General features: G+C 36.3%; 1 protein-coding gene and 1 pseudogene across 1 annotated transcript; both read right to left on the bottom strand.

The window, feature by feature from the left end:
• Window positions 1-16,074: 16,074 nt before the first annotated feature.
• Window positions 16,075-26,902, bottom strand: LOC103999894 (ras-related protein RABB1c-like; annotated as a pseudogene).
• A 4,250-nt stretch (window positions 26,903-31,152) lies between these two features.
• On the bottom strand, window positions 31,153-69,974 carry LOC135594873 (UPF0481 protein At3g47200-like). The gene is made up of 2 exons (XM_065085378.1): window positions 69,922-69,974; window positions 31,153-32,731 (listed from the first exon to the last, which is right to left on the bottom strand). The coding sequence occupies exon 2, from the start codon at window positions 32,699-32,701 to the stop codon at window positions 31,322-31,324; it is 1,380 nt and encodes a 459-aa protein (XP_064941450.1). The 5' UTR covers window positions 32,702-32,731; window positions 69,922-69,974; the 3' UTR covers window positions 31,153-31,321.
• Window positions 69,975-72,089: the final 2,115 nt, after the last annotated feature.

The following is a 72,089-nucleotide window of genomic DNA, read 5'->3' as shown; positions in this document are numbered from 1 at the left end:
TTTTCAGGCTAGTATGTATTGTGTTAATATTTGATGGTACCTAGGGATGCAAAGGATTTTCATTTTTTCAGGCTAGTCTCTGAATTGTATTACATCAATTAAATTAAATAGATGTTTGTTAGAATTTTAATGAGTATCATCTCATAGAATTTAAAATTTTGAGGTCTTCTTTTTTATAAAATTTATCAAATAATTTTATTTTTGCTCGATCATCAGCTTTAAGTATATTTGCATCACTTTCACTTTTCGATGTTACTTTACTAAAAGATGAAGTAGACAAGCTACCTTTAGTATAATCAACACTAATAACAACAAAGAGTACAGAGCAATATGTCACATACAAAGTTATTGTGCACAAGTGCCCAAGCAATACCAACGGTGGGATCGAGTGATGACATATCCTTAGCGACATAATTGAAGTCTTATCCAACCTAGTGCCACTAAGGGAGTTTCAAGGTATTGAAGTTTTACACCGTAATGTCATTTGTCCAAAATCAAATTATGACATATCCTTAGCGACACCAACAGTGAGATTTGAGTGATGACATATTCTTAACGATATAATTGAAGTCTCATTCAACCTAGTGCCACCAAGAGGGTTTTAAGGTACTAAAGCTTTACATCGTAAAGTCATTTGTCCTAAATCAAATCAAATTTTCGATCAATTTTTCCCTATGAACGATGACACTATACCTAAAATGCTTGCATATTTTCAAAACAGAAAAACATAAAACAAAAACAATACTAACAATAAAATGGGGCTGATATTACAAACTGGCTATGATAAAATGCCTACAAACATCAAAATATTATGAAAAAAAGATTGGCAAAGGATCACATACAAGCATCGAAAAAACGATTAACTGCATTGCTTTATAATAGCTAGCCGAGTCACACTAGACCATGGGCTCTAGCTGAGGGTGCTACTGTGCTGGCATGACACCATGTTTGGCCATTGGACTAGTAGGTGATCAACTTAATATCGAGTCAAAAGATTGATCTAAGTTGGATTAGGTCCAATCTAGACCCATGCCCACCTTGGGTCCAATTGGTTAGATCAAGTCAAAATCGAGCGAGAGTGTATATAGATCAAACCCAACAATTATCTCTCATAATAGTAAAAAAAAAAAGTTTCTTTTTTAACATAATAATTTGATCATAATATTTTTTCAAAATAAAAATTAAATATTTTTCAATTACATGAAGGCACTAACATCATTAGATACGATACTAATTTTCGATGTCATGACGTAAGATTTCTAAACAATTAAATTAACATTAATAATACTTAAATTCAAAAACATGCATCAATTTTCTTATCATAAATATCATAATTTTGTGAAATATTTAAATAACTAAAGTATCAACTATCTACCTATTTCAAGACTCGAACTAAGTGAAAAGAATAACATGATACTATTTTCCACCTCCGCTTATCCTTCCCTGTGGTCTTTTGCTTGGAGGTTTATTTTCATATCAATTTTTATTATTAAACAAAAAATAAAATAGGTTATTTCTACTAAAGTATTGAAAAGTAGGAAACAAAAATTGAATTTAGAGATGTGTTCCTTACGAGGGCATGAAAAATTTGGAACTAAATAATGATGGCGAAGTAGATATCATTTATGATTTTTTTTTTAATTTAGGAAAAATTTAAGATGATAAAAGTATAAAACTGATCGATGGGTGACATTTCAAACTCTCAAAAGTGGGTCTCATAAATCATCGTATCAATGTATTATGTGTCAAAATTTATTGGATAAGGTTTTGAATCATAATTAGTTGTATATAAAAAGTGTGGGTTAATATTTTTGAAGCAATGACGGATAGGGAATGCAACGCTAAGAAACTAATTTTGGTGAAATTTATGGGATGCTAAGCCTGACAGACAGATACAGTAGCTATGAAATTATCGATGACTTTGCAAAAGACTGTAACGTGAGACCTTTGTGCTAACGAGACATTTGTTTACGTGTTAGGCACAACCTTCAACCCTATTGCATTATTGTATCAGTTGCATGGAAACAGTTGAAGAGCGTAGGAAGGCTCTCAAGCTTTTAGGCCACGATGATAAGAGAATATGTCCATTTAGAGATATAATTTAATTTTGATTCACAAGTGTAATTTGATTTGATTTAGGACTTTATCTGAAGCTCTTCGTTTTATAAACTTGTTGCTCAATACATGTTGGATTGGTAGGCTTATTTATTTATACGAGCCTAAAGCCTTGTCCACAAGGCACCAACAAAGAGAGGAAGAAGAAACTAGAGAGAGAGAGAGAGAGAGAGAGAGAGAGAGAGAGAGAGAGAAAGATATATTTTTACTATAGAAAAGGATTATCATGATTCCTATGATTAATTATCCTAATAAAGCATGTGAAAGATGTATTACATGAAAGCAACATCATCACTTCTTCTTTCCTAGAAACAAATATAGAAGAGCTAAAAGGTCATAAAATAAAATTGTGCATTCAAATATATTTATCTCCCGAGTGATCTGACTTTATTTGGCAACAAAAAAATATTTTCTTAAGAAAAATATAAATTTTTTTATATTTTAAAAAATGTAAATCCCTAATTAAAGAAAAGTGATTACTATTCTAAAATTTTGAGAACTAATATGGATGATGAATTTATTTTAATTGAATTTAAAAAATTCCGTGAAGATCTATACTCCACAATAGAATGGTGCTACCAAAAGAAAATAATAATAATAATAATAATAATAATAATAATAATAATAATAATAATAATAATAATAATAATAATAATAATGATAAATATCATCATAAGCAACACAATATCTTTATTTATGAAATTTTGGGTGAGGTTGCATCTTTGAGTGTTCATATGCTAAACTTTTTTATCATTCTAAAAGAATAAATTTGATACCTGAAGAACATGCAGTGGTTATCAGTTTGCCCTTAATCATTGCTAATATTTTATATATATTATGTATGCTCATGTTCAAATGAGAAAAAGAATGCAAAAGATGATAAAGGGGTGGGATGCCTACATAATTATGGGCTAAAGTTCAAATATAAATTCTTACAAACTCTATAATGAAAAAGTTATAATCAATAGCGATATTAATTTTACTAAAGAAAAAACTTTAAATGTATTATGGACACAAGAAAATTTATTCAAGTAGATGAACAGCATGATGATTTTCTTTCCAGCTAATGCTTCTTCAAATCCATCGATTTCGAAGGAACTTTCAACATTGCCATCGATATTACCTTCTATAATTTATAAGAGAACTAGAAGTTAGATAAGATAGATAAAGAATTATTTTACTAATTTTCATGATTTACACTATTTACTAATGACGATTTAGTCAGCAATGCTAGAGGAGATCAATTTTATTAAAAAGAATCAGACTTGGAATTGATTGATTTACGCATAGTGCATAAGTTGGTGTAAAATGGACCGATATAACAAAATTAAAACAAGATAAAATTATATAAAAAATTTAGAATATAGTTATTTATAAAAGATATTTTCATGAGATGTTTGCACCAATTGTTAAACAAAAGGTTAATGTGTTCTCTTGCAAATCATAAATGATAAATATTATATTAATGTTTTTACATGAAGAGTTTTAAGAAGTTTATGTTGAAAAATCTCCTATATTTATGATAAAAGAATATAAAAATAAAATTTAGAAATAAAAAATTATATGATCTAAGCAAACACTTAGAACCTTGTATAGATGAATATTTTGAGCCACATGATTTTTTAGGCATAAATTTGAAAAATATTTTTATGAGTATACTGTTAGGATCGAGAGCACTAAGAGGGGGGGGGTGAATTAGTGCAGCGGATATTTTTCAGCGATTAAAAAGCGAAGGCTGCGTTCGTTCGACAAAGACTATTTTGATGCAAAAACCGATTCTAAGATTACTTATGATTAAGTGCAGTTTACGTTTAAGCGCAGTTAGCATCTAAACGCAGTTAGCGTCTAAATGCAGATTGCGTCTAAACTCAGATTGCGTCTAAGCACAGTTTGCGTCTTAGCGCAGATTGCGTCTAAGTGCAGATTGCGTCTAAACGCAGATTGCGTCTAAGCGTAGATTGCGTCTAAACGCAGATTGCGTCTAAGCGCGGATTGAGCAGAAGTATAAAGACAATGTGCTGCTGTTGTACAGCTCAAAAGGTAATCTGCAAAAAAACAGATTTACGTCTAAACGCAGATTTGCGTCTAAACGCAGATTTACGTCTAAACGCAGATTTACGTCTTAAACGCAGATTAGACGCAGATTTACGTCTGAACTTTGAAACTCGTTTGTATATTCGCAGAGGGCAATATGCAGTTGAAATCAAGACGTAAACGTAAACTGAAATCTGACGATTGTGCGAGGAAAGCCGATTTACGTCTAAATGCAGTTTTACGTCTAAATGTTGAAACTCGTTCGTAAAATTGCAGAAGACAGTTTGCAGTTATAAATAGAATCAAACTGTAAGTGTAAACTGCAAAGAAACTCGTTCGCAAAAGCACAGAGAACAGTTCTGCAGAATCAAAACGTAAACGTAAACTGTAATGTACTAAAACACGACTTTACGTCTGAATGCAGATTCGGAAGAACAACACTTAGAACTTGTTCGTGAAAGCGCAGAGAGCAGTAGTAGTGGAGGAGGTTTGCAGTAAAGATAAAGTGCTCAAAAATAAACGCAAACCAGAGATTTAGAGTGGTTCGGTCAGTCCTGACCTACTCCACTTTTGGCTTCCTCCACCGATGAGGTTGCCGACGTCAACTAGGGGCCTTCCTTCAATGGGTGAAGGCCAAACTGCCCTTTTACAGTTTCTCTCCTTTTGACAGGCTCAGGAGACAACCTTTACAGACCTTTCTCTCCTCACTTTACAACTGAAAACTTGAAGAACAGAAGGAGGAGACTTAAAGGCTTTACAACACTTTTGAGCTCTTAGAATCACAGAAAAGATCAAGATTTCGGTGTAGGTCTGTATCTTTTCAGTGCTGAATGGGTGGGGAATTTATAGGCCCCAACCCAATTCAAATTTGGAGCTCAAAACGATCAAATCCCGGAATTCCGGGATCAGGCGGTTGCACCTCTTGACTGGAGAGGTTGCACCGCCTGGCAGAGCTCGAAGACCGAGCTCAGGCGGTGCCACCTCTCTGCCAGGGAGGTTGCACCGCCCAGTCTTGCTCGAAGACTGAGCTCAGGCGGTGCCACCTCTCTGCCAGGGAGGTTGCACCGCCCAGTCTAGCTCGAAGACTGAGCTCAGGCGGTGCCACCTCCCGGCTGGGGAGGTTGCACCGCCCAGTCTCGCTGGAAGACACAGCCCAGGCGGTGCCACCTCCTGGCCTGGGCGGTTGCACCTCCTGGTGCAATCAGGGTCCGAATGGTTCATTCCATTCGGCCCAATTTCAGTCCTTCAGGGGCCCAATTGCCCCAAGATTAAGCCAATGGGATCACCTCCCATTTTCCAACTTAATCAGCGTGCTAACTACGATTAAATCTAAGACAATTTCTGCAGCTTTGCTTCGGTGCGTCAATCGCTTCTTCCGGCGAGTTTCCGGCGAACTTCCGTCGATCATCCGATGAACCCTCGGTGATGCTCCTGCGGACTTCCGGCAAACTCCTGGACTTTGCGACGATCCACTTGGCAAGTTCCGACGAGCTTCGCTTGGCAAGCTTCTGGACTTCTCGGATCTGTTCTCGCAGAACCTCCGACGACCGTCCGAACTTCCGTCGAACTCTCGAACTCCCAACGTGATCATGAAATTGACTCCGGCGCAACTCCTGCTGCTTGTCTAACTTTCATCGTAGTTAATCCTGCACACTTATCTCAACACATAGATTAGACAACAAATGACAATTGACTTCATCATCAAAATCCGAGATTCAACAATCTCCCCCTTTTTGATGATGACAATCAATTGATAATGGAGTTATCCTTAACTCCCCCTGTCTATATGCCATAGTTGAGATAAGTCAACCTTGAATTCAAGACCTAAGAATTCAAGTGACGTATTGATAAGTTAGATCAGTTAAACTTATCAATACTCCCATCATGATACTCATCATGATGTATCTCTTCAAAGATGATGTCAGGGCTTGACATTCATCATCAAGTTTGTATGATTGTGTTTGTAACCATTCATCATGTAGTATGAACATTATCATATAAAGCTGTGAAGCACTATTACATGATGCATACATTTGAAATATACTATCAAGTTTTTGCATTTTCTTCACATGATAACATATCAACTCAGGGCATAATGCAAACTTTAGCACATGTTTTTGTATCTCTTGGTGATGCAAGGATGGCATAATCATAGCAGTGTTTATAGCATCACTATAGTATGGCAGTGTTTATCAATTCATATATATATATCTCCCCCTTTGTCATCAACAAAAAGCATAATAATCATGATACCAGGAAATTAATCAAAGCAAGCTTATAGAGGAATTTCACATAGATTGCTCTAAATACTTCTTCCCCTTTGTGTTATAATCCATTGTCTATGTAAAGATTTTGCAAGATGGAATACATACACATGAATCACTTCATCAAATCTATTTCAGATACTTATTTTTCATGAAAGTGTACGAAAAAATCTGGTTTATAGCATTCGAAAAATAAGATGCATTCGGAGAAGATTTTGTTGCATATAATCATAGAGACATGGCAATCAAGTGATTTGATCATACAATATAGTCCGAAAAATAATTTTAACAAATTTAAGTATTCGGACATATCAACATTCCTCAAATGAAATCAAAGCACAAGGTTTTCAAAACTTTTCGTTTCAAAGCACAACATTCTTAATTTGGACATATCACATGCCAAACAGTAATGATACCATAAAAATCTGAGATAACTTTTACCACAAGGCGCAAGATATATGTTTACCACGATAGATGTTTACAGCCAGTACATCAGAAGTGAGTAACATAAGAAGTTTACAACAACAACAGGTGTTCAACAAGTTCATTGATGAGGTGAAAAATTAAAGTGCCTAAACAAGGAGTCAAATTGACTATGAATTTGCTGCAACTCAGATAGGATTTGATCTTGTCTTTGTTCAATCCGTTCTTGTCTCTGTTCGAATCGATCCATACGAATCCCAATTTCTTCAATGGATGTATGAGTTTGCTCAACTGGATGTGTTTCCTCAAAGGGAAGGGTCAGAGGAGATTGGGTACCCCTAAATACTGGTGTTTCCGGTTCTGGTTCAGGTTGAGGGTGATCAGTCCTTCTAGGGAGTCTAACCCAGTTACCGTTTCTATAGTAACATCTTAGTCGGTGAAGTAGATTTTTGTTTATTATGCTGTATCGATCTACTTTCATTTCTTCTTCCTCTGGTGATATTAGAATGTCGTAAGCTTTTATTATTCTAGTGATTATACCACCATATGGGAGCATCATATCCTTTTTTGATAATTCTAACATATTTTGTTGAATAAGATAGCCAAGACAGATGTCATGTCCCTTCATGATTGAGTACATAGTTCCTAATTCTAGTTGACTAATTTCATCATGATGGTATTGTTTAGGAAGAATTATACTGGTCATGATATAATGAAGTATCTTAGTGTTCAAAGGCAATAGATGTTCACAACTTTTAGGAACCAATGCTATGTTAGGATTGGCAAAGATTGTTCCTAAGGCTTCAACATAGGATGTTCCAATACTTTCATCATCCCATGATCCTCTAAAGTAGAGTCCTATGCTTTTTATGGGAATGCCTATCATATCACAAATGAACCTATCAGTGATTGAGATGTGTTGTCCCAAAAGATAGGTGGACATCCTTCCTTCATCATCTATTTGTATGTTATTGTAAAATAATCTAACAAGCCTAGGATAGATGAGTTCGTTAATCTGCAAGATTGGAAGTAGACCTAGGTTTGCAAACCATTGGATAGTCTCTAAGTCTCTTAGTTCATTTAGATCTACGTATTTTCCCTTACTGATACATCTAAGTTCGAAAGAGGGAAATTTTTCAGCATGGTATTTTGAATCAAAAAGATTGAAATCAAACTCTTCTACTAATCTCCTCTTCCCCTTGTCCCTTGAGGTTCTTCTAGATCCCATTACTACTGCTGTTTAGAGGGATGATGATGAGCTAGAGTAAATGAAGATCAAAACAGAATTTAAAAGCTTCTTAAAGAGTACCTTTGTGAAATCTTCAAGAGAGGGAAGGATTCTTGATGTTTTGCTCCGAAATGGAAGGTATTTGGACGGCTTAGAGGAGTGAAATGAGAGTGGAGGAGACTTGGAAGAGTAGAGGAGGAAATGGGAGTGAGTTGGGGTCGGTTTCACCGCCGGCCCTAGTGTGGGTTTAAAAAGGCAGAGTTGCGGGCGGTTGCACCTCTGGCTGGAGCGGTGCAACCTCTGGCAACCCGTGATAGCTGGAGGTGCCACCGCCAGCTGGAGAGGTGCCACCGCCTGCAGCCAGTGAGCACCTAATATGATTTGATCAGGGAGCCTTTGCCTTGAGGAGAGTTTCAGAGCAATTAATGTATGTTACGTGATTTCGTATGAGTTTTTATTTAAGGAAGAAGCTCTTGTACGATCAAGATAGATCTTTTAACGTGCACACATATGTTGATAGTTTGTTTGGTATCCCTTTTAAGATCATGACATATTTAGTTTCTTCATGATACAAGAATTAATTCGTAGATGATAGTGTTAACGGGTTTTGAAGATCAAGGGGATATGTAAATTTGGATATCATATGTTTCTAATTAGGTTGTATCCAAATTGTATTTGTGATTTCATAACTTCCACTTGTTACTTAAGCGTTGCGAGTTTATGATCATCGAGAGTCAAGGAGCAGAATATTATTTCTTGCTCCGGCCTGAAATTTTAATGTTTTTATAGGAAGGGATGATCTTTAGGAACCCATTTGCTTTTGGGTGCCTCATAAATAGACCTACATTTTCTATCATGTTGCATCGAGTTTATCATGGTTCCTTTAGGAACCCAAATCAGTTTGTTTGGACTTATTTTCTTGAATGGACAACAATGTGTCCTATGTCCAGATTTGCAACAAAAGTTGCACTTGGTTTGGTGTTGAACATGTAAGATGGAGCCTTTTATAAAAGTCGTTGGATTTTGGTGAGGACTTCTCACAAATCCAATTCCGCTCCTTTTTGGAACGTGACCCTTGTTTGCAAGGATCATGTTCAACGACTTGCTACCAACCTCGAATTTCTTCAAGGTATCCTTGAGTAGCAGGTTTTCTTTTTGTAAAGTTTCTAAATCATAACATTTGATACATGAATTTAAACTATCATGATGTTCGACTTTTAACTTATCAAACTCACAAGTAAGACTATCATGCACCTTTTTCAGCAATTTATATTTTCTACTTATACTCTTGCATTCGTCAAATAAGTCATTGAAAGCATTTAATAATTCATCGAAAGATAAATCAGCATTTAATGAATCCGTTACCTCCTCTCCGATAGCCATTAAGGCGTAATGAGCAACTTGCTCGGTGTTGGACTCCTCTTCCTCAGATGCGCTTGAATCATCCCATGTTGCTTGGAGCGCCTTCTTCTTTGTTGTTCTTTTCTTGACTTGGGGACAGTCACTCTTGTAGTGTCCCGGCTTTTTGCATTCATAGCAGATTACTTGGTCCTTTTTGGGTTCAAGTTTATTTTTTGTATCATTCTTAAACTTGTTTCTTTTAAAGAACTTTTTAAACTTTCTTGTTAGGAGTGCCAAGTCATCATCACAGTCCTCATCACTTGAGTTTTCTCTCAAGTGGCATTCTGAAGTTTTGAGTGCCATATCCTTCCTGTTCTTTGGAAGGATGTCTTCTTGCTCTTCATGAGCTTTACAAGTCATTTCGTAGGTCATTAATGACCCGATTAGTTCTTCAAGAGGGAAATTTCGCAGATCTTTTGCCTCTTGAATAGCGGTGACTTTAGGATCCCAACTCTTAGGAAGGGATCTTAGTATCTTATTAACAAGCTCAAAATCCGAAAAGCTCTTTCCGAGTCCTTTTAGACCGTTGACGACATCCGTGAAACGGGTAAACATGTCGCCAATGGTTTCACTCGGTTTCATCCGAAAAAGTTCGAAGGAGTGTAACAGCAAATTGATTTTTGACTCTTTTACTCTACTTGTGCCCTCATGGGTCACTTCGAGTGTGTGCCAAATATCGAATGCAGTTTCACAAGTTGAAACACGGTTAAACTCGTTTTTATCAAGTGCATAAAATAAGGCATTCATAGCCTTTGCATTTAGAGCGAAAGCCTTCTTCTCCAAATCATTCCAATCGATCATTGGAAGAGAAGACTTTGAAAAACCGTTTTCGACAAGATTCCACAGTTCAAAATCCATAGAAATAAGAAAGATCCTCATTCGGGTCTTCCAGTAGGTGTAGTCCGTCCCATTAAACATGGGTGGACGTGTAATAGAATGGCCCTCTTGGTTTCCGGCGTAAGCCATCTCTCTTGGGTTTTAATCCTTTTGAGAGTTAACCGGGCTCTGATACCAATTGTTAGGATCGAGAGCACTAAGAGGGGGGGGGGTGAATTAGTGCAGCGGATATTTTTCAGCGATTAAAAAGCGAAGGCTGCGTTCGTTCGACAAAGACTATTTTGATGCAAAAACCGATTCTAAGATTACTTATGATTAAGTGCAGTTTATGTTTAAGCGCAGTTAGCATCTAAACGCAGTTAGCGTCTAAATGCAGATTGCGTCTAAACTCAGATTGCGTCTAAGCGCAGTTTGCGTCTTAGCGCAGATTGCGTCTAAGTGCAGATTGCGTCTAAACGCAGATTGCGTCTAAGCGCAGATTGCGTCTAAACGCAGATTGCGTCTAAGCGCGGATTGAGCAGAAGTATAAAGACAATGTGCAGCTGTTGTACAACTCAAAAGGTAATATGCAAAAAAACAGATTTACGTCTAAACGCAGATTTGCGTCTAAACGCAGATTTACGTCTAAACGCAGATTTACGTCTTAAACGCAGATTAGACGCAGATTTACGTCTGAACTTTGAAACTCGTTTGTATATTCGCAGAGGGCAATATGCAGTTGAAATCAAGACGTAAACGTAAACTGAAATCTGACGATTGTGCGAGGAAAGCCGATTTACGTCTAAATGCAGTTTTACGTCTAAATGTTGAAACTCGTTCGTAAAATTGCAAAAGACAGTTTGCAGTTATAAATAGAATCAAACTGTAAGTGTAAACTGCAAAGAAACTCGTTCGCAAAAGCACAGAGAACAGTTCTGCAGAATCAAAACGTAAACGTAAACTGTAATGTACTAAAACACGACTTTACGTCTGAATGCAGATTCGGAAGAACAGCACTTAGAACTTGTTCGTGAAAGCGCAGAGAGCAGTAGTAGTGGAGGAGGTTTGCAGTAAAGATAAAGTGCTCAAAAATAAACGCAAACCAGAGATTTAGAGTGGTTCGGTCAGTCCTGACCTACTCCACTTTTGGCTTCCTCCACCGACGAGGTTGCCGACGTCAACTAGGGGCCTTCCTTCAATGGGTGAAGGCCAAACTGCCCTTTTACAGTTTCTCTCCTTTTGACAGGCTCAGGAGACAACCTTTACAGACCTTTCTCTCCTCACTTTACAATTGAAAACTTGAAGAACAGAAGGAGGAGACTTAAAGGCTTTACAACACTTTTGAGCTCTTAGAATCACAGAAAAGATCAAGATTTCGGTGTAGGTCTGTATCTTTTCAGTGCTGAATGGGTGGGGAATTTATAGGCCCCAACCCAATTCAAATTTGGAGCTCAAAACGATCAAATCCCGGAATTCCGGGATCAGGTGGTTGCACCTCTTGACTGGAGAGGTTGCACCGCCTGGCAGAGCTCGAAGACCGAGCTCAGGCGGTGCCACCTCTCTGCCAGGGAGGTTGCACCGCCCAGTCTTGCTCGAAGACTGAGCTCAGGCGGTGCCACCTCTCTGCCAGGGAGGTTGCACCGCCCAGTCTAGCTCGAAGACTGAGCTCAGGCGGTGCCACCTCCCGGCTGGGGAGGTTGCACCGCCCAGTCTCGCTGGAAGACACAGCCCAGGCGGTGCCACCTCCTGGCCTGGGCGGTTGCACCTCCTGGTGCAATCAGGGTCCGAATGGTTCATTCCATTCGGCCCAATTTCAGTCCTTCAGGGGCCCAATTGCCCCAAGATTAAGCCAATGGGATCACCTCCCATTTTCCAACTTAATCAGCGTGCTAACTACGATTAAATCTAAGACAATTTCTGCAGCTTTGCTTCGGTGCGTCAATCGCTTCTTCCGGCGAGTTTCCGGCGAACTTCCGTTGATCATCCGATGAACCCTCGGTGATGCTCCTGCGGACTTCCGGCAAACTCCTGGACTTTGCGACGATCCACTTGGCAAGTTTCGACGAGCTTCGCTTGGCAAGCTTCTGGACTTCTCGGATCTGTTCTCACAGAACCTCCGACGACCGTCCGAACTTCCGTCGAACTCTCGAACTCCCAACGTGATCATGAACTTGACTCCGGCGCAACTCCTGCTGCTTGTCTAACTTTCATCGTAGTTAATCCTGCACACTTATCTCAACACATAGATTAGACAACAAATGACAATTGACTTCAGCATCAAAATCCGAGATTCAACATATACTTTATTTGTAAAATATGCATATACATATAGGATATTAATTATTTTTTTATGCATAAATAATTTAATTTATATTGATAATGGTTTTGTGAGTTCTAACACATGCAATCTGAATTGCACCGCAACATATTAACCAAATAGTTGTCCAATAACCGTTTGACCCGATGCCTACATAGAGGCTCACTAACCTTGCATGCCAATTGAAAATTTTCATGTAACTTAAACTGTTATATCATAATTGTAATGTTCAGTGATTTGACATACTTGAATGGTCGATAATTTGATAACTATCCTTATAAGATATCTCTCTAATCTCACAGCCATCGTGTATATTGGTCGTAGTGTGACTCATTTTAATTCATTCAAACCATCGCTTGACTAGCTCAATTCTATTTTTTAATTTTTTTTATTCATTCAAATTAATTTTTTGTCCATCTAATACTATATTAGAAATTTTACAATGATTAGTTTGAGTTAAACTAATCAGAGTTTACATATATCAAGCCAAATATCAATTCAATGAAAGCTTAAACTTTTAGTTCAATGAAAACTCTAACCTAATATATATAACTTGACTCTTTCTATTCTTAACAACATGAGACTATCTTCTCGGGATATCTCTTTTCATCTCACACATATGAATTTTTTCAACACAAGTTCAATTCAAGAATTACCTATACTCATTATAAAAAATGTTTTAGGTGCATCCTTAATATCATATGTGTACACTCCTTTATAATTTTTAAAATTTCCAAAACTCCATTGAATTACTCCTTTATAATTTTTAAAATTTCCAAAACTCCATTGACTTACTCCTTTATAATTTTTAAAATTTCCAAAACTCCATTGACTTAAGCATCAAACATACTTTTGTTGCGCACACCTGTAATGCAATTTTGTATAATCATCTATTGAATCTCTTGACTCCTTACCACTAGGCTTGTGACGAACTTACCCAACTTTATGATGTGTCAAACAACTAAAATTTGGATTATCAATAGTATTAACGAGTCTCAATCTTATATGAAGAAAGAATTTGATATGATTGACATGAGTCTTATGAGATATCATTTTGTTATTAAAATTGAGTAAGAAGTAGAAATTTTTATTTCATAAAAGAACTACACCAAAATGAGTCATGAAAAGTTTAAAATTGATAAAAATAAACCTATCGACACTCTAATTAAACCATGTTTAGCACTCGATAATATTGATAGTAGTAAGAAGGTTGATAGCAATCTTATATACTTGGACATTATGTATGGAATCAATTTGATTAGTAGATATACAAAAATATGTAACAAAAATTTACTTTCAAGCTGCTAAAGAATCCTGTATTATCTAAACGAAATTTAAAATTTTGATATTTTTTTATTATTGGAGAAAGTTGTTATTACACAAGTGATGTCCATATGGAAAAAAATACGACTTGTTATATTTTCTACTTAAGATGTGAAGTGATTTTGTGTTCCTCTTAGAAAGAATCAATTGAAACAGTAATAAACTATTTGATTTAGAAACATATACAAGAATGATTGAGATTTGAATAAGATGTGTCGACTATTTATTTTTTTATTATTATTCTCTATTTTTCAATTTATTCAAGAATCCAATGACAAAAATGTACAAGTAGAAAGTAATACATCTTTAAACATAAGATTGGATGGCAAATCTCAGCTTGCAAACTTTATTACGAGGAAGGAACTTAAACACACGCTAATACATCTTTAAAACGCAGTCCTCAACAAGCTCGTCTCTCCTTTCTTCCATACACATCATTATTGTCCTTTGTGTACCCCTTGGATATATATATATATATATATATCTCATCACATTCCTCCATTTATTCCCTTCTCGCTTGGGATTACATAGCTAACATACTGCCCGTGGTGTTCTTCAAAGTTGGGAGATTTCTCCTTCACTCTATGCCCGGACAGTGTCAGCATATCCACGATCTTGCCGACATCGTACGGCCCGCCTTGGCGAACGCAACGGAGAGCCCATCGGAAGGCAGAGAGCCCAAGCAACGCCATCGCCGCCGACAAGCCGAAGCCGACCACCGATGCGGCGACGACGAAGGCCGCCGTCAGAAGGACCGGGCTTAAGAGCAGCAGAAGAGGGGCGGCGACGAGGAGGAGAATGGTAGAGGCTAAGAGGTCGCATCCCATGGTCCCGAGAAGTGGCCCTCCCAAGGCGAGGCTGGCAGCGGCACCGAAGAGGATTTGGGTGCCACTGAGGTGCTGCTGTTCTTGTCGCTGTCCTTGTTTCTGGTGGCGGTGAAAGTAATCGTATCGGGAAGGACTCGATTCTGCGTCTTGTAGCTCCGCCATCTCTTGTGGTGCCCTGGGTTGGTCGTCCACCTCTTCTCGCTCAAGCAGAACGAAAGAAGGGAGAACCGGGTGGGGGGTGCACAAGAGGAGGAGAAGGGAGGCGTTTTAAGACACGTAGGAGACGAGGGCGCGCGCAACGTAGCATGTTTGGGACAGGTGGCTTTGATTCCTCAAGGGGTATGAATGTACTTTGAGGGGGTGAAGCTAAGAGCAAGAAGGCCATGTCAACCACGTCCCGAAAGCAACGCCAATCTACCCCACTGCAGCACAATTCTAGTTATATGAGTGGGGTTAACCAACAATACCTCCTCTCCTTAAACGATTTTTTTTTAATGTTTTCTTTATATATATATATATATATATATATATATATATATATATATATATATATATATATATATATATATATATATCAGATCCTGTACGTGGTTCAGCACAAGTCTGGCCGGCTATACAACTCGATCTCATCCGTCCATCCATCCATCAATGAGATTGCAACCTTTCCTAAACCTAGAAAATGAACCCTAACTCTCTTATTCTTTTCACGAGTAAATACCTGAAACAAACCCCAAAAAATTCCCATAAAGGAAAAGCGCAGAACGATCAACAATTCCTGCGCCGAAAGAGTTTCACACATACATACAAATTTCCTACAAGGAGACCCGAAGCAAAGCCCTAAGATTCACCAACTACAAGATGATCGTCGTCGGATCAGTAGTACCAAAGGAAAGCACGTGCTACGATCAATAATACTCGAGCAATGAAAGAAGACAACGGGGGAAGACGGATCGAACCTTGACAGTGGTCTTGAATCCTGTAGATGGATACGAATCTGGCGATGCAGCCTTCACGCAGAGGAGGATCCCGTGGAAACCCTCGGAGAGAGTTGTTGATCTCGGCGATACGAATGTTCGCCGACATCCGCCCTCGAATGCCTACCGTTTCACTGCAAAACATGGCCGTCGGGTTGTAGCACCGCGAGGGGCATAAGTTGGGTACAAATCGTCTTATTAGGGAAAGTAGATCAGGGCCGCAACGTAATCATCAGAATAATGAAGGTAGATCAACACCGTTCATTTTAAGCAGATAAGTTCTCTACTGACGAGAGTCATAGAGCCAACAACTACAACAGCAACAGAAGAAGATAAAATGCAGATAAGTTCTCTAATGACAAGAGTCATGAGCCAACAACTACAACAGCAACAGAAGATAACAAATGTTGCAGAAAATATAGCTCTATATGGTTACAACATTGAGTGAAAAATTAGAGCACACAAACAACACAAGTGTTATATCATATTGATGTTATCAAATGATTTCACATTGTCAATGGCATTTATCTATCATATTCATTTGAGATCGACATAACTCTTTACCATTTATCAAAATCCACCTGTCACTTAATTATCCAGTCGATGACCATTAATTAGCTTTACTCAGTGTGCCTGGAATCTCCCTACTTTAAAGATGGTTCACCTACTGGAAATGAGAGGAATGAAACAGCTATATAGGAACAAGCAGCACAACCAACTGCTATATATCCGATAATATATTTCTATACGTAGTTTTACCTCATTCGATACATCAAAAACACCATCCTGGAGGAATTTCTTGTGTATCATCGCAGCAGTTTTCAGTTTTAATAAAAGCCTGGTGGCATGAATGTCGCATAGTCAATCGATATTAGAAAAATAAATAAATAAATAAATAAATAACAATGAATATTGGTAATACCGGGAAAAGCTTAAAAAAGCTTATTCACCTCCTCAACAATCTGTGCCGTTTTGGCAGAGGCCTCCATAAAGATTAATCCATGCTCTTTGGCAAACTGTTCTCCTTCCTCGGTGCTCACCGCCCTTGTGTGAGCCGAGTCACATTTGTTGCCAATCAGCATAATTGTCATAGTAGCATTGGCATGTTGTCTTGCATCTTCCACCCAGCTGGCGAGATGATCGAATGTCTCTCTCCTGACAATTAATATAAAGATAAAACAGTATTAGCAACTCATTACCTAAAACTCAAGGATCTGCATGAAGCAATCGATACCTGGTGATATCATATACGAGCAGGGCACCAGCAGCACCTCTATAATAGGATCTTGTAATTGATCGAAAAGATTCCTGGCCGGCCTGCAATATTTAAATCTACCATTTATAAAGCAAATTATGCATCATGTATACCATGCAAATGATAGACCGAAATGGTGCTGGTTCCTTTCGTCAGCAAAAAGTAAAAAACATATTGCATATTATACTGAGAAATAACCATTATGCAACCAAGTTAATTGAAAGACTGTAAAGAAAATAAAAATATATATATATCTCACTCAGATTATAGACAATCTGACAAACAGCTAAGACAATAGAGGATAGCATCAATCAAAGGAAGGATGTGTTCTGGTTCCTTCACAGACCAGTGACATTGTCTTACAACTCTTTAATCTGAGTGATAGCATCAATCAAAGGAAGGAATTTCACGAGGGACAACTATATTTTTAGGTATTAATAAATTTATATATTTAATTTTATATATAGTAAATTATTGTTAATAATAAATTAAATTTTATAATTAAATGGTGAAGTTTATTTGAAAATTTCATCCTGAACTTATAGTAATTAGCTATCAAAATTTTTAGGTTATAATACTATGGGTTATTAGTAAAATTGGAGTGTCTTTGAGCATGTAAGAATCAAAAAATATTTTTGTTTCAGTTAAATTATTCTTTTTTAGATAGATATACTAATATACTTTTAAATTACATGACATGATAAATTCACACAAAGAGAAGAAATCGATTAGAGCATCAATAATTATATGATCTTGTTTATATAAAGTATAATCAAATATTGAAAGATCATCATTATTTATGAAATAATATTAATCCAATCTCATTACAAAACATTGATGATTCAAATGAGTGGTTGGTGAGGGAAATAGGTACAAAATTGCAAGATGTTAAAGATGAGCTTGTATTTGAAGATGAGGCAAGAGCCTCAAATGTTGAAGAATTACAAACACATACAAAACAAATGATGAAAGTAAAAATAAGCACAAAAGCTTCAAGTTCATCTCCTACCATTGTTGAAGAGGAGAAAACTTATTTTGATGAAGATGGACAAGAGGAAGAAAAAGATGATGATATGTTTGAGAATGACGATGTTAATTACGATGATATTTGAATTTGATGTAAAAATTTATTATTTTAAGTCTTTTGACATTTTTGTTATTAGAAGATGGATAATATGACTTGGTACTTTAGACATTTTTAATTTAATATCATATTTTTATTTATATAATCATATTTATCAATTATATTATATATATCTTTTATATTTTAATATTTTAAAGTATCTCACTTCGGTCGGATGAGTGTGTAAGCGAGTGCCTAGTGCCTTAAACATTTTGGAACGTTTGTGCCTTTTAATGCCTAACACTTTTTAAATCATTACTTATAGTGTATTTAAATATAATATAAATTATTTAAAAATTAAAGGAGTTAGAATATTACATCTATTAAACTAAGGAATCTTGATTTTATTAAATAATATTAATGATTTACCTCATGGAGTAATTAATAATCTTGAAATTATTAATAAATCATTAGGGTATGGAGTAAAATGTGGCATACATGAATATTAAAGAGTACTTGAGATGCATATATAGGTACTAGAGAGATAATGAAGCTATTGATATCAATGGTCTCCCAAAGAATCTCCTAGCATTTATCTTATCCAGTGACATGAAAGTACTTAGTTTACTACAATAAGCTTATGTAAATCTTATTGATCATATGATATTCTCTATAGTTGTCTCATAATCTTTAATCCAGACCTCTCAAATATGACAACCCATAAGCCAAATGAGTTACAAGCACATTTTTCAAACCTACAAATTTGTTTGAATAACCCGAATTGATTGTTACAGAGTTAAGGGATGTGCGGTTGAAAAAGCTCAATCTCTTAACTTTCTAACTATTTCATTAATAGATGATTTGGTGGGCAGATTCAAAGGGAGAGTTAATTCAACTTATCTTCATGACCAAGGAATACATTAAAGGGTTTAGTTATTAGCTATAAAATAATAAATTTTATAGTTCTCTGGAGGGTTATTTCATGTACTAGTATTTATTTTTGTATTTTAGAGTTAGAAATAATTCAAAATCTGATTATATTAGCAGAAACTCTTTGAGTTTTCTCTTTTAACTTTGTATCACTTTGGTTTACCATAGAGTGGTAGGTTTAGTCTCAATATCTCTTGGATATTTCCTTAAGTGATGAGTCTTTTTTTTTAAGTTCTGTATACTTGTTTAATTATCTTTAGGATGGTGAGTTTCTGTATCCCTGATTTTAAACTTGATGAATCCATTTATCTCCTTTCTAAAAGTGTTTCTTGCAAATACAACTATTAGCCTTTTTAAATTACATTCCTTATTATCCCGGTATATTAGAGCTAAAGGCTAAAGATCATGGAAAGATGGAATGGAAAAGATTTAATTGGTGAAGATAGTGGCCATGAAGATGACGTCGAGTCCTTGAGGTTGCAGCTACAAATATTACTATATAGTCTACAAGAAAAGAATACAATCATTGAAGAATTTCAAAGAAGAAATAACCAGCATGGTTCTGATGATGATACACCTCCTCACCCAAGGGAGTTAGAAAGATATTAAGCAAGGTATAAGGACAAGACGAGTGGCAGAACAAATATAACCCAAAGTTGGATATTTTGAAGTTTAAGAGTAAAATTAATATTAATGACTTTATTGAGTAGCTTAATATAATGGAAAAAATATTCGAGTTTCATGAACTACCAAAAGAAAATAAGGTAAAGCTTGTGATACTCAAACTCATAAGGAATGTATCTTTTTAGTATGAAAACCTGAATAAGAAAAGAAAATGTAAAGGGAATAGTAAGATTGTGACATAGGAGAAAATGAAAAAAGAGTTGAAGAGGAAATACTTGCCTGATAATTATAAGCAAGAGATCTTTCTCAAAATATATGATTTCAAGCAAAAAGATCTCAATGTGGAAGAGTACATAGTAGAGTTCGATAATCTCATGTTGAAATAAGAGCTTGTGGAACTAGAAGAGCAAACCATTGCAAAGATACTTAGGATATCTGAAATATGAGACTATTAAAGTGGTTCAACTCCAACCATATTAGTGTTGAATAATATGAGTAAGTTGGCTTTAAAAGTTGAGAGGCAATACTGATTGAAAAGGGTTCTCGGTATGGGTCAAAAGAAGGTTATACAAGAGGAGGAAATACTAAGCCTACTCTCCAAAGCAAGGTGTTGTCAAAGGTACAAGACAAGGGTGAAGGGTCTATTGGTAGTGAACAAACACGTAATTCTTCTACATCCAGTGACTGAAAATGCTTCAAATGTCATGGTGATGGTTTGGTATATTGATTCAAATTGTTTAAATAGGAGGATTGTTACTTTTGTTAAAGATCAAAGTGATAGAGAAAGGGATAAAACTAATGACGAACCAGAATATGATGATAATGAGGAAGATATTACTTATGCTGATCATGGTTCGTCTATTGTGTTACAACATAGCTTAAATATATCCTATATGGCTGAGGATAAAAGTTGTCTATTTTGTTACAACATAGCTTATGACAATGTGTGCTTGATGATTATTGATAGTGGCAACTTTGAGAATGTGATATTTTTGAAAATTGTGTAGAAGCTAAAGTTCAACACAATCCCTTATCCACATCCTTACCAATTACATTGGTTGCAAAAGGAAAATAACATCAAGGTAACTAAAAGATATTTAGTTTTATTTTCTATTGACAAACATTATAAAAATAAAGTATGGTGTGATGTTGCTCCTCTAGATGCTTGTTATTTGTGTTGAATAGACCTTGGCATTAGGATAGAAGGATGTTATATAATAGCTACAAACATATTTATTCTTTTAAGGTGAATAAAAAGAAAATTGTTTTAACTCTATTACAACTTTCTGAAACCAGTCCATCAAAAAAGAAAGTTTATGCTCTTATGACTTATGGTAAATGTAATGGTGCAATAGAAAGGGGTGATAATATTTTGACTCTAATAGTAGTATAGGAGAATGAACAACACAAGATACTACCAGCAATTATGAAACTAATCCTAAAGGAGTTTCAAGATATTATACTGAAAGAGATTCCACATGGTCTTCCACCTTTGAGAGACATCCAACATCACATAGATCTTACTCCAAGGGTTGTGCTACCTAATAAAGCAACCTACAAAATGAATCCCAAGGAGTATAAAGAACTTCAAAGGCAAGTGAATGAGTTGATGAAAAAGAGGCTAAATCGGGAGAGCATGAGTCTTTGTGTGGTTCTAGTTTTGTAGATGCTTAAGAAGGATTGTGTTCTTAGAGAATGTGTTTGGATAGCCGCACTATCAACAAAAACATAATTGACTATCGTTTTCCCATTCTAAAATTAGACAATTTACTTGATCAATTGTGTGATGCTTTTATTTTCTCTAAAATTGATTTAAGGAGTGATTATCATAAAATTAGAATGAGGGTTGGAAATGAGTGAAAAACATCATTTAAAACTAGGAATGACTTATATGAATGGTTGGTTATGTCATTTGGGTTATCTAATGCTCCTAGCATATTTATGAGATTTATGAATCATATACTTAAGTTATGCATCAGGTCTTTTATTGTGGTTTACTTTGATGATATCTTGTAAACAACAAGAGTGAAGAGGAGTATATGAATAATCTTAATGAGATCTTTCTTATTTTGAGACAGCAAAAGCTTTATGCTAATCTAAAGAAGTATGATTTATTTACTCCTAGTGTGGTTATTTAGGGTTTGTTATTTCAAAAGATAGAATCATAGTGGATTAAAGTAAGGTAGAGGCTATTCTTAATTGGCAAGAAGATTCATCAAGGGTTTTAGCTATATTGTTGCTTCAATCATCAAATGTAAGGTGATAAATTCAAGTGGATTAATGAGGTTAATCATACTTTGGAGCTATTAAATAAAAAGGTAATCAAAGCTCCTATTCTGCCTAATTTTGATAAGGTGTTTGAGGTTGAATGTGATGCCTCTATTGTGAGTATTGATGCTGTTTTAAGTGAAGAAGGAAAGCCCATTGTCTTTTTTAGTGAGAAGCTAAATGATATAAGGAGATATTCTACCTATGATAAGGAGTTCTATGCCATTTATAGAGCCTTATCTCATTGGAGTCAATATCTTTTTGTCAAGTCATTTATCATATATTTTGATTATGAGAAATTAAAGTTTATTAATCTCTAGCATAAGGCATACAACTTAAGTAGAGTTTTTGCAATCTTATAACTTTACTATTAATCACAAATCTAGTGTTCAAAATGTAGTTGTTGATGAATCGAGTAGAAAGTATTCTTTATTATCAGCAATGGAAATTAAAGCGGTTGGATTTGAGACATTCAAAGATCTTTACGAGAATGCTGTATATTTCAACTCAATATGGTAGAATTGTAAATCAAGTTCTTTTCAGTAATTTTCTATTTTTGATAGTTTTCTTTTTCGAGTTAATGCCTTATGTGTTCCATCTTATTTTTTAAGACAAGTAATTCTGGCCGGAGCTTATGATGGTGTTTTGGGAGAATATTTAGGTAGAAACAAGACTCTAGCTCTTATTCAATCAAATTTCTTTTGGCCTAAGATGATTAGAGATATGGAGAGACTTATGAAGCAATACCGAGTGTGTCATTTGGCAAAAACAAGAAACCAAAATTCTAATTTGTACACTCCGTTGCCGGTGCCTAATGCTCCATGGGAGGATATGAGTCTTGATTTCATTTTGAGACTGTCAAAAACTCAAAGGAACAATGATTCTATTATAGTTGTTGTTGACAAATTCTTAAAGATGTCTCACTTTGTTCCTTGCAATAAATCAAATGATGCATCTCATATTGTTGATTTGTACTTCAAGGATATTGTGAGATTGCATAACATTCCAAAAACTATGGTTTCTGATTGTGATTCAAATTTTTTTAGCTATTTTTAGAGAACTCTATAGAGAAAGCTAGGCATATTTTTGAATTTTAGTAGCTCTTATCATCTACAAACTAATGAGCAAATGAAGGTAACAAATAGAAGCTTGGGAAACTTACTTCGAAACTATGTTGGCAAAAACCTCAATCAATGAGATCTCATTCTTCTACAAATTGAGTTTGCCTACAACCGTTTTATGCATGATAGTATTGGTAAAAGTCTTTTTGAGGTTGTTTATGGTGCCAATACTACTAGTCTTTTAGACTTAGTTCCTCATTCTATAACTAAAAAAATTAGTGGAGATATTGATGAGAGAGGGAAACAGATAAAGAAGTTGCATGAGAGTATTAAAGTAACCATTGAAATACAAAATGAGAGGTATATGCAGACTATAAACAAACACAAAAAACATGTGTACTTTAATGAGGGTGACTTGGTTTGGATTTATCTAAGGAAGAAGAGATTGTCACTAAGCAAATTTGAGAAATTAAAACCAAAGACTAATAATCCATTTAAGATGCTAAAGATAATTGACAAGAATATTTATGAGATCGAGCCATTAGGAGATTATGAAATGTCTCTAACATTTAATATAGCTTATTTAAGTCCTTATCATATCGATGGAACAAATGAGGACTTGAGGACAAGTCTTTTTTAACCAAGGGTGATTGACACGAGAGTACTTAATTTACTATAATCAGCTTGTGTAAATCTTGATAATCCTATGGCATTATCTGTCACCCACAATGCTTGTCCCATAGCCTTTAATCCGGACCTCTTAAATATGACAACTCATAAGTCAAATGAATTGCAAGCTCATTTTTCAAACTAGTAGATGACCCAAGTTAATTGAATAGCATGAATTGATTGTTAAAGAGTTAAGAGGCATGCCTTTATAGGTTGAAAAAGCTTAGTCTCTTAAAGTTTCAACTATTTCATTAATAGATGGTTTAGTGGGCAGATTCAAAGGGAGAGTTAATTCAACTTATCTTCCTGACCAAGAAATATATTAAAGGACTTAGTTATTAATTACAAAGTAATAAATTTTATAATTTCCTATGCATAGAGGGTTGTTTGATGCACTAGTATTTATTTTGATATTTTAGAGTGAAAACAGTTTAAAATTTGATTGTATTGATAGAAACTCTTTAAGTTGTTTTTTTAATTCTATATCTTTTTTATTTACCATAGTAGTCGGTTTAATCTCTATATGTGTTAGCTATTTTCTTGAATAGTGAATCTTTTTTTAAGTTCTGTATCATTATTTAATTATCCTTAAGGTAATGCATCTTTGTTCCATTATGATTTTAAACTTGATGAATCCATTAATCTCATTTTTAAAAGTATTTTCAGTAAATATAACTATCAATCTTTTAAATTTCATTCCTTATTATCCCGGTATTATCTAGTTTTCCCTATTAACTCTCTAACATTCTATAAATTACCCTCTACCCATTGTATATCATTTTGGGACAAAACTTTTTTTTCCTAATAAAATCTCACCAATCATATAAATATGTTGACATGGAACTCCCTGAACAAAACCATCTTTTTTTCTTTTCCAATAAAATCCCACCAATCATACAAATAAGGTGACAAGGAACTCTGGCTCCCAAACTTACTCTTCACGACTAAGCAACTTTCCTAGCCAAAATACTACTGAAAATATGCATACCCCAAATAGTAATACAGTCTAAAATACTCTTGATAATTCAAATAATCATAAATATAAGAATGCATGAATCCTCTAAACTAGATACTATATCTTAGATACAAATTAGCTTCAATAGACTTCAAATCAGAACCATAATGATATCAAACCACTTAATAAAGACCAGTAGAAAATAGAAAGGATATGCCCCATCAAACCTTTAAACCTCAAGAATTTTCTTTGGCTAAAACCATTTCCTAAATTAGCACTTTCTTGGAGACTGATGCAACACCTTGAACAAAACCCATATAATCAAGAGACACTTAAAGTGATATAAAAATATGTACTTATTTACCTTATTAGCTTTTTCTTGGATCTTAAAAGATTCATGGATTGCTCTGTTACTCTTGGATAAAATACTTATATGTTAGTTTATTCATTATCTTATATTATAAATAAAGATATCACCATAATGCAATTATGTAAAGTAACTACCTCAACTGCTCAACTCACTGATGCTTCTCTCTCTTAAATCAAAACTACAAAGATTTATTGCCTTTTATTTCGTTACACAGAGATCACATCCACTAGTATAGACATCATATTCTACTAGAAGTTCAAAGTTCATTTTGAAAAACCCATCTCATGTTCTTGTCAAACATACAGGCAAATGCTGAATTGCTAAAAAGTTATACATAATGTATCAGAAGTACTAATACACTAGAGAAAGAGAGAGTAGATACTAACAGTATCCCATATCTGCAAATTTATGGGCTTGTTGTCAATAGTTTATCATTCTGGCCCCAAATTCAACACCAATTGTCAAGTCATGCACAGGTCGGAAGCGCTTGTCTTCCGAAGACATTATTTCCCCACTCCTGCAGATGGAGGAACGGTGAAAAACCAAAAACACTGTCATGATCAGCAGGGTCAATTTGCTAATAACTAACTACTACCTTTCTAATATTATTTACTTCGTATCGTCACATATAAAATTATAAACGGTATATTTAATATAATACTCATGTATATTCATATCTTTTGGTTTGTTCATGCTTGCACAGAGGGATGATCGAAGGCTTAACAATCTCATTTTAGTTAGGTTTGATGATCATCCTAGGCTTGCAAATAAAGGTTATGTCATGTGGATATTTATGAAGATTTCGATCTTTAGTGGACCATTTTGGATCCTTTGTTGTGCGACCGTTCAGAGCTTATGAAGTCTTTTTGTAATTTGCATTGGTTACGAAGTATTTCCTGAAATTATTGCTTATGGATCCTCAGTGAAGCGCTATCTCTAACCCGTTTTCTTTTTTATAAGTCCTGAGAGACCATAGGAGATTTCGCGGAGGTTGACCTTTGCGGACAGACACGCAAGGGTGCCGCATGACTTAGGCAAAACCAGATAAGTCCGTAACAGATGGTATCAAAGCGGGACAAGCACTCATAGAAACACTTGGCATGTAAATGTGGGGGACCTAGTGGAGCTACGTTTTGGGCAGCCAACACGTGCGACTGTTTGGGGGAAACCGTGCATGAAGATATAGGGAAAATGAGTCGCTCAGAGGTGTGGACATCTAAGATTAGCATTCAAATGAATAACCAACTCTTTGTGTAAGAGTCACTACGAGGACAAACAAGCTAGGAAGAATACGTAGCGCACAAAGGTTGAAATGACTGAATTTGAGTTATGGCTCAATGTTGACAACCATACTTGATGGTACTCAAGGCAAGAGAGACGCTTGGTAAAGGATGAGAAGTAAGGTGGAATGAGTTGTCCAACGACTGAAAATATTGTGCAAAGCTCACAGAGGTGAAAGGAATTACTAACTCGAAGAATTCAGTACTTATATAAGGGCTTATATGCGAACGATGGAGTGTTCGTGGCCATCCCAAGGTGACCGAAACTCAATGCCATGGAGCATTAAAACTTTCCCTTCAGCCTAAGATGGATATATCCGTAGGAGGCTGAATTATGCAACGAGTTTAGCATGTTACAAAGTCTTAGGGGTGTAGCAAGCGCTATATTGAAGTGGAGTCACAATCTAGCAAGTACGTTTGCGAGAGGAAGAATAATGCACAGTTTGTTTAGCAAGATAAAGTAGTCTAAGGGGATAGTGGTCTCCGAAACTTTCAGAGAGAAGGAAACAAAGAAAGAAGTTGCTCCAATGAGACAGATATCTAGGAGGGATAAGTCTCGACTCTCGAGAGGGAGAACCATATGTAACGGACCACACATGTTGAGGAAGAGTACCTCAAAACGACTTCATAAAGCTCAATGGACTGAGCAAGGGGCGAGGAGTCATCGCATGATCTTGCTTGAGATAATGCATTAGAGGAATACATTGCGAGATCAAGTGAGGAAGCGACCCAAGGTAACATAAGATAAAGGTACACTTAGAGTCGATATGGAGATCGGACTCAATGAAAGGCTGACTCGTGGAATGATGAGGGTAAGGGCCACTATCAACTCAATACAAAACGAGGAGCAGAGCAACTTGGGTGTAACTTGGTGAAGCACCCAAGCTGCATGAAGGGAGCTGACATAGAAGATAAAACATGGAGCAGAGGCACAGAGTTGTCCTTAGACAAAGGTCTAGGATATGAACTCTTATAGAGGCAAGAGCAAGGTCATGTCATTCTATGGGTCATTCATTTTGATGGAACGTACTCATCTTGCATTGTGCCAAAGACGAAAGGAGCTTCTAGGCACATGCACCTTATCTCAGAGAAGCATTTGATAGAGGAACCAAGACGACTCAACTTGCGAAGGCGAAGCTGGGTTTAGAAGGCTTTGGCACAAGACAAAAGGATATGGAGATGGGTACTCTTGAAGAATATGCTACAATGTTGTCAATCAAGTTGTCATGAAGGAAGAGGTGCATAGTGAAGATTGTGCTGGTAAGGGCAGAGGCACAGTGAAGTTGGTGGACTTTGGGAGCTACTAGGTGGCGGACTGTTCTAGAGCAGTGCTTCGTCTAGGTGTGACCCGAGAGCGGGTGGACAAAAGTCGATTGCTAAAGGAGTGAACACAATCGAAGTTGGAAGAGACCTTGTGATGTATTGGCAAAAGCCACATATGGAGGGATCACAATCCGAGTTTATCTCACAAGAATCAGAATACAATGGAGATGTCACCAGGAAGCGACATGGTGTAAGGGTCATGGTGAAATAGTTTGTGATAATTATATACATACGAATCTAGTCCCGTGAGAGACTATATCATATGGAGGTATAATCGAGAGCTACTAGGAGCTCCACTTCGGTGAACAACACAACGACAAGAAGGGCTATGGAGTCAAGAAGTGAAAGCTATTGTACTGCAAAGGCGGGTCTTCCATGCATGCATTAAATTTTGCATCGAATAAAAGCCTTAGTCATTAGCATACGGGGGCTGTGTACCACCGAGGAAAAAGTTCAAATGCAAGTACCAATGAGTCTCATGGGAGGGACTTGATCATGTAGAGGTATGTCAGAGCGGTTGGACTACTTCAGAGCCCATATTTGCTTAAGGGATCATAACAAGTCAGAGGATAAGACCGAGTAAGCGAACGTTGCAACAACATGATGGCAGAGGCCATGCATAAGAGTTACAGTCTGTCTTTCCATTGACCAAGAGGAACTGCTTAGAGAACATAAAGGTGTTGAAGCAAGGGGTCAAAAGAGGCGAGGAAGTGATGACGAGTCCATAGGGACTTAGCTACCCAAAACTAAGCATCAGTTAGAATGGAGGTGGACTCGGAGGAGTGCCACAAAGACAGATCTACCAATCATGAATAAAGGGATACTGATGCGAGTCGATGGATAGTAGGGCCATGAGCATGGCAGTGCCATGGTACCACAAAGGTGGGACTTCCGTGAAGTCATCGATCCCTTACTCTCATGAAGGAAGAGCGTTTGGTCGTGAAAGGGACCGAGAAGGTGGAGAATATAGAGGTAAACTCCAAGTATCGAGATAAGGCTGAATGATAGAGGCTAGGGAACTTCGTAGGATAGGTGTCAACGAGCTTCTCATCAAGATAGCCAAAAGTGGAGGACTTTGGGTCAATACAAGAGTGCACGACCAAGGAACGAAGGAGGCAATATGCTGTGTTGTATCTTTGCTACTCAGTGGAGTAGGCGATTGGGTTGATGGAAAAGACGATACAATCTTAGAAGCGACCAAAACTATTAGAGACTTACTCCAAGTTGGGGTGAAAACTTTCTGCATTCTAGAAGTTCGATGGCATTGAGAAGATGAATCACAGTAACTAACTCAACGCAAGGAGTGCAAACACTTTAAATACTTCAGAAGTATAAGCAAAGAGCAAGCAAAGGCCAATAACTAGCTCGATGCATGGAGTACAATACTCGAGGAGGCGGGAGAAGTCAAGTAACCTTTGCTTTCTCAACTCTTAAGAGAATGGGTGAAACCAAATAACCTAATTCTCTTATCTATCCAGTAGAGGGGCTCTGCATATATTCAAAGACCCTTCGAAGAAACCAAATGGAAGACAATAGTTATCAAATCCTCACCAATGGTAATCAATGCTACTAAGAGTAGATTATTCACTTCATTTCCCAACAGAATGTCAATCGAAAGTAGAAGTGATGGCAACCTACTTGGAAGTGATAACTAAGTGAAAAAGAGGCGATGGGCAAATTTTATAGAGGAATGACCCAAAAACTTCAAAAGTTTGTAAGGCGATGCTTGTTAAAGCTCCAACAAGCATTCACCCAGTTCAAGCAATATGAGGCATTTGAGAGACTAGTGCATAGTAAGGATAGTCTTTTCCTTCATCTAAAGGATCTATAAGAATCAATAGGGATCAACACGACTCAACCAACCTCACACTAGAGTCAGAGTCATTAGCGAGTTGAAGCAACATAGCGGATCAAAAATTTGACTACTCAACAACAGCGGCAAAGTGTAGTTGGGAGCCAGGAGGCGTATTGTAGTTGGAGCAGAAGATTAAAGACTCAGCAAATGTGAGGAGTTGTAGCGTCGACAAAAGCTTCAATGAGGACATCAAAGGAATAAGTGGGGGAAAATGTCACAGACAAAACTGTAAACATGGTATTTAATGTAATCCTCATGTATGTTTGTGTCTTTTGGTTTGTTTATGCTCTGCATAGTATATAGAGAAACGGTCGAAGGCTTAACATCCCAATTTTAGTTGGGTTTGATGGTCATTCTAGGCTTGCAAATAAAGATTGTGTCATGTGGACACTTATGAGGATTTCGATATATAGTGAACCATTTTGGATCTTTTGTACAACTGTTCAGAGCTTATGAAGTTTGTTTATTATTTGCATTGGTTACGAAGTATTTCATGAAATGACTGCTTGTGGATCTCGAATGAGGTGCTTTCTCTAATCTATTTTCTCTTTTATAGGTTCTAAGGGATCACAAGAGGTTTTGGGGAGGCTGACCTTTGCGGATGGACACGTAAGGGTGCTGCATGACTTAGACAAAACTAACTAAGTCCGTGACAATATATCAAAAAAAAAATACTTTGACGAGAACTAGAAATACTACGACAAGAACTAGAAAAGAGGATCAATTATATGACACTCGATCCTCGCTCTCAAGACGAAAAAGGTGATCCCGAATCATTCAAAACTCACTGAATGGTTAGGCTTTTTGTTAATTGGCTTGATGTATAATATTACCCACTCTGTGTTCCTATACAAGGATGCCAGTATAATGTCTAACCGGCATGATGAAAGATTTGGCGCAGAATAATGTTTCTGGTTCAGTTACGTATTTAAATTTGTTTTCAGTCTACTCATTTATTTATGTATGTCTGAATCTCGGATAAAAATTTGATGTATTGTTATCTCCCAAGTGGAGCTCTCCACCTCCAGATATGATGTCGAGGTAAATCAGTAAAGTTCAGTATATTTGACTGGCATGTTTCCTTTCATGCCTCAATCAATAAAAATATGACATAAGTAGTTTCACGGTAATTGCTGTTAAAATGATCACTGAGATGACGGATGAAAATGGTATTGGCCATTGGAGTAGCGCAACTGATGTAACGTTTTGTTTTGGAGCAGCACAACTGACATAATAATGATCGTTAAGAAGATCTTGAGTGTTGACGTGGTCGATCAATTTTGTCATTACGTGCAGTATTAGTGTTCCACTCTGTCATCTGTGTTGGTCCACGTGCCTAATTGAAAGGATAATTTTTCCCGTATCTTATATATATAAAGTCTCATATCTTATCTAAAGATTCACAAATATTTTATTATTACACCAGTATTAGTGTCCACAAGTGCATGATTTTAACTCTTATTATTATTATTATTATTATTATTATGGATCCTGATTTTTGTAATGGGTGCTGAACTTTCTTGTTTATACCTACAAAATATATACAACACTGAAGGATGTTAACATTGGTGATAAAACACTCCTGCAAAGGCAAGCAGGCTAAGATTAGAGAACAGTTGTCAATTTACATTGTGGATGAACATTACATTTATAACTAACTACAGATTGACTTGTTTAATAACCTGTATCTGCAAATGCGTGAGCTTCTGGATCTTGAGTTCACTGAAGGAACGACGCAAGAAGTAAAGATTATGGAAGATGCATCTGCAGGCTTGCATTTGTCATGCAATCGACTCCATTGCCTGATAATATACATCATTTAGATTTACATGTCGGTCTCCAATACAAATCCATGCATTTGAAAGACACACTGTTTTGCTTTAGGGAATACACTCTTGGAGAATTCATAGAAACAATGGAAGTAGCTGGAGAAGCAAATGAGGAGACTAATTATGATGCCGAACAAAGGTTATAATCCTTAAGATGGTCTGCGTTATAGCGAGGACGAAGAGGAAGATAGCTGCAGACAGTGAGACGATCGCCCAAGGATTACCGAAGTAATCATGATTCAGCGTTGCCCGCCATTTGTTACATCTGGTGTTGCAGTGCTTGTTGACGTCCCTGAAGATGCTCGAAAGATGGCACTCGTTGTCGTTGATCGCCACCTCCTTGCAGAGTTTGTTGAAGAGAAGGGCGATCTCTTTGCTGTCGCCCAAGCCGCTGACGATGATTCCACATTTCTGGAGCAACGCGACGTCTGCAGCGGTGTCGACGATGCAATCCATGAGCGACGCGTAGGCCGTGACATGAGAGCTGACCTCGTCGTAGCACTGCTCGAACGCGATGAGGTTCCTGAAGAGTGCGTTGGTGCCGTCATCGACCTGAAGCTGGGGGATCTCCATCTTCTTATTCTTAAAGCTGATGTCCAGGAAACTCGTCGCCTCCTTCTTCCTCCTGAAGTGGACTCCAGCCTCCCTGAGTTTTGTCGCACTCGGAATCCATCCCAGCAGGGAAACGGGCTCGTCCGTCACCTCCGGATCTTCTCCACAGCAGCATAACCTGTTCATCCACTGTAAGGAGCGGTTGGAGTCGGACGACTGGCTCTTCATCTTATCAAGCTTCTTTGGTGGGGTAACGCGAGAATGAAGAAGATGAAGGATGTGGTGAAAATCCACGCTCCGGGACGGAATTTGAATCTTGAAATCCACGCAGCCATCAAGAAAGTTGATCATAAGACCTGTTAGCTGAGGAGACCGGTCAGGAATAGCAGAGTCCAATAAAGTCTGGAGGAGAGAGAAAGGGAGCTGGTTTTCCAGCATCAACATATCCCTCGCTAATACCAATAGGGACGATGGGCTTGTGATTGGATTCTGGGCAGCTTCCAGTCCTCCCTGACCTTTCCAGTACAATAACATCTCGATCACAAAGCAGCCGTCAAGCAACATCATTTGGAGGAAATCGTTGCTGCTCTTGTCCACCTGTTCTGAATAGGCCATGCGTATGTCGCGCTCTTTATCCTTGATCTCCGAAAGGTAGTCTGCCAGGCCCATGTGAGGGTTTCGGCCCAGGAATTGCTTGAGGTAGTGCCATTTGATGTGGTTCATGGCTTGCAGGCGAGGCTTGTCATGGTGGTAGGGACCGATCGAGACGATCATCGGCTCGTAGGCGTCGGGATCACTGTCTCGGATGTGGTTTGGGACTCTGTAGATGGTCGGCCGCTTGGTGCGCCATTCCTCCCCCCACTGTGTGTCCTCCACCCTCTTCTCCAAGAGTCTTACCCATTCCATATCCAGAGCTATCACAGCGGCCTCCTCTACAGTATTCATCTTCTACTTGTTTCCACAGGATTAATCTATCTGTTTTTGACAAGAACAGATGGAAAAAGGATAGCAGGAACAAATTCACGACCATTTGGAAACGAATCTATAAATATTGAAACATGAACTGGCAACATATATTATCAATGTTCAGGTTGAGTGAGCATCAGCTTCTAGATCATTTTGCAACAGCTAAACCTCTATTACAGTACCATAGACAATACCATAGCAAGAGCTGAACGTTTTGAATCCTTGTGTTACTGCTTGTCCCTAATTGTTTGGGGATAGTTAAAATGTCCAAACCAATCATAATCATTTTAATAAGGCTTACTTCATCCCTATTCGTAGGGGTTTGAGCAATTTTTTTTTAGAAATATAATATATATTCTAAAAATAAAGTATCAATACGTTTATCCTTTTACCTCTTCTTCTTCGACTATACTATATCAATAGAACATTTTTGCACCAATATTTACTGTTTAATATCCCCAAAAAAGAAAAATATTTTAAATAAATAAAGTTTAGTTAGAAAGATTTTTGAAAAGTAGAGATTTTAGAATTAGGAAACTAATTTTCCTTGCAAAAAGGAAAAGAGTGCTACTGAAGCTAGCAAGCATGCTATATATGATATACGACCAATAAGTCAACTGTCTAGATTACAACTTTCCTTTTTTAATCCTTTCTTAGGGTTGGTTTGGTCGATGGATTTTTTATTCCTCCGGTCATGGAGTGGTATATTAAAACTTTTATATGTGGATTAAGATGGGACGCAGGTAAAACAAATCAAATGCCAAACCATATAAGATAGGAAACTCATTGCAAGTATGATTCTAAGGGAAGGAACAACCTATTTCGATTAAGGAGAATACCTATAGCGTAATTCTAAAATTATGAAAAAAGAGAAAAGGGAAAACGAAACAAAAAGGAGAAAAAGAGAGGAGAAAAAGGGAATCACAAAGAAGATAAAAAAAATACAAAAATTCCTCTACCAAAGACCAATCAATAAAGAAAATAATCATAAAAAATGATATTATTTTTTAATTGCACCCTAAGAGAGAAGACAAGAAATGACATAGTAAGGAGACAGCACGAGCATAGAGAGGCAGGGAGGGTTCTCTTTGGTTGATCTACTGTCTCTCCTTCTACCTACCTAGAATAAAAATAGTGAGTCATCTATTCTATTAAGTAACATGATAGACTAAAGTTTATATAGAGTAAAATAAAAATAGTGAGTCATCTATTCTATTAAGTTACATGATAGACTAAATTTTATATAGAGAAGTTTCGTATAAAAAGGTTGATTGCCATATAAGGTTTAGAATATTTTTATCTAACATGACCAAATAAATAGTGCTTCAAATGATTTCACTGACAGGTTGATAGGATTAATGACATCAGATGAAGGTCATCTCCATTTCACAGTGAGAGGGCAGAGTCGACCAAATTTATTAGTTGGTTAAGCTACTGCTATAATATGGAATAACACATAAGAAAGATCTTGAAAAGAGTTTTTGTTCGATTCTTGAAATAACACATCAGAGGTGCGTTGAGGGTGTCCCCCACTCAAGTCAACAAGTTTTCCAAATAGAGCTTTTCTAAGGAGAAAGAGAAGTTAGAAAAGAGGAGAGAATTTTCCTGAACTTTCTAAAAATAAGTTTTGGGGTCAGTAGAATTATATTGTGCCACGAGAGAGGGTTGTTTTTTTAATTCTATGTGGTACTTGAGGATATTTTCAATTTAATGCAAGTTGTATAGGTTAGTTATAGGAGCCCTATAAGTCAATCACCTGATATGTTGTGACGATTTTTTTACTTATTATTATTGGTATTTTATCGTATATTATCTGGATATATATTATGATGTTCTTGGATTTGTATAATAAGAATCGGATCATGATGAGAACACGATAATCAGATCGATTCGCTTTTAAATACATACCCTAAATCATCCTGATCATAGATTACTCGAGAAGGACATCGAGATAACCAAATAGACCAGTGCATTATATACTCGTCCATATGATGGAGGCGGTTTATCTCATAGTCGCTCGTTTGGGGACATTAGAGATACAGTACAGATGCTCATTAGAGAATGAGCTCATTAATTGATCTGTTTATGGAATACTAGATGATTAATGATACCTGATGTGAGACAATGATTCCGTAGTCTTAATTGTATATTTAGTCCTTAGACTTGAGATACCAAAGATACTCTATATGAGTACTCCATTCTTTGAAACTGGATTTACAAGTTTGGAAGTTCCAGATATAGTATAGTTAGTTCTCGGGAATGGTAGCCAACCTTACAAAGGTAATTGAGTATAAAAAAAGAATCGTTTACTCTCAATATTACAAGAGGAATATCCCATGTATGCTCACTCAGACAAAATCCTTAGCTAGGGTCGTTCGGATTGAGAAAGTAGGAGTTCTCCGAAAGAATCCAATTAGAGCAAGACTCAAATAGGATTCCGTATGGGCTTGATATTACAATGCCCAATATATGATCTATGAGATATTAGATGGATGAGAGACTATAGATATACGATAATTAAGGATAAATAAGTCCGTTAGATAGATCTCTTGTACCGTGTAGGGACTATGGCGTAGTGGCCTAGTACGTCCATAGTTAGTGAGTTAAGTAAATTATTATCGAGATAATAATTCACTATATTAGAAGGAGTTCTGAGTTAGAAGTAATTCTAAGTCAAAAGTAGTTATGACAGGATCAACTCACGACCAGCTCGGTATCAGACCTAGAGGGTCATACACATATGGTGAATATTATGACGAGTAGGGATGCAAATATAAGATATCTGTGGAGTCCCTAGTTTGGATCCTTAGATAAGATCCAATTGGATAATTGGATAGAGATTCAATTAGATAATTGGTAAGAGATCCAATGAGGATAGGATCCATTAAGCATTAAGCTACTTGCACCTCTATAAATAGGAGAAACCTCACGGTTCATAGGTTAGAATTTATGATAGTTGCCCCTCCTATTCTCATCAACCTCCTCTTCTCCTCCTTGGCTCTGATTGCCTTGTGGTGCACGTGGAGAGGAAGAACCCACAATGATCTACTCCATTGGATTACCGTTGTGTCCGTTGTGTGGATCACCACTAGAGAGGAGTACTGAGTTCTCTTTCATCGACTCGATTGGATCTAAAAATTTAAGGGATATACGGTCTCCCTAGGTAACACTTATAATATGATATGTGTAATTTTTTAGTTTTGTAGTATTCTCGCACACCAATTGTCACATCACTACCAAATACTTGATTTTAGGAAATTTGATTTTATTTTTATTTTCCACTATGCATGGGATACCGACCCACGATTTTCCAACGGTATATCCCAAAGTAATGTGGGCTTGAAATAGAAGACTAGCCTCTTTTAAGACTATTTATCCAACTAGTGACAATAGATGTTCTTAACACCATTTCAACCAATCTGATGATCATTATCTAAGGTGTTGAAAAATTTGGGGGCAACATCACATACGCAACAGAAGAATATAAAAACAAAATCCTCAAATTTCTCATAAATTATGTGTGTCATCATGCGAAGATTGATGCGTAAAATCCGTGAAACTTAAAACTACGCATATTAAAGATTGTGTTACCTAAAGAGATTGTATATCCCTGAATCCCTATAGAGATCTAGGAGAGGGTAAAGGAGGTCAAGCGTCCTCCTCTCTAGTAGTGATCCACAGAGTAGGGCTGCGATAATGCTCCTCAAAACTCTAAGCCTGTTATTTGAGGAGAAGAGGAGGAGAATAGAAGAGGTAACCCAAAATGACTTAACCTTAATGGAGCATATGAACCATTGGTTCCCTCCTATTTATAGAGGTCCGCTATCAACTTAACCCTAATGGATCCTGCCTTATTGGGTATTGGATCTCCATCCAACTACCTAAGCCTCTTATATTATTGGATATTTATCCAATAATCTCTCAATTGCTCTTATTGGATCTCATCCATAAGATCCAATAATTTATGGGCTTATTGGATATCAAATAAGGTAGGGGCTCCAGTAGATATCTTATATCTAAACCTCTATTCATCGCAATGCCTACCATATGTGTATGACTCTCTAGGCCCAATATCGAGCTGGCCATGAGTTATTTCTATTAGAACTCCTTTTGGCTTAGTGAATTATTATCTCCATAATAATTCACTCAACTCATCGATTGCGGATAGCATAGTCCCCAGATGATATAAGAGAATCCAATCCATTAGACCCGTCTATCCTCAATTATCATATACCTATAGTCTCTCATCCATCTAATATCCTAGAGATCGTATATCGAGCATGGTGCTGTCAGACCCATACGATTTCTGCTCGAGTCTCATTCTAATCGGATTCTCCCTATGAACTCTTTCTCTTTTAATCTGAATGACTCTAGCTAGAGATTTGTCTAAGTAAGAACACATGGGATATTCTTCATATGACACTGAGAATGAATGATCCTCTATCGGCACTCAATAGTTCTCGTAAGATTGGCTACCACTCCCGATGATCGGTTGTGCTAGATCTGAAACCTTCAGACCTATAAATCTGACATCAAAGAGTGGAGTACTCATACAGGATATCCTTGGTATCTCAAGTCTAAGGACCAGATATGCCACTAGGACTACAGAATCATTGTATGACAATAAGACATAATCAACCATCTAGCATTCAATAAGCGGATCAATCAGTAAACTCATTCTCCAATGAGCATTTGTACTGTATCCCTAGTATCCCCACATGAGCAGCCATGAGACCAGCTGCATCCATCATATGGATGGGTATACAGCATACCAATCTATCCGATTATCTCGATGTCCCTCTTGAGTAACATGTGATCAGGATTATTTAAGGTATGTATTTAAAGGTGAATCAGTCTCATTATCGTGATCTCATCATGATCTGATTCCCATTGCATAGATTCAAGGACATCACAATATATATACATGTGTATATGCAACAATCAATATAAAATGATAAAATACTAAAATATAATAAGCAAAAAAACTGTATGTCAAGTCACACGTGTCATCACTCACGTGATTGGCTTGCAGGGCACCTATGACTAGTAATCACATATGTAACGAAAGAACAAAAAATAAAAATCCTAAAATTTCTCACAGAAAAGAAGGTTTCATCGTTGAGCGAAGATTGATGCATAAAAACCCGCAAAATCGAAAACTACATATATAAGAAAGATGTGTTACCTAGGGAGATCATATATTTTTGAAAACCCACAGATCTATGGGAGAAGATAAAGGAGGTCAACTATCCTCCTCTCTAATGGTGATCCATATGGCAGGAGTTACAAAGATGCTCCTTAAATCGCAGCCCAAATCTCCTCGCTACGCGCACTATATAATCAAGAAGGGGTCGACCCTTCTTGCTATCCACATGCCCCAAATAGGAGCTATTAGCCAAGAAGGAGAGGGGGAGCGGAGAATATGATGTGACAACCAAAAGGGGTCTAGCCTATGACCCTTTAGTTCCCTCCTATTTACATAGGCCCATTGTCAACTTAACCATAATGGATCCTGCCCTATTGGGTATTGAATCTCCATCCAACTACCCAAGCATCTTGGATTAGTAGGTTTCTACATATCCAAGATGCTTGTTGGATATCAAATAAGATATGAGCTCCAATAGATATCTCATATTCGAACATCTATTTGTCGCAACATCCACTATATGTGTGTGACCCTCTAGGCTCAATATCGAGCTGGCCATGAGTCATACCAGTTAAAACTCCTTTTAGCTCAATGAATTATTATATCTATAATAATTTACTCGACTCATCGACTGTGGACATACTAGGCCACTACGTCATAGTCCCTAGACGATACAAGTGAATCTAATCTATTGGACCTATATGTCCTTAATTACCATGTATATATAGTCCCTCATTCATCTAAATATCCAAAAGACTATATTCTAAGCATGGTGCTGTTAGGCCTATATAGTTTCTACTCGAGTCTCTCTCTAAAAGGATTCTCTGAGAGAACTTTTTCTCTTTTAATCTGAATGACCCTAGCTAGAGATTTTTCCTGAGCAAGAATATATAGGACATTCGTCTATTGACACTAAGAGCGGATGTTCCTCTATTGACATTTAATAACCCTCATAAGGTTGGCTGCTATACCTTATGACTTGTTGTGCTAGATTTGAAACTTCCAAGTCTATAAGTTTGGTATCAAAGAGTGGAGTACTCATACAGGATATCCTTAGCATCTCAAGTCTATAAACCAAATACACCATGGGATGACGGAATCATTGTCTGACAATGAGGTATCATAAACCATCTAGTATTATATGAGCATATCGATTAGTGAACTCATTTTCTAATAAGTACCTACATTATATCCCTAGTGTCCCCACACGAGCAATTATAAGACTAGTCACCTCCATCATCTAGATGGTTATATAGGACACCAGTTTATTCGGTTATCTCGGTATCCCTTTCGAGTAACCTACGATTGAGATTATTTAAGGTTTATGTTTAAAGGTGAATCGGTCTCATTATCATGATCTCGTTATGATCTGATTCCCATTGTATAGATCCATAGACATTACAATATATGTAACAAGCAATATAAAGTAAGAAAAAAATATCAAATATATAATAAACAAAAAGAGTATGTATCATGTCACGTGTGTCATCACTCACGCGATTGACTTATAGGGCACCTATGACTAGAAATCTCCTACTTGACCTAAAGCTAATCACCTACATGTTTGATCCTCATCAGACCCTTGTGATGCTCAAAGACAATATGAGACAATGACTTCATTAGTAGATCTACAATATTATCTTCGGATGTAACTCTTTCCACTGTTATATCTCTTCGGGTCATGATCTCTTTGATTAGGTGAAACCTTCTCAGAACATGCTTAGACTTCTGATGAGACCTTGGTTCCTTTGCTTGAGCAATCACCCCATTGTTGTCATAATATAAGGAAATCAGCTCTTCATTGCCCGGCACGACTCTCAGATCTATATGAACTTATTCATCTAGACTCCCTCCTTTACTGCCTCTGTTGTAGCAATATACTCTGCCTTTGTAGTTAAGACAGTAGTAGTACATTGCTTGTAACTCTTCCAGCATACTATCCATTCAGGGTAAACACATACCCTAAATTAGACTTGCTATCATCGACATTGGATTGGAAACTCAAGTCTATATAACTCTCAACCTTGAGGCTACTTCTTTCATATAATAGTAAAAGATCATTAGTCATTCTTAAGTACTTAAGGATACACTTTACTGCTTTCTAGTGCTTCAAGCCTAGAACCGCCTGATACCTACTTATGATACTCAAAATATGTACTATATCAGGCCTGGTACATAGCATAGCATACATGATAGACCCTATCGCTGAGGCATAGGGTATCTTATTTATGTTTGTTATTTCTTCAAGAGTCTTTAGGGACATACTCCTAGAAAGTGATATCCTATGTCACATTAATATGAGGCCTCTCTTGAAAATTTTCATGCTAAATCTTTTGACAATGGTATCTATGTACCTAGATTGGGATAATCCAAGCATCATGTTCGATCTATCTCCATAGGTCCAATCCCCAAGATATAGGAAGTTTCCCCTAAGTTCTTCATAGAGAAATATATAGATAGCTAAGCCTTTACTATAGAGAGCATTCTTATGTCATTCCCAATGATCAGAATATCATCCATATACAAGAGTAAAAAAGTGATAGTGCTCCTACTTATCTTTGTGTACACACAAGACTCATCTTCATTCTTAACGAAATTATAAGATCTGATTGCCATATCAAATCTTATGTTCTAACTTCGGGAAGCTTACTTTAGTATATAGATGAACCTATGTAACTTGCATATATTATCTAGACATTCTTTGGACACAAATCTCTTAGGTTGTATCATATACACCTCCTCATCGAGGTTGCCATTGAGGAACATAATTTTAACATTCATATACTAGATCTCATAATCATAGTATGTAGTAATAGCCAATAGAATTCAAATAAATTTTAGCATAGCTACAGGCGAGAAGGTTTCATTATAGTTAACACCTTGCTTTTGATGATACCCCTTAGCCACTAGCCTTGCTTTATAGGTCTCTATCTTTTCATCTACTCTGATCTTCTTCTTGAAGATCTATTTGCAACCATTGGGTATGATACACTTAGGTGCATTAACTAAGTTCCAAACCATGATGGAGTATATGGAAACCATCTTAGAATTCATGGCTTCTTGCTACTTCTCGGAGTCTATACTCATAATAGCCTCGTCGTAGGTTTGAGGATCAATATCCTCAACATCCTCTCCTCTAATATATCCTACATATTTTTCAGGAGGATATGGTACTCTGTCGAACCTACATAAAGTTGGAACTTATATGCTAGGTACCTGAACAGACTCAGGCTGTGGAATGATGCTTAAGCTTGGTTCTCCAACCTCGCTCAACTCTATCATGCTCCCACTATCTCCACCAAGAATGTGTTTTTTCTTAAGGAACACTGCCCTCTTGGTTACAAAGACATTTTGATTCTCGAGGTGATAAAAATAATACCCACAAGTTTCCTTAGGGTATCTTATGAATTTGTATAGCTCAATCCTGGATTCCAACTTATTGGGGTTATATCTCTTAATGTGGGTAAGACAACTCCAAATCTTAACAACCTTAAGATTGAGTTTGTTCCCTTTCCATATCTCATATAGTGTAGACACTAGTGACTTAGTTGGAACTCTATTCACAAGGTAAGCTATGGACTCTATGGCATATCCCTAGAATGAGACGGGTATGTTAGCGAAATTGATCATGGACCACACCAAGTCTAATAGTGTGCGATTCCTCCTTTCAGATACACCATTGAGCTGAGGTATATAAGGAGGTGTCCATTAGGATAGAATCCTATGGTCCCTGAGGAAGAGTAAACTCTATACTTAAGTACTCACCTCCTCGATCTGATCGAAGAGTCTTGATACTCTTTCCAATCTGGTTCTCTACTTATAATTCATGAATTTCTCGAAGGCTTCAGACTTGTACTTCATCAAGTACATATGTCCATACCTAAAGTAATTATCAGTGAAAGTAATGAAATAGGAGTAATTACCTATGGCTTGTGTTGACATGAGACCATATACATCGCTGTGTATGAGTTCCAATAACTTAGTGGCTCTCTTTTCAGTTTCACTAAATGGAGAGTTAGTCAATTTTCCATGAAGGCAATATTCGTAAATTGCATATGACTCACAGTCAAATGAATCTAAGTATCCATCCATCATCAACTTTTGAATGCTTCTCTCTTAGATATTGACTTAGCCTATAATGCCACAGGTATGCATTATTCACTTTATCTTGTTTCCTCTTGGACATAGTTGTATTTATGATATATGTGTTGAATCTCGGATTATGATGATGAAACTAATTGATAAGTGTTTATGATTTAATCTATGTTTTGAGTGATGAAAAATGCTTCGATTAGGGAGAGACAATTAAAGCATGAAGAATCATGTTGGGCCAGAGGAAAACGTGTCAGAAGATTGGACGTCGGGTCGGAGGATCGATCGACGTATCGATAGAAGGCTTCAGGCCATGGATTCAGGAATCGGGCTAAGAAGAGTGGATATTGCACCAAGGATATCGGAGTTACGGAGGTCAACTAGCCGATTGGACAATAGGCCGTAAGAGAGGACGATGCGCCGAAGAATCGGACGAAGCGTCAATGGACCAATGACATGCCGGACAACATGATTTATACTTAGTAATAATTGTCTATATTGAAGTGTGTTTTTATGTGTGTAGGATTAACTATGATAGCAAAGCATAAAGCAAAATGAAGTCCCGGAGTTAAGAACATGATTTCGTTGGGAGTTCGAGAGTTCGTTAGAAGTCCAGACGTTCGTCGGAAGTTCTGTCGAAACCAACCGAGAAGTCCAAGAGCTTGCCAAAGAAGCTCATTGGAACTCGCCAAGAAGATTATCGTGAAGTCTAGGAGCTTGCCAGGAGTTCACCGGAACATTGCCGAGAGATCGTCAGAAGTTCGTTGGAAGATCGCCGAAGGCTTGCCGGAAGAAATCAGACTTATCTTGCTTAGAATATGTCTTAGGAATCATAGTTAGCATATAATTAGAGTTGGGATTGGGAGGTAATCCCATCAACTCTGTTAGGAGCCAATTGGGCCCGAAGTTGGACTGGTTTGGGCCAGATTCAAGGCCCAACCAGGGTGCTGAAACCCTGGCCGATGGTGGCACCACTAGGACTGGCATTGGCAATGCCTGGGGAACAGCACCTCAGGATTCCTGGGCGGTGGTACCACCGGCAGCAATGCTGCCAGTTGTGGTACCGCCCCTATTCGACGGTGATACCGCCCGGTACCAGATCCTGCAGTGGTAGTACCGCCCTGCAATGACGGTGGTACCGCCAGTACCCAAGAAACCTAGGATGAGACCTTTTTAGGCTCCAAGTTTGAATCAACTTGAAGCCTATAAATTCCCTCTCATCCCTGATGAAAAAACACAAGCATAGAGAATTTAAAAAAGGAAAAAACACTGTAGAAATCTCTTATGAGAATCCTCCTCTAGTCTAAGTGTTAGAATAGTTTGAGAGAGGAGTGAGTGCTTGTAAGGGTTATCTTCTAAACCCAGTAAAAAGAGAAGAAGGGTGTAAGAAGGAGGTTGATCTTCGCCTATTAAAGGAAGATCGATAGTGGATACCGGTGGCCTCGACGGAAGAGGAATCGGTGGAGTGGATGTAGGTCACGATGACCGAACCACTATAAAATTGGCGTGTTCTCTGGTTTGCATTTCCTTCCTATAATTTACATTAACTACAAACTGCTTTCAATACGCTCTTACTTTGCTTTCAAAGTTAAGCATTTTCGAGTTCGATTTTATCATATGAAAGGATTTTTTGAAACTGATATTTTTATCCGCTGCACTAATTCACCCCCCCTCTTAGTGCCAACTCATTCCTAACAGTTGGTATCAGAGTCTCGTTTTCTCATTTGGTTTACAAGAGGGTCACTCTCTCATTCGTCCTCCCTTGTTCAATTGAACGGACTACACTTATTGGAAAACTCGAATGAGAGTTTTCTTGCTTTTATTTAATTTTTATTTATGGCATATAGTCGAATTCGATTTTCAAAGGTCTTCTCTTCCAATGAACCATTGGAATAATTTGGAGAAGAAGACTTTTTCTCTAAATGCAAAGGCTATGAATGCCTTATTTTACGCTTTAGATAAAACTGAGTTTAATCGGGTTTCTACTTGCGAAACGACGTTCGATATATGGCACACTCTTGAAATCACACACGAAGGCATAAGTAGTGTTAAGGATTCTGAAGTTAATTTTTTGATGCATGATTTCGAGCTGTTTTAAATGAAGCCGAGCGAAACTATTGTTGACATGTACACCTGCTTTACGAATGTCGTCAATAGTTTAAAAGCTCTTGGCAAAAGTTTTTCGAATTTTAAACTTGTAAACAAAATTTTACGTTCTCTTTCTAAAGATTGTGATCCAAAAGTAACTGCTATATAAGAGACTAAAAACCTAAATAACCTTCCACTCGAAGAACTAATTGGGTCTTTAATGACCTATGAAATGAATAACGTAGCAAAAAAGGAACTTGAGAACCACCTTCCAAAGAACAGGAAGGATTTCAGACTTAGAACAATTGAAGACCACTCGAGCATAAGCTCAAGTGATGGTGAACTTGAACTCCTCGCTAAGAAATTTAAAAAATTTATGAAACAAAAATTAAAGAACAAAAAGAATACAACTACTTGCTATGAATGCAAGAAAAAGAAGGTAACTTTGGATGAATCAAGCTCCTCCGAAGACGAGGAGAAAATCAACAAAGGCGAGGTGGCAAACTACGCCTTAACGACTTTCGACAATGAGGTAATCAAAATGCCCTTAATTTATTTCGAAATTATATAATATTTTTCATGAGTTATTTTTAATTTAGTTTAGAATTAATTTTCTTAAAAATTACATGTTTAATAATAAAAATGTAAAAAAAATTAGGAATCTTGCTTATCATTCTAGTAATTTTGAAAATAATCATGAAAATAGTATATTTATGATAAACAAAATGATTTTGATTAAAAATACCTTATGAAATCATGTTTGATGATATCATACCTAATAAATTTATTTTTTAAAATTATGCATGATAATTTGAAGTAATGATGAGTTTTGGGTAATTTATGGTTTATTGATCTTGATGATTTCCATAATGATATTTGCTCTTTCGATTTTAAACTATGATGTATGGTTTTCATACGAAAAATTTGAAAAAGGCATGCATATATGAAATCAATCTTATGAATTGAATCACTAAAAAGAAGAAAGGTTTCTCTTTAAAAATTTCTCTACTTTATCGATTTTTCAGAAAAGGAGAGACTAATGAACCGATCTTTATTCTTAGAATCTCTTGAAAATGATTTTAATTTGATGATTTGAATTCGAATGAGCTTTATCTTGATTTTTCGAGATTTATAACTTGAAATTTATTATGCACGTAATACTTTAACTATGATAATGATGCATGCAATGATGAAATATTCATGATGAAAAATTGTTTTAATATTCATGACTTGATTTTTCATCTTTGTTATTTATCCTTTGTCATGATTTGAAAATTATTGTAAAGGAAAAAAGATATACAAAATTGTATTCTTCCCTTCTTTTTGACAATGATAAAGGGGGAGATAGCTAGCTTGCACAAGTCAAGAAGATGCAAAAACTTGCTTGCTTGCTTGCACATCTAAAGAGAAGATGTAAATGTACTTTATATAGCTTGCTTCATGTAAAACATTGTATTTTGCTAGCTTGTTATCTTGCATTATTTTTTAAAAACTTGCTTGCCTTCATACTTCAAAGAGAAGTAACACTTGCCAAATTGCTAGCTTGATTGTTGTAAAATAATGTAAAATTTTGCTAGCTTGCACTTTGCAAATAAAGCAAAAATGACACTTCTCAAAAGAGAAAAAGAGCTTGCTATCTTGAATATCACTATCCTGCCAATCTCAAGAAGCAAAACTTGCAACTTGCACATTGTAATAGGAAGCAAGAATCGCTAGCTTGCACACTTTAACAAGATGCTATCTTGCATTTGCTTTCGAAATTTTACTAGCTTGTATGATGTAGAACATGCTATCTTACTACCTTGTATATCTACAACTTGATAGCTTGAATGTTCTAAATATGATGTAATACTAGCTAAATTTTCTAGCTTACAAATTGCATGATGATAAAACTTGATATTATATTTTTCATGCAATGATTTGAACTTGTATGTCTAAACATTTGATAAGTGGACTTCTCCTTTTTGTTTATGACAAAGGGGGAGAAGTATGATAATATTATGCATAAGTTGATGATAACATATTGCTTGGATTTTTGAATCCAAGAGTTCTATCAATATGACATATTGATAGGGGGAGTTTGTTTAAACTCCGGGAGTTAAGGTTAACTCAGACATCAATTGGTTGTTATCATAAAAAAGGGGGAGATTGTTGAATCTCATATTTTGATGATGAAACCAATTGATAAGTGTTTATGATTTAATCTGCGTTTTAAGTGATGCAGGATGCTTCGATCAGGGAGAGACATTTAAAGCAGGAAGAATCATGTTGGGTTAGAGGAAAACATGTCATAAGATTGGATGTCGAGCCGGAGGATCAGTCGACGTATCGACAGAAGTCTTCGGGCCATGGATTCGGGCATCGATGCAAGAAGAGCGGATATTGCGCCAAGGATATCAAAGTTGCGGAGGTCAACTGGTCAATTGGGCAATAGGCCGCAAGAGTGGACGATGCACCGAAGAATCAGACGAAGCGTCGATGGACCAATGACATGTCGGACAACATGATTCATGCTTAGTAATAATTGTCTAGATCAAAGTATGTTTTTGTGTGTGCAGGATTAACTATGATAGCAAGGCATAAAGCAAAATGAAGTCCCGGAGTCAAGAACGCGATTTCATTGGGAGTTCGAGAGTTCGTCGGAAGTCCGGACGTTCGTTGGAAGTTCTACCGGAACCAACCGAGAAGTCCAGGAGCTTGCCAAAGAAGCTCATCGAAACTCACCAAGAAGATCGTCGTGAAGTCTATGAGCTTGCTAGGAGTTCGCCGGAACATTACCGAGAGATCGTCGGAAGTTCGCCGGAAGATCACCGGAAGCTCGTCAAAAGAAATCAGACTTATCTTACTTAGAATATGTCTTAGGAATCGTAGTTAGCACATAATTAGAGTTGGGATTGGGAGGTAATCCCATCAACTCTGTTAGGGACCAACTGGGCCCAAAGTTGGACTGGTTTGGGTTGGATTCAAGGCCCAACCAGGGTGCTGAAACCTTGGTCGGCAATGGCACCGCTTGGGGAACATCACTCGAGGATTCCTGGGCAGTGGTACCACCGGCAGCAATGTTGCCAGCGGTGGTACCGCCTAGTACTAGATCCTGCGGTGGTAGTACCGCCTAGGAATGGCGGTGGTACCACTAGTACCCAAGAAACCTATGATGAGACCTTTTTAGGCTCCACATTTAAATTAACTTAAAGCCTATAAATACCCCTTTTATCCCTGATTAAAAAACATAAGCATAGAGAATTTAAAAAGGAAAAAACACTGTAGAAATCTCTTGTGAGAATCCTCCTCTAATTTAAGTGTTAGAATAGTTTGAGAGAGGAGTGAGTGCTTGTAAGGGTTGTCTCCTAAACCTAGTAAAAATAGAAGAGGGGTGTAAGAAGGAGGTTGATCTTCGCTTATTAAAGGAAGATCGATAGTGGATGCCGGTGGCCTCGACAAAAGAGGAATCGGCAGAGTGGATGTAGGTCACGACGACCAAATCACTATAAAATTGGCGTGTTCTCTAGTTTGGATTTACTTCCTGTAATTTACATTAACTGTAAACTGCTCTCAATACGCTCTTACTTCACTTACAAAGTTAAGTATTTCTGAGTTCGATTTTATTGTACGAAAGGATTTTTTGAAACTGATATTTTTATCCGCTGCACTAATTCACCCCCCCTCTCAATGCTGACTCATTCCTAACAATATGGAGTAGTGTCTAGCATAAATAAACCATTATACAATATTCCTCTAGTAATGATCTTATCATCCAATATTATTAAATAACCATTGTTCTCAAAAACCAATTTATATCCACTAACTATCAAACATGAAATGGAAATACTGTTTTTAATAATAAAAAGAACAAAATAGTTTGTATCTAATGCAATAGTAGCTCTACTAAGCATATCTAGGGTGACATTGCCAACAGCCACTATAGCAACTTTTGCTTTATTACCTATCTTCAGGTCCATCTCATCTCTATCTAACCTCCTAGGTCTTGCTAGAACTTACAACGAATTACAAATGTGATAAGCACTACCGATATCTAATACCCATATTTTATTATAAGAATCTAACAAATGAAGACTGATCATGAATATACTTGAAGCTTCTCTAAGCTTCTATTTCGCCTTCTCTACAAGATACTCTATGTAGTTCCTCTTTTAATGCCTATTTTTATTGCAGTAGAAGCATTAGTCTTTGTCCTTTGCTTGGTACTTTTTAGTAACCTTTGCTTTACCTAGTTTACCCTTACTCGTTCCCTTCTTAAGAGACTTCTCTACCTTCCTTTTTTTTCTGGTCTTACCAACATATAGAACTGGCTTCTCTTTCTTGAAAGTGCTCTTAGCCTCCCTCAACATATTAAATGGCTTAGGGAGAGTTACCTCAAGCTTATTTATATTAAAATTCATGATGAACTATGAAAAGGAATCTGATAGGGACTGAAGCATAAGATCCACATAAGTTATCCTCTAGGACTATTCCTAGACTCGTGAGTTTATTTATCCACTCAATTATCTTTAGGATATAGTTCTGGATCGGTATCCCCTAAGTCATCCTAGTGCGAAAGAGATTCTTGAATATCTCATATCATTGAGTCATTCCCTATTCCTCAAACAATTTATAGAGATATAGGAGAATGGATCTGACAACCATCTTTACATGCTGTCTTTGTAACTCGGGAGTCATGGAGCCTAACATGTAATACTGAGCAAGAGTGGAGTTATATATGTACTTCATGTAGTGTGTGATATCATTCTTACTTGCCCCTTCCTTGGGCATATGCATCACTGTATTAAGGACACACGTGAACTTCTTCGCTGTGAGATGATTCATAGTTTACTGAGCCAATCCGTATAATTTGGACCAATGAGATGATTGACATCAAGTATACCATGTAAGGGATTTGAAAGCAATATTTTTTTAAAAATAAATATATAGCAGAAATAAATAACATGCATATTTTATAAAATATAAATAATTAAGTTAAGGACTTCTATCTTAACTTACTTCTCCTATTTTATCACAAAACACATAACTCCCTCCTATATATGAATCAAAGACTCCCGACAGATCTCTAGTGGGGATCGAGATCCAATCAATATCTCAATGTAACCTCGAGGGCTTTGATTAATCACACTAAGCCTCAAAAGGTAGGCAACTCTTGCTGATCACAACCCTTTATGATTCTCACCCTATTTGGCCTCTAAACCATCATGGCCACGAGGGACTCGACCAACCATGATATTCGATTAAATCGTCACTATCATTATAAGACGAGTCTGATTTGATGATATACCTTCGAGGGACTCGACCAAGCATACCATATCCTCAAGTCACTGGTGACATCTTTTTGCCGTAGGCAAGATATCAAATCGTGATATAGGTGAGCCTCAAGGGACTTGATCAACTCAACCTACGTAAGGAATCAATTTCTCCCTATAATGATGGAAGTCCATGTGGTTTAATCTAATTATCTCACGCTTACTGACTTAATATTATATACAGAGAGGATTTTAATTTGATCTCCTAATATGATATATAATACACATACATATTTAATATATATCTACATCACATACAAATATATTTATACATATCTAGTAGGTCTATAAGCAATTACACATTATGAGCAATCACACCAGATGATCATGGACCATAGTCTAATGTAATCAGGCTTGAATTGTTGAATCTCGGATTTTGATGATGAAATCAATTGATAATTGTTTATATTTTAATCTGTGTTTTGAGTGACGAATGATGCTTCGATCAGGATGAGATAATTAAAGTAGGAAAAATCATATTGTGCTGGAGGAAAACATGTCAGAAGATTGGACGTCGGGCTGGAGGAACGGTCGACGTATTGATAGAAGGCTTTGGGCCGTGGATTCGGACATCGAGCAAAGAAGACCGGATATTGCACCAAGGATATCGGAGTTGCGGAGTCAACTGGCCGATTAGGCAATAGGCCGTAAGAGAGGACAATGCGCCGAAGAATCAGATGAAGCGTCGAGGAACTAATGACATGCCAGACAACTTGATTAATGCTTAGTATTAATTGTCTAGATCGAAGTATGTTTTACATGTGCAGGATTAACTACGATGGCAAGACATGGAGCAAAATGAAGTCCCGGAGTCAAGGACACAATCACGTTGGGAGTTCGAGAGTTCATCGGAAGTTATGGAGGAATCAGTTAAGAAGTCTTGGAGCTTGCCAGAGAAGCTCATCGGAACTCGCCAAGAAGATCGTCGTAAAGTCTAGGAGCTTGTCAGGAGTCCGTTGGAAGCTCACCGGAAGATCGCCGACAGAATAGATATAGGGACTTGTTTAGCTTAGCAAATGTCTTAGGATTTCATAGTTAGCACGTAATTGGGCTTGGATTTGGGCCAACCCAATTAGGGGCTAGCTAGGCCCATGTAAGAACTGTGTTGGGCCCAATAAGAAGCCCAAACAGTGCCCCAAGGAGTCTCACCGTCATGGCACAGTCTTTAAGACTGTGTCAAGCGGTGGTATTGCTAGTCCAGGCGGTTGTACCGCCCCTGGCAAGGTGCCAGGCGGTGGTACCACCAGTTTGGGTGGTGGTACCGCCCAACACTGCCTCCCAGGTGATGGTACCGCCAGACCTGGGCGGTGGTATCGCCCGTGCCCGAGGAACCTGAGATGGAAAAGTTTTAGGCTCCAAGTTTGAATAAACTTGAAGCCTATAAATACCCCTATCATCTCTGGTTAAAGCACACAAGCACAAAGACTCTAAAAAGAAAGAAACGCTGCTAAAATCTTGTGTGATCTCCTCTCCCTCTTCTAAGTGTTAGACTAGTTTAAGAGAGGAATAAGTGAGTGCTTGTAAGGGTTGTCTCCTAAACCCTGTAAAAGGAGAAGAGGGGTGTAAAAGGTGATTGGCCTTCGCCTATTGAAGGAAGGCCTCTAGTGGACATCGGTAACATCATCGGAGGAGGAAGCCAAAAGTGGATGTAGGTCAAGATTGACCGAACCACTCTAAATCTCGGTTAAAGTGCCTCCATTGCTTTACATCAACTATACTTCTATTTTGATCTTAAGTTAAAGTTCTTTACGAAATGACTTTTACATCGGAATCAATTTTCAACACACGAGAGATTTAACAAAGTTGACATTTTTATCTGCTGCACTAATTCACCCCCCCTTTAGTGCCGACCCTAATCCTAACAATTGGTATCAGAGCCTCGTGATTTCTCATTTGGTTTAACACCCAAGAGAAACATCTCTTTTCAGCTTTCAAAAGGGTCACTCTCTCATTCGTCATCCCTTTTTCAATGGAACGGGCTACACTTATTGGAAAACTCGAATGAGAGTTTTCTTGCTTTCTTTGGATTTGAACTTATGGAACATTATCGAATATGGTTTTAAAATATCTTCTCTTCTCTATTTTGCGCCTTAGATAAAACGGAGTTTAATCGAGTTTCTTTATGCGAAATAGCTTTCGATATTTGGCGCACTCTTGAAATCACACACGAAGGCACAAGTAGTGAAAAAGATTCTAAAGTAAATTTTTTGATGCACGATTTTGAGATGTTTTGTATGGAACCAAGAGAGACTATTGGAGACATGTACACCCGTTTTACGGATGTCATCAATAGTCTAAAAGCACTTGGTAAAAGTTTTTTGAACTTTGAACTCGCTAACAAGATCTTAAGATCAATTTCTAAAACTTGGGAATCGAAAGTAACAGTAATACAAGAAATAAAAGATTTAAATATTTTTTCACTTGAAGAACTAATTGGGTCTTTGATGACCTATGAAATAACTAATGTGACACTTGACGAACATGAGAACTACCTTCCAAATGACAAGAAGGATTTAGGACATAGAACATTTGAAGACCACTCGAGCATAAGCTCAAATGATGGTGAACCTAAACTATAAAAGAAATTTAAAAAGTTAATGAAACAAAAATTTAAGAACAAAAAGAATGGAACTACTTACTTTGAACGTAAGAAGAAGAACAAAAATTGGGATGAATCGAGCTCCTCCGAAGACGAGGAGAAAATCAAGAAAGGTGAGGTGGTAAACTACGTCTTAACCGCTTTCAACGATGAGGTAATCGAAATCCCCCTAATTTACTTTGAAATTACATAATGCTTTTCATGATGCATTTTTTATTTATTTATTTAGTTTAGAAAATATTTTTCCTTAAAAATTACATATTTAATAATGTTATGAAAATACAAAAAATTAGGAATCATGTTTATCAAGCTAGTGTTTTTAAAAATAATCATGAAAAATGCATGTTTTATGATAAACAAATAAAATGATTTTGATTGAAATTATGAAATCATGCTTGATGATTTAATGATGCATAATGATGTTTTGATATCATGATTGATGATTTTATTCTATGCATGAGATTTTTAAATTTATGTATGATAAATCTTGTTGTTTATAGATTATCGATTTTTACCATAATTAACGTGCCTTATTGATCTTTATTGTAATAAATCTTGCACTTTTAGTTTTAAACATGATATTTTTATTTGGCTTAAATGAAATAAAATCATATGAATTGAACTGACTAAAAAGAAGAAAACATTTTTTCTTAAAAATTATTTTTCTCTATTGATTTTGATGAATCCATTTGTATCATCTTTATGAATCTCTTGGACTTTAAAAATGATTTTGATGATTTAAATTTGAATAAATTTTTATCCAAATCATGATCTTGATTCCGTGATATTTACAAATTAAAATTTATTATGAATTAAGATTTTTCATTAATCGATCTCCTAAGATTTTCTTTTGATTATTTATGAGGAGGTTTTTCAAAAAGAAATCATGTCTTTTGGTATTCACATGTATTAATCTTTCATGATATGATTTTTATGTAATTCATGAAATGTTTATCTCATCACCCAATTATTTTCTTTTTAATATTATTTATATGATGATACGAATGCATGAAACACTTATGATAATGATGCATGCAATGATAAAATATTCATGATGAAAAATTATTTTGATATTCACATCTTGATTTTTTTTCATCTTTGTTACCTTACCTTTGTCATAATTTGAAAATTGATGAAAAGGGTCTTCCCTTCTTTTTGACAATGATAAAGGGGGAGCAAAACTTGCTAGAAAGCAAATTTGCTAGCTTGCACAATTCAAAAAGAGGCAAACTTGCTAGCTTGCTAATCTAAAAAAAGAAGCAAGAAGTGCTATTTTGTAAATCTCAAGAGAAGCAATGTTTGCCAAGTTACACATTTCAAAAAGAGGCAAAATAGTCCATCTTACACATCTCAAAAAATGTAAAATTTTATTAAATTTTTTATGTGTAAAATTTGATAGCTTGTATACAATAAATTTGTATACCAAAAGTGCTATCTTGCCTATCTCAAGATGCAAAACATGCTAACTTGCACTTTGCAATGGAAGCAAAATTGCTAGTTCAAACATTGCAAAGGAAGCAAAAATTTGCTAGCTTGCAACTTGCATATTTCAAGAAACAAGAGATTTTTTCTTGAACATCTCTAATTTGCTAGCTAGCATGATGTAGAACTTGCTATCTTGAACATTATAAAGAAATACTATCTTGCACATCGCAAAGAAAAGCAAATATGCCAATTTGCACATCTTTCAATTTGCTAGCTTGTATGTTGTAAAACTTGCATATCTAAAATTTGATAGCTTGAATGTTCTAAGCATGATGTAACACTTGCTAAATTTTCTAACTACAAATTACATGATGATAAAACTAGAGATTATGTTAATTATGTAATGTATTGAACTTATTTTTAAACACATGAGAATTGTACTTCTCCTTTTTGTTGGTATGTCATGATTTGATCATGACATGTTACTTGGATTTTTGAATCCAAGAGTTTCTATCAATAAGGCATATTAATAGGGGGAGTGTGTTTAAACTCCGAGAGTTAAGGTCAACTCCATCGTCGATTGGTTGTCATCATCAAAAAGGGGGAGATTGTTGAATCTCGGATTTTGATGATGAAACCAATTGATAATTATTTATGTTTTAATCTGCGTTTTTAGTGACGCAAGATGCTTCAATCAGGATGAGATAATTAAAGCATGAAAAATTATATTGTGCCGGAGGAAAACATATCAGAAGATTAGATGTCGGGCCGGAGGAATGATCGACGTATCGATAGAAGGTTTCAAACCGTAGATTCGGGCATCGGGCAAAGAAGAGCGGATATTGTACCATGGATATTGGAGTTGCGGAGTCAACTGGCCGATTGGGCAATAGGCCACAAGAGAGGACGATGCGCCGAAGAATCAGATGAAGCATTGAGGAACCAATGACATGTCAGACAACTTGATTAATGCTTAGTATTAATTGTCTAGATTGAAGTATGTTTTACATGTGCAGGATTAACTACGATGGCAAGGCATGGAGCAAAATGTAGTCTCGGAGTCAAGGACGCGATCACGTTGGGAGTTCGAGAGTTCGTTGGAAGTCCGGACTTTAATCAGAAGTTATAGAGGAACCAGCCGAGAAGTCTCGGAACTTGCTAGAGAAGTTAGTCGGAACTCGCTAAGAAGATCGTCGTAAAGTCTAGGAGCTTGTCGAGAGTCCGTCGGAAGTTCGCCGGAAGCTCGCCGGAAGAATTGACATAGGGACTTGTTTAGCTTAGCAAATGTCTTAGGATTTCGTAGTTAGTACATAATTGGGCTTGGATTTGGGCCAACCCAATTAGGGGCCAGCTAGGCTGATGTAAGAACTGTGTTGGGCCCAATAAGAAGCCCAAACAATGCCCTAAGAAGTCTCACCATCGTGGCACAGTCTTCGAGACTATGTCAGGCGATGGTACCACCAGTTTCGGCGATTGTACCGCCCCTAGCAGGGTGCTAGGCAGTGGTATCACCAGTTTGGGCAGTAGTACCGCCTAGTACTACCCCCCAAGCGATGGTACCATCAGACCTGGGCAGTGGTACCGCCCATGCCCGGGGAACCCGGGATGGGAAAGTTTTAGGCTCCAAGTTTGAATCAACTTGAAGCCTATAAATACCCCTCTCATCCCTAGTTAAAGTACACAAGCACAGAGAGTCTAAAAAGAAAGAAACGCTGCTAAAATCTTATGTGATCTCCTCTCCCTCTTCTAAGTGTTAGACTAGTTTAAGAGAGGAATAAGTGAGTGCTTGTAAGGGTTGTCTCGTAAACCCGGTAAAAGGAGAAGAGGGGTATAAAAGGTGATTGGCCTTCGCCTATTGAAGAAAGGCCTCTAGTAGACATCGACGACCTCATTGGAGGAGGAAGCCAAAAGTGGATATAGGTCAAGATTGATCGAACCACTTTAAATCTCGGTTTACATTTATATTCTGCTCTTTATCTTATCTGCAAACTGCCTTCGTTGCTTTACATCAACTATACTTCCATTTTGATCTTAAGTTAAAGTTCTTTATGAAACGACTTTTACGTCAGAATCGATTTTCAATGTACGAGAGATTTAACGAAGTTGACGTTTTTATCTGCTGCACTAATTCACCCCCCCCTCTTAGTTGTTGAATCTCGAATTTTGATGATGAAGTCAATTGATATGTTAATTGATCTAATCCATATTATTGAGTTAAGTGTGCAATATTAACTACGATAGCTTGAAGACATAAAGAAAGTCTACCGAGTCAAGTTTGATGGGTGTTCGAGAGTCCGCCGAAAGTCCGAAGAATCATCAGAAGTGCTGCCGAAACCAACCGAGAAGGAATCAGGGACATGCCGAAGTTTTCGGAAGTCTACCGAAGAGATCATCGGAGGTTCGCAAAGATCACCGAGAAGGTTCGGCTACTTGCCAAAGACTCGCTGAACTCGCCACAAGACCAGGAGCCTGTTGAGAGTCCACCGGAAGAAATCCGAGGGTGTATCGGAAGTCCGCAGGAAGTTCGTCGGAAAGGTCGCCGGAAGAAAACTCTATGTTGCCGGTTAAAAACCTGCTTAGGACTATGTCTTAATTTTATAGTTTGCATGTAATTAGGGTTAGGATTAAGTGTTCAATAGCTTTAGCAAAGTCTTATTTTCAATAGCTTAAGTGTTCACCTCCCTCTTTCTCTTTGAAAAACCTGTAAGAGTGTGAACCACTTATAAAAAGGTTATAAGAGAGGTATTTGGTCCTTCCCCTTCAAAATGATTTGCTAGTGGAAGTTGGGAGCCTCATTGAAGAAGGCTTCACAAGTGGATGTAGGTCATTCGACTGAACCACTTTACATTGTGGTATTCCTTGAATATGTGAGTATTTAATTTTCTAAACTACTTATCTTCTTAGCAGCAAACTATTCGGTTTTTTTCTCCCTACTCTTGACTTCCTTTACTTGAGCTATTTTAGCTAAGTCATACTTCATTAAATCAAAAGCTCTACATATTTATGAAATCGATTTCAAACTTATGAGTTTTAATCCGCTGCACTAATTCACCGCCCCTCTTAGTGCCGCTCCGATCCTAACAATTGGTATCAGAGCAAGGCTCACTCTCATATTTGGTTTAATACCCAAGAGAGATGGCTTACTCCGGCATGTCCGCCTATGTTTAATGGGCCGGATTACACATATTGGAAGACTCGTATGAGGATCTTCCTTATTTCCATGGATTTTGAGCTTTGGACTATTGTCGAATATGGATTTAAAAAATCTTCTCTTCCGATGAGCGAATGGGATGAATCAGAGAAGAAGGTTTTGCTTTAAACGTAAAGGCTATGAATGCCTTGTTTTGTGCACTTGACAAAAAATGAATTTAATCACGTTTTGATTTATGATTCGGTTTTTGATATTTGGAGAACTCTTGAGATCACTCATGAAGATACTAGACGAGTGAAAGAGTCCAAAATCAACATTCTTGTACATTCTTATGAACTTTTCCGGATGAAACCAAGTGAGTCCATCGGAGACACGTACACCCGTTTTACGGATGTCATCAATGAACTCAAAGCTCTTGGTAAAGGTTTTTCTAACTTTGAACTAGTAACTAAAATTTTAAGATCCCTTCCAAAGAGTTGGAATCCAAAAGTTACGGTCATTCAAGAGGCTAAGGACCTTAAAACATTTTCTCTCGAAGAACTTATTGGGTCTCTTATGACCTACAAAATGATGTGTCATGCTCATGAAGAGCTTGAGAACCCCCTTCCAAAGAACAGGAAGGATATGATACTTAGAACACAAGAAGACCACTTGAAAGGAACATCAAGTGATGAGGACAGTGATGATGACATTGCACTTTTAACTCAAAAATTTAAAAAATTTATAAGAAAGAATAAATTTGAAAATAACACCAAAAACAAACTTGAACATAAAAAAGACCAAGTAATATGCTATGAATGTAAGAAGCCGGGGCACTTCAAAAATGAATGCCCCCAAGCCAAGAATAAGCAACCGAAGAAGAAGAAAGCCTTAAAAGCAACTTGGGATGACTCAAGTGATTCCGAGAATGAAGAAGCTAGCAACAAAGAGGAGGCAAACTTCACGCTAATGGCTTTATAAGGAGAGGTATATGATTTAATTAATGAAGATTTATCTTTCGATGAACTTTCTATCACTTTTCATGAATTATTTGATGAGTGTAGAACTATTAGTAAGAAGTTTAATCTATTAAAGAAAAAGCATGCCTTACTACAAAATAAGCTTGATAGTCTTCAAACTCCTCCATGCTCTAAGTGTGAACACTTAGAAGCAATAAAAAACAAGAATTTGCTACTTAAAGAGACCTTAAACAAGTTTAAGGTTGGTAGCAAAGGCTTGGACATGATCCTTGCGAACAAGGGTCATGTCGCAAATAGAAGTGGAATTGGTTTTGTGAGAGGATTCACCAAAATCTTACCACCTTCATTAAAGGACCCACATTACATATTTCACCTCATTTGAAATGTAACTTTTATTGTAAATCCAGACATGTTATTTACAAATGTCCATTTAAGAAAATTAGTCTACATAAGTTGATATGGGTTCCTAAAGGAACTATAAATAATTCAATGATGAATGACAAAATTAGTATATCAATTTTTGAGGCACCCAAAATCAAATGGGTACCTAACCATCCTCTTTTGTAGACAAACTCACAAGCTAGGAGCAAGAGATGGTATCTTGATAATGGATGTTCAAGGCACATGACCGGAGATCCATCTCATTTCTCTATGCTCACTAGCAAAGAAGAAGGGTATGTCACCTTTGGAGACAACAACAAAGGTAAAATCATTTGCAAGGGAACCATAGGTAACAAATTAAGTTTTTCAATTGATGATGTATTGCTAGTTTATGGATTGAAACATAATTTCTTAAGCATTAGTCAATTATGCGATAAAGGTTACATCGTTAGATTTGAATCTAATATATGCATTATTGAAAAACCAAACAATAACATATCAATGATTACCTTAAAACAAAATAATGTCTACACCATTAACCTTAATGAACTTAATAATGAAATGTGCTTTTCTGTTTTAAATGATGATGCTTGGCTTTGGCATAGGAGATTAGATCATGCAAGTATAAAACTAATATCTAAGATTTCATCTAGAGAGTTAGTACGAGGGATTCCCAATATGAAGTTTGTTAAGGACAAAGTGTGTGATGCTTGTCAACTAGGAAAATAAATAAAAACTAGTTTCAAACCAAAAAAATCAAATTAGCACCACTAGACCATTGCAATTGATCCATTTAGACTTATTTGGACCAATTGACACAACGAGTCTAGGAGGAAGCAAACATGCCTTCATAATTGTAGATGACTATAGCAGAGACACTTGGACCTATTTTTTGGCTCACAAAAGTGATTGTTTTAAATATTTCTCTAAATTTTGTAAACTTACTCAAAATGAAAAAGGCTTCATGATTTCATCAATTCGGAATGATAATGGTGGCGAATTTCAAAGCCGTGACTTCCAAAGTTTTTGTGAATCCAATGGATATAATCACAACTTCTCCACTCCGAGAAATCCTCAACAAAATGGGGTAGTTGAAAATAAAAATAAAAATTTACAAGAAATGACAAGAACTATGTTAAATGAACATAGTCTACCTAAGTATTTTTGGGCCGAAGCCTTTAATATGGCTTGCTATGTCATGAATAAGGTTCTAATAAGACCATCTCTATCAAAAACTCCCTATGAATTATGGAATAATAAAAAACTAAATGTTTCTAATTTTAAAGTTTTCGATTGCAAATGCTTTATTTTGAATGAAAATGATGCCTTAGGAAAATTTGATGCTAAATCCGATGAAGGTATCTTTCTTGGTTACTCTTCTATTTTTAAGGCTTTTCGTGTTTTTAATAAAAGAACCTTAGTTATAAAAGAGTCTATTCATGTAGTTTTTAATGAAATTTTTGAGTTAAAGAAAAATGATTTTGATGATGATCTTGGTTTCGATAATTTGAATTTAAATGACCCCCTCTTCAAAATAGCAACTTGGATATATCTTCTTCCGAAATTTCCTTACCCAAGGAATGGAAGTATGTAGATGCTCATCCAAAGGAGCTAATTATAGGAGATACATCAAAAGGGGTTCAAACTCATTCTTCCTTCAAGAATTTTTGTACTAACGCCGCCTTCCTTTCTCAAATTGAACCTAAATGCATTAACAAAGCCTTGAAAGATGATTCATGGGTTATTGCAATGTAAAAAGAATTAAACCAATTTGAGAGGAATGAGGTATGAAAGCTTGTTCCTAGACCTAATGACCATTTAGTCATTGGTACTAAATAGGTCTTTAGAAATAAGCAATATGAATGCGGTATCATGGTTAGAAACAAGACTAGACTAGTGACCAAAGGTTTTAACCAAGAAGAAGGTATCGACTACGAAGAGACTTTCGCTCCTATGGCTAGATTAGAAGCCATTAGGATACTCCTTGCCTATGCTAGTAGTAATAATTTTAAACTATTTCAAATGGATGTCAACGGTGCTTTCTTGCATGGTTTTATTTCCGAAGAAGTGTATGTTGAACAACCTACCAGATTTGAAAATTCTCTTCTTCCTAATCATGTATTTAAAGTGACTAAGGCTCTCTATGGCTTAAAACAAGCTCCTAGAGCTTGGTATGAAAGGCTTAGTTCCTTTCTTATTTTAAATAATTTTACAAAAGACAAGGTTGATACTACATTGTTTATCAAATATTTTGAAAATAATTTTCTTATTGTTCAAATTTATGTTGATGATATTATTTTTGGTTCTTCGGATGAATCACTATGTAAATCATTTACCAAATTTATGAGTCATGAATTTGAAATGAGCCTAATGGGAGAATTAACCTTCTTTTTAGGATTGCAAGTTAAATAACTTAGTAATGATATATTTCTTAATCAATCTAAATATACATTAGAATTGTTAAAACAATTTAACATGGATGGTTCAAAAGCTATAAACACTCCTATGAGTACTTCCACTAAGTTAGACATGAATGAAAGTGGTGAAAGCTTTGATGAAAAAACTTATAGGGGAATGATTGGTAGTTTAATTTACCTCACCGCAACTAGACCAGATATCATATTTAGTGTAGGACTTTGTGCTAGGTTTCAAGCTAATCCTAAATTGTCTCATCTTAAAAGTGTTAAAAGAATCCTTAGATATCTTAAAGGAACTCCTAATTTAGGATTATGATATCCAAAATCCGATAATTTTGATTTAATAACTTATGCAGATGCCGATTTTGGTGGATGTAGGATAGATAGAAAAAGCACATCTGGAACATGTCAATTTTTAGGACATACACTTATTTCTTGGATTTCCAAGAAATAAAATTCGGTTGCACTATCTACAGTGGAAGTTGAATACATAGCTGCAAGTGCATGCTGTGCACAAGTTGTTTAGATGAAAAATACGTTGGAAGACTATGAAATTTACTTAAAGAACATTCCCATAAAATGTGATAATACAAGTGCTATTTGTCTAACCAAAAATCAAATTCAACACTCTAGAACTATGCATATTGATATTAGGCATCACTTTATACAAGATCATGTCAATAATAATAATGTCATTCTAGAATTTATTGATATAAAGCATTAATTAGCGGATATTTTCACACAAGCCTTAAATGAAGATCAATTTGACTTTATTAGAAGGGAATTAGGCATGTTGAATTGTCCTTATGAATGAACTTGATTGTATATATTTTTTGAAAATTTTTCATCCTCTTTTCGGTTTTCATGGATTTGACTTCTTTCTTATTATTGTAAACCTCTATGCTACCTTGATATGCATTTGACATTATCCTATTATATGATGTTGGGTGTTTCTTTCCGAAATTTTGACACCTTCATGTTATTTTGGATGATTTGATGTCTTCCTTGAATGATCGATCTTAATGCCAAGTTGAAGCTTTGTCAATTCTACCATCTCCTTTTCAAGATTTTTTTTCTTATGAGATGATTTTATGAATAACTTCAATGATCATGAGTTTTATATTTAAAACCTCATCTCCTTTTTGTTGATGACAAAGGGGGCGAAGAATGTGCAAAAGATTGATGACTTGTGCAAAATATAAAATTTGCATGTTGTATAATGCAATGAAAAATGTCTTATATGTGTTTTATTCCTTAAAATCATCGTAAAACTTTTTAAGCATATCGCATATGAAATTTTTTAGATTGGCTATCGTATCATGTTTATCAATTTTTTTTATATGTATGATAAGCAATTATCTCATGATCATATGAAATCATTCCTTGCATTTATATCATGAAATCCATGTTGAAATTTTAAATTATTATTATTTCTTATCGAAATGATAATTGTCTTTTATCATTCAGCTTGAAAATAATTTTCATGCCTTGAAATCATGAGAAATACGAAGTTTCATATTTGCTCATGCTTATTAAGAATAACGATAAGTTCGACGGATAGAACTTATCGGTTTAGGCTTGAATTCAAAGAGATTGAATTCAAGTATTTTTATCTTCTCATAATATGACATATAGATAAGGGGAGTTATGAGTAACTCCGTCATCAATTGATTGTCATCATCAAAAAGGGGGAGATTGTTGAATCTCGGATTTTGATGATGAAGTCAATTGATGGGTTAATTAATCTAATCCATATTATTGAGTTAAGTATGCAAGATTAACTACGATAGCTTGAAGACATAAAGAAAGTCTTCCGGAGTCAAGTTCGATGGGTGTTCGAGAGTCCGCCGAAAGTCCGAAGAATCGTCGGAAGTGCTGCCGGAACCAACCGAGAAGGAATTAGGGACTTGCCGAAGTTTTTGGAAGTCTGCCGAAAAGATCGTCGGAGATTCACGAAGATCACCGAGAAGATTCGGCTACTTGCTAAAGATTCGCTGAACTTGCCACAAGACCGGGAGCTTGCTGGGCGTCCGCCGAAAGAAATCCGAGGGTGTATCGGAAGTCCGCCGAAAGTTCACCGGAAAGCTCGCCGGAAGGAAACTCGACGTTGCCAGTTAAAAACCTGCTTAGGACTATGTCTTAATTTCATAGTTTGCATGTAATTAGGGTTAGAATTAAGGGTTAATCATATAACCTGGTTAGGGACCAATTGGGCCCTAATATAGACTGGTTTAGGACAAATTAGGAGCCCAACCAATGACCCATAAGGTTGGGCGGTGGCACCGCCGGACTGGGTGGTGGCATCGCCCAAAACCTGAAAGGTCGAGCAGTGGTACCGTCGGACTAGGTAGTGGCACCGCCCAGAACCCGAGAGTTCTGGCGGTGGCACCACCAGTACACTATTAGTGTCAAACACTGACAGACGATGGCACCGCCACTGATAGGCGGTGACACCGCCAGCACCGGGAACCCAAAAGTAATTTAAATTTGGAGCCTAAATTTGAATCCTCTTGGGGCCTATAAATACCCCTCAATTCTTAGTAGAGACAATACCTTTTTGAGAAGTTAGAGATTGAGAAAAAGCTTTAACAAAGTCTTGTATTCAATAGCTTAAGTGTTCACCTCTCTTTTTCTCTTTGAAAAATCCGTAAGAGAGTGAACCACTTATAAAAAGGTTGTAAGAGGGGTATTTGGTCCTTCCCCTTCAAAGTGATTTGCTAGTGAAAGTTGGGAGCCTCATCGAAGAAGGCTTCGTAAGTGGATGTAGGTCATTTGACCGAACCACTTTACATTGTGGTGTTCCTTGAATGTGTGAGTGTATAATTTTCTGAACCACTTATCTTCTTAGCAGCAAACTATTTGGTTTTCTTCTCCCTACTCTTGACTTCCTTTACTTGAGCTATTTTAGCTAAGTCATACTTTATCGAATCGAAATCTCTACACATTTGCAAAATCGATTTCAAACTTATGAGTTTTAATCCGCTACACTAATTCACCCCCCCGCCCCCCCCCCATCTTAGTGCCACTCCGATCCTAACATTAGTGCTGACCCTGATCTTAACAAGCCAGTGGGCCTAATCACTCATACCATGATAAATGTGTGTATCGACACATCTCCATGCCCTATAATCGTCCATCTTGTCATCATCGATTCCGTCAGCATCTCAGTGCATCTCCATACATCATGATCATCGGATCGATAATAAACAAGAAAAATTAGAGGCTCGTAGGCCTCAATAATAATAATAATCACAATACACATATACATCATATCACATGGTCCATGACCATTCGTCCATATCATATATCATATATATTATATCATCATGTAGGACTACTAGATGATGATAATAATAATAATTAATTAAAATATTTAATTAATTATTTTGTAGCCCTTTCGGGTACCCTACCCTAGGATGCCCCAAGTGGCCAAGAAACCTATAGGGTGAGCATGGGCCGCCAGGAAACCCTGGCCGCTAGGCTGCCCCATGCAGCCAAGAGTCCTAGTCGCCAAGGTAACCCCTGCAGCCAAGAAATCCTAGCTGCTAGGGGTGCCCCTTGTAGCCAAGAAACTTGGCTACAAGGACAGCCAACTTGTAGGCCAAGAGTACCCTTGCTACTCTCGACCTTATTACTTTTGTCTAGGCTGAGAATAGTAAGTTGTGCTCTCGACCAAGGCTGCAAGTAGCCTTCGACCAAATTATAGGGCAGCAATAGTTGCTGCCCTTTCTCTCATTTTGCGTCAAAAATTTTGATATCAAAAGCCCTCTCTGAAACACCTTTTAATAGAGGAAATAAATGTAGTCTAGATTTGAAAACTATGGTGAAAAATCCCACCAATCGTGTGAAAATAATTCTACGCAATTGAACACAACACATGTAGTTTATAAACCAATCTTTCACATGAACAACCTGGCTCCAATACTACTATTGAGAAATCTAGGGTGACATCACATATGCAATAGAAGAACAAAAAATAAAAATTCTAAAATTTCTCACAAAAAAGAAGGTTTCATCGTCATGCGAAAATTGGTGTGAAAAAACCCACAAAACCAAAAACTACATGTATGAGAAAGATATGTTACCTAGAGAGATTGTATATCCTTAAAAACTTATAGATCTATAAGAAAAGATGAAGGAGGTCAACTGTCCTCCTCTGGCACCACACAATCAAGAAAGGGCTGACCCCTATCCACATGCCCTAAATAAGGGTTGTTAGCTGAGGAGGAGAGGGGGAGAGGAGAAAAGGAGGTGGCAGCCAAAAGGGGACTAGCCTATGACCTTTTGGTTCCCTCTTATTTATAGAGGCCCCCTATCAACTTAATCCTAATGAATCCTACTCTATTGGATACTAGATCTCTATCTAACTATCTAAGCCTCTTAGATTAGTAGATTTCTATCCAATATTATCTCATTATCTCTTATTATATCTCATCCACAGGATCCAATAATTTAGGGGTTTATTGGATATGCAATACCTACCATATGTATGTGAACCTCTAGGCCTAATATCGAGCCGGTCATGAGTCATACCTATCAAAACTATTTTTAGCTCAGTGAATTATTATCTCTATAATAATTTACTCGACTCATCGACTACGAACGTACTAGGCCATTATGTCGTAATCCTCAAACAATACAGGGTACTCCAATCTATCAGACCTGTCTGTCATTAGTTACCATATATCTATAGTTCTTTATCTATCTAATATCCCAAAGACCATCTTTCAGGCATGGTGTTATTAGGCCCATATGGTTTCTACGCAAGTCTCGCTCTAATAAAATTCTCTCGGAGAACTATTTCTCTCTTAATCCGAATGACCCTGGCCAAGGATTTTGCTTGAGTAAGAATATATAAAATATTCCTCTCATAATACTAAGAGTGAATGATCATTTATTGACACTTAATAATCCTCGTAAGGTTCGTTGCCACTCACGATGACCGGTTATGCTAGATTTGGAACTTCTAGGTCTATAAGTTTGGTATCAAAGAGTGAAGTACTTATACAAGGCATCCTTGGTGTCTCAAGTCCAAGGACCAAATATACCACTAGGATGATAGAATCACTTTCTAATAATGAGGTATCATCAACCATCCAATATTTCATGAGTAGATCGATAAGTAAACTCATTCTCCAATGAGCACCTGCACTATATTCCTAGTATCCCCACACAAGCATCTATAAAATTAGTTATCTCCATCATATAGATGGGTATACAACACACTAGTTTATCCGATTATCTCGATATCCCTCTCGAATAACCTACGACCGAGATTATTTAGGGTATATGTTTAAAGGCGAATCAGTCTCATTATTGTGATTTTACCACAATCCGATTCTCATTGCACAGATCCATGAACATCACAATATATACAATAAGTAATATAAAGTTAAAAAAATATCAAATATATAATAATTAAAAAAAAAAGTACGTATCATGTCACACATACTATTACGTAATTGGCTTACAGTGCACCTATGACTAGCATTAAGATCCTTTGAAGATTTGAAGTCTTGTTTGGTCAAGTAAATCCTCTATCCTAATAGCCCACTCACCTCAATCCAAGTCTTATTGGATTAGGATACCCTTCACCCAAATAGGGGCAAGCACTAAATAAGAGAGTTATGGTATCCCTATAAAGAAAGGACTAACTACACATACCCTATAAGAAAAGTTCTTAAACCCTAAGGACTTATGGCACTCCTCACCCTATAAAACAAGGCGTGTGCCCCCATTTAAAGGCAACCAAATAAGTTTTCAATAAGAGGCTAGCTGGCCTTAGATATTCTAGTCTTAGAATAGAGAAGAGAAGAAAGGAGAAGAGAATGAAAAAAATCTACATGGTGCAGCCCATCCTTTCCACTATAGCCTTCTTCATCAAGTTCCAACAACCTAAGCTCCGTATCAAAGCTTCATCTAGCTATTGCGAAAAGCCTCCAAAACTTATTGCCTACCCTCTAAGCCTTAGGAGGAGGTTCCGATAATTAGAGAGAAGAAAAAGACTAAAATCGATAGCGATACACAAATTGTCAATAGCACCCAAGTGGTGTCCAAAGACAACCTACGTTCTTATGCATCTATAAGCTTTTCTATCCCACTATTATTCTATTATTTCAAGTTGTTTTCTTTATGCTATTATATGATCTTACACATCTATAATGGATGTTGTTTTCTTTTGGGTTTATGCTTGATATTTCTATGATAGTTCTCTCTTCCGTCAAAACTTTCATCCGAAAGGTGGTATTGAGTCGATGAATCATCGAACCTGAACCCTATATGGATCAGCTAGCATAATTTATTATTATTGAATCACAAAAATATCTATTGGGAAGATGCAAGCTCGATTATACGAAGATGTCATAGTGCTTCCCTATCAGGAGAAATAACAAGTCTCTTAGTACTAGATTAAAAGAAGTAAAAGAAATAATAGAACACAAACAAAGACATAGAAATATTATGATTTACGCTACATCCACAAAGCCACTTTAGATCTTCACTATAGGGAGAAAATTACAAATGTATAGAAAAACACTTATCCCTCACAACCTCTCAACTCTAAACAGCTTCTACCATAATTTCACACACTTCTCAAGAGAACCCATCTTTATTTATAGTGTAGTCACACTAGTAAAAAAAGATATCACATGTAGCTCACTAATCTAAACAACCCTAAACAATCATAACAACTCCTATTTATAGTCATAAATCAGATAAGTGCTTAGAACCTCATTTACCAAGTCAAAATTTAAATTTTAACAAAACTTTTACTAAGTCAAAGATGATATTAACAATCTCGCACTTAGGAGACTGATTTTAATCGTCTTCACACTCAATGTAGCAGCCCAGCATTCCCCTTGCATGTGCAGACCACTGAAGTTGAACACAACTTCAGTTTATTAATGGTCACCATTTTGGATACATATCAATAGAGTTTCAATTTCCTTGAATCTTTTCGAGCTCAAGGGCTTTATCTTCTGGACTGAATGAAGTGATATTTCATTTGAATATGCTTTATTCTAGTATGAAAAGATGGATTTTTTGCTAATTGAACTATACTTTGATTATCTGAATATAGGACACTTTCCTTCTGGTTCTTATCAAGTTCTTCGAAGAAACATTGAGGCCAAATCATCCCCTCACCGGCTTTTGTGATTATTCTTTTGCAAGTTTGAATTGGGCACCAAAAGGAGTGCTCACTGTTTAGTATTCTGCATGTTGAATCGAGAGAGTACTTTATTAATGTATTCTGCTTGTGACAGTACTAAAGTCCCTGCTTCCCTGTCTCTAGTAATCCTCATTCTTTGTAGCTCCTACATCTTTCATTACAAAATTGTTTGACAATTCATACTTTAAATTATTTATCTCTTGCATGTCTAAACTTGTAACAAGCATATCATCTACATAATAATAGAACTGTTGTCAAACCTCTTGATACTGTAACAATGATCTATTTGATATTTTGCAAAACCACTGCTACTCATGATGTCATTAAACTTCTTTTATCACTATCTCAAAGGGCATATAAAAAATTAAATTGATTAATTCGAAAATGAGTGACGGATAAATCCTAAAGTCTCATGAAGAGGACAACTGTATAAATAATTTAGTATATATTTGATGTGCAAGGGAGAAAAAGAGAAAAAAAATATAGAACTTTAAAAGGTAAATGAACAGTTGTATGTTTGCAAACAACTGCTCGTTAAGTGTCAAGCGTGATAGCAAGTTCTCATAAGCTTAACATACGAACTTGTGAATCTAATTAATACCCAATGCCACCCCAAACCCCTATCCAGCTCTATGCCACTCGAGAGGTTCTAGGGTGTTGAGATGATTGACGTTTTATACTGCACTATAGCCTACAGAAAACAAGTCATAACACACGAAAAGTGAGCCATTTTGGGATACTTTTGCCCATTCTGATGAGCGAATACTTTATAACACTATGAACTATTCCTACTCATTGTTTTCAAGTAAAAACATATAAAAATAAGGTAAAATACGTTGCTAGATATATGTACAAACAAATAAAAATGATGAATGATCCTCTGACAAAGATGTTGCAGGCACACAACGATTATTCGTGATAGTAGGGCCCATGACCACTGCCCTCAATATGGTCATTGAACTTTCACTTCACTACCATGAATAGTCATTGCATAGCTATAGTAGTAGTCCTTAACAAGCCAGTGATCACAGTAGGCCATCACCCTATACTACGCTATCATCCTATACTACGCCATCGCCAATAGTAGACTATCGATGATAATCTGTCAACCAAAATGATAGCACCTTTTCATAAACAAGCAAGAGAATAGATATAGGTGAGTTATATGAAAACAGACAGACCATGTGAGGCAAGCATCACATTATCAGAATATAAATAACATGTTCTCACTTGCAAAAGGTAATAACAACTTTTCTTAAGCAAAAGGTGATAACAATAACTATCTTATATAAAATAAATCTAATATTTTTAATACTAATTGTAAGCATAAAATTTTAATCATACTTTTGTTTAGTGAAAAAATCTTAACAGTAGAATCAAAATCAAATAACGATAGATCAAGATTAAGATTATGTACCTTTTGATGTCATTCAAAAAACTTTTATTTGATTTGCAAATGCACTATTGTCCAATTTAAATGAAGCAATGATACCAATATGCAAAGAATACTATATTTATATTTTTCTCTTTTTCTATCCTTCATAGTATCATTATAAGAGATAAAATATGAACCGATGGAAAATAAGAGAAGATCTATAATTTCTTAAATTATAATATAATATAATATATATTATAATATAATTTAATATAATATATAAATAATATATATTGTAATGTATATTATAATATAATATATATCGTAAGAGTAAAGGATATAAGATAAGTAATTATGAAAGTTTTTTCTATCAAGATAATCTATTAAGAAATTCTATAATAATTAAACTTTTTTTTTTCTACTGATTAATAATTATAATTACAATTTAATTAGATATCTAATATATCTTATTTAATTAAATATAATTATATAATCTAACAAGAAAAACACCATTGGTTAAAGTAAGCTTTCGAAAATAGTACGGTACTCAAAATGTACCTACCAAGCAGTGATAAGAGAACGTATAAAACAGAGAGGGGTTCTAGTATGACCCGACAACCTTCTTAAGCTTTCTAAGGAGAAGCTTTCCAAGGAGAAACAGGAGTTGAGTGAGGGAAACACTTTTGAATTGAGAATTCTTAAATAGGATTGAAAAATTATTTAAGGATATGATCCTAAATAGTTGCTGTACGTCTTTCTAGAGCTTATTCTGACCTACTATAAGTGTTTTACGGGTTGAAGAACACCCATCCCATTTAGACCAGTTCGAGATTTATCGCCATCATAGATCGTAGAAACAGCTTTACATTTCATCTTTAGTTCGGTAAGAGTAAAAATGAAATAACAATTTTGAAATAAAAATTAGATAGCAATGTTTATTACTCAAATTTCTGGTGCTTATATCTTAAAGTGTATCACGCCTCCCAAAGATCAAATGCTTAAAAGATCTAAAATAGCAAAACCAATCTACTAAAAGAGAAAGGATTACCAGCTATGAACGAAGCAGAAGAAATGTTTTTTACTTACCATGAACACAGGAATCTGCAAGACTGGAGGAGAAGATGAAATGCAAACGAGAGGGTGTTGGATGTGGAGACATCTTCTTCTTCCCGCTGCTGCCTTAATAGTGCTAATGCAAGAATGCAAGTCACCGAGTCCACGGATGACTGAGTCACCGAGTCCACGGATGACTAAGTCACCGAGTCACTATCAGTTAAGAATATTAATTAAGATGATGTCGGATGTCTAAGTCACCGAGTCACTATCAGTTAAGAATATGAATTAAGATGATGTCGCATCTACTAATCTTTCGTATGTAATGAATGACATTGATCGAAAATTTAAGATAACCTACGGACTAGACGATTAAAATTAACAGAATAAACAACTTATTTTCTTAGTCGATGCACATAATTGGATTCTTTTCAAATATATGATTATTAGTTATTTATAAGTCATATTCTTCATGTGCCTATTAGATATATGGCATAAGATAGTCTTATTTTTTGTATCATTTTTATTAAGATTGATAAATATTTTACGAGTTCTAAAATTAGATTTTAATTAATTGGGAGGAGGTATAATTAAATTCAAACTCCTTCATAGACTAGGATCAGGATTTATATTAGGGATTCAAGTAAAAAAAATTCTTAGAAAATTAAGATTTATTTTTATAAATATACCTTGAGTCTTAAGATTTTGGTGAAGGAGAGACATAGACATTTTGGGTACTCTTGAGGGTGTATAGGGGTTTCAGGCTTTGAGTTTGGGTTAACTCAGGATAACTGATTCCTTGTATTGATTTTTCTCATAATGAACAATTTGATTTTTCCATGGACATAGGTAGAAAGTTATCAAACCATGTTAAATTTTATATCAATTTTTTGGCATCTTCTTTATTTGTTGATCTCTTATTTTCTTTTGGTTTCAAGTTCATTTTCTCAACAAATGGTATTAGTGCCCAAAAGATCTAATAATACAATATTCAACAAAGATGTCATTAGTTGTTTTCATTGTTTGTACTATGGAAAATTTTGATAAAAGAAATAGTTTCACCCTATGATAGAGGAGGGTGAAAAATCTTCTCGTTCAATAAGGCTAAGGAGAATGTTAAAGAAATAAATAAACAAATCATAAAAGATGAGTGACAAAGATTGGGAGGAACTTCACGCAAATTGTATAGGTACTATTCGTTTTTACATCATCGACAATATTATAAATAATGTTATTGATGATGAGTTCGTTATGATTATTTAAGATAAATTAGAAAAGCTTTATCTAACTTAAAGCTTAAGAAATATGTTATATCTAAAGTAAAAGTTATATAGGTTGAGGATCAAGAGAGTTTAAGACTATAAAGTATCAGAACATTCAAAGAAATGTTGGATAATCTGAAAAAGGTTGATATAAAAATTGATGAAGAAGGTAAGATATTATTGCGTCTTACATTGACTCCTATTTGTGGAGATATACCATGTAGGAAGTATATAGTAACTTTAGAATAAGATAAATTTGAGAATATATATGATAAGACATTAGTTGCTTAGGGTAGAGATCAACAACGAGGGTTTTCTAACATGAGTGAATCTCAACTTGGTAAGTCGAGATCATAAGTTAGGTTTTTGAATAATGTTTAATGTTATACATGCAAAGAGTATGAAATATCAAATAAAATTATCCAAAGATAATAAAAGGTTGGTGAGTGCTTTCCTGCAATGGATGTTGATTGAGATATCCTCAAAATCGCTAAGGGTAATAATGATGCATCCTTTTAGAAGGGTTAGTTTTTAGATTATATTTATGTTACTTATGTTTGAGCTCAAAGGTATTGTTTTAATTTATTGAATAATAAGTTGACTAGTAAGTTGAGTTTCGGTAATGATTTAACAGTGGCGATGTGAGTAAAGTAAATATCAAAGATGTGACTTATGTTCCAAAGATGCAAAAGAATATAGAGTTCTAAAAGTTACTTAGGATTACATGATCTTGATGAAAGTAAAATTATATCCAGGGTTATATCATTTAGAAGGAAGGGAGTAAAGAGCTTAAAAAATTGAATATAAGGATAAAAACTATGATTATGCTATTATTATATGAAAAACTTTAATGCTAGAAACTAAAATCAAATAATAATACATCAAATTTACGTTGTGTACCTTTTGATGCAATTTAGAAAGCCTTTATTTGATCTATAG

Source organism: Musa acuminata, chromosome BXJ1-10 (assembly GCF_036884655.1).
Source record: "Musa acuminata AAA Group cultivar baxijiao chromosome BXJ1-10, Cavendish_Baxijiao_AAA, whole genome shotgun sequence".
NCBI classification, from domain to species: domain Eukaryota; kingdom Viridiplantae; phylum Streptophyta; class Magnoliopsida; order Zingiberales; family Musaceae; genus Musa; species Musa acuminata.
Note: the sequence above shows the minus strand (reverse complement) of the source record. Positions and strands in the feature narration are given on the sequence as shown.

What these genes read in the sequence shown, in the direction of transcription:
- LOC135594873 (XM_065085378.1), bottom strand. Translation starts at nt 32,701, where the DNA reads ATGAATACTGTAGAGGAGGCCGCTGTGATAGCTCTGGATATGGAATGG.